Source organism: Hordeum vulgare, chromosome 6H (assembly GCF_904849725.1).
Source record: "Hordeum vulgare subsp. vulgare chromosome 6H, MorexV3_pseudomolecules_assembly, whole genome shotgun sequence".
NCBI classification, from domain to species: Eukaryota; Viridiplantae; Streptophyta; class Magnoliopsida; order Poales; family Poaceae; genus Hordeum; species Hordeum vulgare.
In genome coordinates, this window is record NC_058523.1 from 73,468,015 (window position 1) to 73,540,103 (window position 72,089).

The 72,089-nt window shown below is 43.9% G+C and overlaps 1 protein-coding gene and 2 long non-coding RNA genes across 3 annotated transcripts; 1 reads left to right on the plus strand and 2 right to left on the minus strand.

The window, feature by feature from the left end:
- The first annotated feature begins 35,278 nt into the window (after window positions 1–35,278).
- LOC123402775 lies at window positions 35,279–35,920 on the plus strand. Its single transcript, XR_006611347.1, has 3 exons — window positions 35,279–35,382; window positions 35,460–35,526; window positions 35,811–35,920. It is a non-coding gene; the product is annotated as an uncharacterized LOC123402775 (long non-coding RNA).
- An 11,219-nt stretch (window positions 35,921–47,139) lies between these two features.
- Window positions 47,140–55,776, minus strand: LOC123403674 (COP9 signalosome complex subunit 5-like). Its single transcript, XM_045097590.1, has 5 exons — window positions 55,384–55,776; window positions 54,295–54,576; window positions 54,071–54,218; window positions 53,880–53,963; window positions 47,140–47,195 (listed from the first exon to the last, which is right to left on the minus strand). Exons 1-5 carry the CDS (start codon window positions 55,774–55,776, stop codon window positions 47,140–47,142), a joined length of 963 nt encoding a protein of 320 aa, XP_044953525.1.
- Window positions 51,939–52,972, minus strand: LOC123403675. The gene is made up of 3 exons (XR_006611533.1): window positions 52,913–52,972; window positions 52,726–52,816; window positions 51,939–52,144 (listed from the first exon to the last, which is right to left on the minus strand). It is a non-coding gene; the product is annotated as an uncharacterized LOC123403675 (long non-coding RNA).
- Window positions 55,777–72,089: the final 16,313 nt, after the last annotated feature.

Sequence of the window (72,089 nt, forward strand, 5' to 3'; positions counted from 1 at the left end):
TCGTGACTTTTTTTAGTTTTTTTTAGTTTTTCTTGCTGCTCAAAACAAGTTAGACCCTATCTTTGTTTGTTTGGGAGAGAACACGCTCCACTCCACCCTAGAACACAACATAGGTTTTCATGCTTACCTTTTTGTGTGTTCTTTATCTTTTCATAGCCGCTGTCATGCTTAGCTCTTAGTTTTCATTCTTTATCTTTTTAAGAGCTTTTATTTAGGTTGCTCTTGGAACTCTCTTGAGTTATCATGCTTATCTTGTTTATAGAGTTGGCTTGTTGCACTCAGTTGTGTGTCTTGCATGAGTAGGTAATTTAGATTGCTATTTAAGTATACTCACTACTCGAATCAGAGAATTTGCCATCTGCTGCTTCTTTGCCATCTGTTGGCTGATGGCAAAGACCCTCTTTGCCATCAGCTACCAAAAACTAGACGACAAAGAGTAGACTGATGGCAAAGATAATGTTGCCATCCGTATGCTCTTTTTCGTCTGCCAGCTGACGGCAAAGAGCATTCAGGCAGACGACAAAGAGCATGGGGTGGCCCACCCTGCACCCCCTCTCTCCCCCTAACGGCCTCTCTTTGTCGTCTTCCTTGTACCTCGTTGTCGTCGGGAGGGAGACGACAAAGTGGATGGCGCCCTAATGGCCGTCGCCCCCACCCCCACACCCCTCTCTCAACTAACGGTCGTCGTCCCCACCCCCACCTCTCTCCCCTACCGGTTCTCTCTCTCTCACCCCCGAAACCCCCACCGTCGCCGGAGCTCGCCGCCCTCCCCTACTCCCCACGCACAAACCGTTGCCGGAGCTCGCCCCTTCTCCACCACGGCCCCCTCCTCCACCATCGCGCCCTCTTCCTCCCCGGGACCTCCTCGTCCACTACCGCCGTCGGAGCTCGCCCCTTCTCCACCACCTCCCCCTCCTCCACCACCACCCTCTCCTCCACCACCGCACCCTCCTCCTCCCCTCGACCCCCTCCTTCACCACCACGCCGCCCCTTCTCCACCACTACCCCTTCCTCACAGTGTACAGCCTCCTCTCGGCGCCCCATCATCCTTTACGACTGTCCTCCCTGCCCCATCCTCATCGCCCGGTCGCCGCCCCTCCGGTGAGTCCTTATTTTTTCCCTTTTTAATTTAATTTTTTAATTAGGTTAGTTAGATTTGTTGTCAATTACCTATTGTTAGTTAGGTTAGTTAGGTTAGTTGTTAGTGATTACCTACTGTTAATTAGGTTAGTTAGGTTAGTTGTTAGTTGTTAGTGGTAATTAGGTTAGTTGTTAGTGGTAATTACCTATTGTTAATTAGGTTAGTTAGTTTAGTTATTAGGTTAGTTGTGAATTACCTACTGTTAGTTACGTTAGTTTTTAGGTTAGTAGTTGCCCGTGTAGAGCCCTCCGGCCATCGCCTATGCCTGCACTAGCCACAATGTTAGGAAACGTCGGTGAGCTTTGTCACGCACCTGCCATGGCTACAACACCATCGAGCTCACGGGCTGCAACAACGATGCTACTGCAACCACCCCCACGAGGTCGGTGCAGAAACATTACTGCTGCGACCACCCCCTTGAGGCACCGGTGATATTCCACTACAGCATCGAGGATACTCCAACAGCACGGCGAGGCTCCACTTGAGGCACCGGTGGCACCGGTCGGGAAGAAGAATTGAGTGGATGGGCGTTGTTGCATGAGATGAGGCGAAGGAGGTTGAACAATTCCCACGCCGGCCACCATCGCATCTATACCCACAAGACCACCCATGGATCTCGAAGATTCAACGGTGGGTGGCCTGAAGTAGACCATGGTGCCGACGCCAAAACAGATCGCAATAGTAGTTGTCGTCACCACTAGAAACGTCATGAGTGGGGTGGTTTACATGAGCTCTTGCGCGTATGGTGAGCTGATCTGCATCTCTAGAGCATGGGCTAGATCAAGGCTATCTTTCTCGCACAAATGGTGTGACGAGCTTTGCTCTTTTATGGTGAGAAAGGAACGGAATAATGGGTGGATCATGGGGGAAGAATCAGAGAAGGATGAGCGGTTGGAGATAGAGGAATAGAGGATAATGGTTTGTTGAGGGATGAGCTATGTAGGATTAGGTACGAGCTGACCAGGACGTGAGACAAGGATGCGTGGCGTGCCAGCAACGCGGCTGATTTCTTCGAGTAATCAACGGACTGATTTTAAGAGTTTTCCTAGTAGATAAGGGAATAAGAATAAGAAGAAGAGGAGGAGGAGGAGGAGAAAAAGAAGAATAAGAAGAAAAATAGGAGAGATGAGAAGAATAAAGAAGAGGAAAAAGGAAAAGAAGGAAGAAGAAGAAGAACAAGAAGAAGAGGAAAAAGTAAAAGAAGGAAGAACAAGAAGAAGAAGAAGAAGAAGAAGAAGAAGAGAAGAAGAAGTAGAAGAAGAATAAAAGGAAGGAAAAAGAAGAAGAAGAAGAAAAGGAAGAATAGGAAACAAAGAAGATGAAGAAGAAGAAAACGAAACCCTCACACCACGACATCCGACACGATGCCACGAGACCCCGACACGACGCAACAACATGACATCTCGACGACGCCTCGACACAATTTTTTTTTATGGAACCCTAGATGACATCTATATAGGTCATATATTTGTGTTAGGTCATATATTTTTCGATTCTATTAATGAACACAAAATATTTGTGTTGATCGGGTGGATTTACATCTGACAGTTGTCTCGTCGCTGTGAGGATTTTCATGGTGAGTCTATACAACCAACCAGAGTTGAGGTGGTTCGTTGTCGCATCGATGAGCATGGTACAGGGATCGAAGACATGGTGCATGACTTTGATGATGCTCGGGATTCGGAAGATGAGATGGAGGAATCTGCAAAGGCCTTATATGAAATGTTGGAGTCTTCAAAATGTCCTACCCACGAGAACACTGAGCTTTGTCAGCTGGATGCCATTGCTTAGCTAATTTAGCTCCAAAAAGACATACTTAGCTAATTTAGCTCCAAGAAGAGGAGAAGAGGAGAAGAAATAGGAAAAATGAAAAGAAGGAAGAAGAAGGAGAAGGAGAAGGAGGAGAAAAAGGAGAACAAGAAGGAGAAGGAGGAGAAGAAGGAGAAGGAGTCCTACTTCTCCTCCTCCTCCTTCTTTTTCTCATTCTTCTTCTTCTCCTTCTTCTTCTTATCCTCCTCTTTCTTCTCCTCTTTCATATTCTCCTTACCTTATTTTCCCAACAATGAGATAATTAGCCCATTTAGCTTCAAAAAGACATACTTAGCTAATTTAGCTACAAGAAGAGGACAAGAGGAGAACAAAGAGGAAAAATGAAAAGAAGGAAGAAGAAGAAGAAGAGAAGAAGAAGGATAAGGAGGAGAAGAATGAGAAGGAGTCCTCCTTCTCCTTCTTCTTCTTCTTCTTCTTCTTCTCTCCTCCTTCTTCTCCTTCTTCTTCTCTTCTTCTTTCTTCTTCTTCTCCTCCTCCTCCTTCTCCTTCTCCTTCTCCTCATCCTCCTCCTCCTCCTTCTTCTTCTTTTTCTTCTCCTTCTTCTTCCTTCTTGCTTCTTCTCTTTCTTCTTCTACGTAGCTTATTTTCCCCAACAAGGACATACTTAGCCAAGTATCCTCCAAAATGACATAATTAGTTTAGTTAGGTAAAAACATCATAAGAACCTTGGTTAGCTAATAACTTAGCTAATTTAGCTCCAAAATAACATAATAAGCTCAAAATGGCATAAGAACCTTGGTTAGCTCATGAATACTATATACTTAGCTTGTTTAGCTCCAAAGTGACATAATTAGCCCATTTAGCTCCAAAAACACATACTTAGCTAATTTAGCTCCAAGAAGAGGCGAAGAGGAGAAGAAATAGGAAAAATGAAAAGAAGGAAGAAGAAGAAGAAGAGAAGAAGAAGAGAAAAAGAAGGGGAAGAAGAAGGAGAAGGGGGAGAAGAAGGAGAATGAGTCCTACTTCTCCTCCTTCTTCTCCTTCTTCTTCTCCTTCTTCATCTCATCCTCCTCTTTCTTCTCCTCTATCATATTCTCCTTACCATATTTTCCCCAACAATGACATAATTATCCCATTTAGCTCCAAAAAGACAAACTTAGCTAATTTAGCTACAAGAAAAGGACAAGAAGAGAAGAAAGAGGAAAAATGAAAGAAGGAACAACGAGAAGAAGAGTAGAAGAAGAGAAGAAGAAGGAGAAGGAGGACAAGAAGGAGAAGGACCCCTCCTTCTTCTTCTCTCCTCCTTCTTCTCCTTCTTCTTTTCCTTCTTCTTCTTTTCTTCTTTTTCTCCTCCTCCTCCTTCTCCTTCTCCTTCTCATCCTCCTCCTCCTTCTTCGTCTTCTTCTTTTTCTTATCCCTCTTCTTCTCTTCTTGCTTCTTCTCTTGTTGCTTCTTTCTTTCTTCTTCTACGTAGCTTATTTTCCCCAACAAAGACATATTAGCTAATTATCCTCCAAAATGACATAATTAGCGTAGTTACGTAAAAACATCATAAGAACCTTGGTTAGCTCATAACTTAGCTAATTTAGCTCCAAAATGACATAATAAGCTCAAATGGCATAAGAACCTTGGTTAGCTCACGAATATTATATACTTAGCTTATTTTCCTCTAAAATACCATAATTAGTCCATTGAGCTCCAAAAAGACATACTTCGCTAATTTAGCTCCCAGAATAGGAGAAGAGGAGAAGAAATAGGAAAAATGAAAAGAAGGAAGAAGAAGAAGAAGATAATAAGAAGGGCAAGAAGAAGGATAAGGAAGAGAAGAAGGAGGAGTCCTAATTCTTGTCCTTCTCCTTCTTCGTCTCCTTCTTCTTCTCCTCCTCTTTCTTCTCCTCTTTAATATTCTCCTTACCTTATTTTCCCCAACAATGACATAACTAGCCTATTTAGCTCCAAAAAGACATACTTAGCTAATTTAGCTCCAAGAAGAGGAAAAGAGGAGAAGAAAGAGGAAAAATGAAAAGAATGTTAGAAGAAGAAGAAGAGAAGAAGAACAGAAGAAGAAGAGAAGAAGAAGAGAAGAAGAAGGAGAAGGAGCCCTCCTTCTTCTCTCCTCCTTCTTCTCCTTCTTCTTCTCCTTCTTATTCTCTTCTTCTTTTCTTCTTCTTCTCCGCCTCCTTCTCCTTCTCCTTCTCCTCCTCCTCCTCCTCCGCCTCCTTCTTCTTCTTCTTTTTGTTATCCTTCTTCTTCTCTTCTTGCTTCTTCTCTTTCTTCTTCTACGTAGCTTATTTTCCCCCAACAAAGACATACTTACCTAATTATCCTCCAAAATAACATAATTAGCTTAGGTAAGTAAAAACATCATAAGAACCTAGGTTAGCTCATAACTTAGCTAATTTAGCTCCAAAATGACATAAAAAGCTCAAAATGGTATAAAAACCTTGGTTAGCTCATGAATATTATATACTTAGCTTGTTTTTATCTTAAATGACATAATTAGACCATTTAGCTCAAAAAGACATACTTAGCTAATTTAGCTCCTAGAAGAGGAGAAGATGAGAAGAAATAGGAAAACTGAAAAGAAGGAACAAGAAGAAGAGAAGAAGAAGAGAAAAGAAGGAGAAGAAGAAGGAGAAGGAGGAGCAGAAGAAGGAGAAGAAAGACTTCTTCTTCTCCTTCTTCTTATTCTCCTCCTCTTTCTTCTCCTCTTTCATATTCTCCTTACCTTATTTTCCCACACAATGACATAATTAGCCCATTTAGCTCCAAAAAACATACTTAGCTAATTTAGCTCCAAGAAGAGGACAAGAGAAGAAGAAAGAGGAAAAATAAAAAGAAGGAGGAAGAAGAAGAAGAAGAGAAGAAGAAGAGAAGAAGAAGGAGAAGGAGGATAAGAAGGAGAAGGAGCCCTACTTCTTCTCTTTCTTAGTCTCTCCTCCTTCTTCTCCTTATTCTTCTCCTTCTTCTCTTCTTCTTTTCTTCTTCTTCTCCTCCTCCTCCTTCTCCTTCTCCTTCTCCTCCTCCTCATCCTCATACTTAGCTAATTATCCTCTAAAATGACATAATTAGCTTAGTTAGGTAACAACATCATAAGAACCTTGGTTAGCTATTAACTTAGCACTACAAGAAATAATGTCAATTATGAATCCCTATATTGGTCGTTGATTTGTCATTGTTGTCGTTTGTTGACAATTTTTGACCAAATTTACAAGATCAACAGTTGGCCGTCAAGAATGAACAAACATGACCTTTGTAAAATTTTGGTCATAGGTCTCTATTGACCAAAATTTTGGTTTGGTCATTACCCATTTGTGTGAGCCACGTAGGATCTAACGTGGCCAAGCTGACGTGGCATTGCTAGTGACCAAACGGAATCATCATAAATTTCAGATCCTTGTCCACCAATCTAGCCTACATGGGCATGGCCCAATACCTATTTTACTATTGAAAATGTTTGTTTGGGTTGAAGAATTTTTTTTGCTTGAAGCACACACATCTGAGGATAGGCCCATTAAAAATAAGTACAGCAGAATAAAATATTGTAAATAAAATGTATATTTCATTTCAGTAGGATATCACATCAAATACAATACATCATCCACCGACTCCACGCATTAATATTCAACGCCTAACAAGGGCACATCAAAATAATTTAACATGCGCAAAACAGAATACTTATGCAAGTGCACAGAAAAAGGACAAACAACTACACAATCGCACATAAAGAGAGTTCCACAAAGATTGGATGAGAACCACAAGTTTCTTCTCATCCTCTTCCTCTACACAATGTGCTCTTTCCATTGCCGCCTGCAAGAAGAAAATGATGGTAAGGCTTTAAGAGCACGTAAATAGGGATTCAGGCTCGTTGTATCTTGCTGAAAAACTGAGATGCATGTGTACCATAAAAATATAACCTCTCGTAGTAGTGATATAATGATATTGTACTGTTAATTTGTACCGGTTACTGTTAATTATCTTGTTCTTCTAAAATGTCATGTTCTACCTTCTTCTGAAATACAAATGTTCTATATTTACTCTCTCATAAAAATTAACTATATGTCTCCTCACACGCATGATGTCGTATATTCTACCTAATTTCTTATATATTCTAGAAGTATCAACCTAATTTGTTATATATATATATTCTAGGAGTTTCAAAAAGAAACTCAGTATGTACTCTCTAAATACAAATTCAGTATCTACAAAGTCATGTTAGTATATACTCCTCACAAAAAAGTATATACTTCAAAAACAAATTCAATATGTACTCTCTCAATTCAAATTCAGTATATACAAAGTCATGTTAGTATATACCCCTCGAAAAATGTTAGGCGAATTTAATCATTGATTGATCTGCTTTCCATGTCATACAAAACAGTAAGCCTCTTTTCTTTATGATGTGATTTTAAAAATTGTTATAGCGTTGGTTTGAGGAACCCCTGGAATTCTTCATGGTCGATGGCCTGATGCTTATTTTTCCCTTTCTTGCCATCATGCCATGATTATTGGCCTCAATATGTTCAACTCGGTCTTCTGCCAGAATATGAGATCCGGTTGGATTTTTTGTTTTCCTGTGAAAGTACAGGTTATGTTAACATTCGAGAGGATTTGATGACTGTTCCTACATTTTGAACGCTAGTTCCCAGTATATTTCCTCTAGTTTTTATTCCCTTAGCTTCTCCCTTGAAATTCTTGATTCGTTTATACTATGCATGTCATCAACTCTTCGCATGTATCATCAGATTTATTTGGCAATTTTATTACATTCTTGATTCGTTTTTTCAGGATTAGAAGCTTCAATTCTAAATTTTGTAGTTAGAGTAGCTAGTTCCTTTGTGTCGGTGTATTTTAATATTTCATGAATTATTTTATTTTCTACTATGAGATTGATCTAGTAATGCAAATACCTAGAGAGGTGTGATGCTTGCAAAGTTACCAACTACTCTTTCTCTCAAGTTCTTTTGGTTCAGCATGCATACAAAGTTACCAACTACTCTTCCTTATTTATGGACTCTATGGTAATTTCTTTCAGCTATTTTTGTATTTGTTATACGCCCTTTTTAATCCGCATGCTTGATCAAACGCCGCTTATAAAAAGAAATGTAGGCAGACCCAATCATTTTGTAGACACACAGTAATCTGTAATTATGTGTGTACCTAGGTACTATCAATTGTCGGCGTTGTAGTTTCATAAATTGAACCGGAAAATACCTAGCAGTTTCGAGCAGGGATTGGATAGTACATGTATAATTTGCAAGTTTCCAAACATCTGCCATGAATGTGTAATAATCAAGAATGGGTAAACATTCAGTTCGTAGCACACATGTATCACAACCCAAATATACCAAAGAAAAGGGAATTTTGTTTCTTGTTCTGACATCATTGCATTTCAAGATCATCTGTATTTATTTGTGTGCTATTGCAGTCTAAAGGGCAGCTGGATTTGGATTTTTTGTGAGGCTTTGTTTTTGTGTCCTAAGGAGGATGAAGCTCGGTTGAGAGGAGCCTTGTAGTTTACAAATATTCGTGGAGCTCTCCGTATGTCAAGAGAGAGGACAACTCTTGCAATGCTAGCTTGACAGCAAGTGGCTAATGCCCTCATCTTACTTGTTGTGTAAAGTAACGCAACCGGCAACATCGTATTGTTAGAATAGTTTCTATGTTCGCTGTATGATCTGGTTAATTGACTGATCCTGATTTTTTTATAGAAAGGCAGCCCCTAGTTATTTGGTGGGCAGGTACAAGCAACTGATTTGCTAATCACGGGTTAACCAGCGCTATAAAGAGGTCCTGCGTGTTTCATCTGAGACTCCTAACTACAACAACCCACTAGTTTACAATTAAAGAGCAGTATCTTTCTATTCTACTCTACATACTTTTTGTATACTGCCGCTTTAGAAAATCAACTACGTATATACTACATACTCCCAACGAATATACTCCATAATATAGTAATAAGCATATTCGATACTCCCTTCTAAAAAAGCTACTCTATTTTACATGCTCCCCGTGTATTATATATGTTTTCTTTCGTACTGCTGCTTAAAAAAAATAACTACATATTGCTATATACCCCATACTGGTAATAAGCATATATACCCAGCATACATATATACTCCATACTCCCATCTAGAAAAGACTATTGTTCACTAACTCTGCACAATATAGGGATTAATCAAACAGAAATAGCAGAAAACAAAAATTTTGTTCTAAACTTATTTGATAACAAGTTAAGTTCGGATGTGAAATTTGAGACTACAATAGTATGAAAGATAACTCTGCAATGTCGAGGTTCATATCCTTTCAGAAATGTCATCAAATAAGAAAGCTAAAATGATCATCACAGATACCAATATATAAGTGTACGACACTTGGTCTCGCCTGCCTTAAGTCCTTATCTGTGGCTACAAAGAGATGACTGTAGGAGGGCACTTATACAAAAATAATGTCTTCTCCTCCAAGTGCACGATCCATTTTTACCTACATGTAGATCGAAGAAATAAGGAATTTTCTAAAGTTACAAAGGACTGAAAAATAAAGTGGGGCGAGAGCAATCATGGATCACCTCACCCAACAACAAGGTGAAAGCTGCAGCCCAAGAAAAGGTTGCCCTTCCCTCTCTCAACGACGAGTTAAAAGCTGCAAGCTCACCATGATTTGAGTTCCCTCTCTCAACCTACAAATTAAGAAAGAAGTCATTGTAAAAATCATAGGACATATCTAATAGAGCAATAGTACTATGAAGAGCTGCAAGCTCACCATGATTTGAGTTCCTTTAACCGCAACACAGGGCTTTGGGTCATTCTCCATTACTCCATCCCTATAAGAAACTCTGACAGGACAACATGATAATAATCATTAACAGACGACTCTAGAGTCTAGCAGAAATATTTGAAGTTGCTCATGGACTGACCTGTAGCCATGCAATTGGCCTTCTTTTATTGTTGTCACGATAACATGGCCAACATAAGTCATACTGGCCAAAGCCTCCCCTCTGAACGCGGTGGACTTTATTGTCTGTAGATCCTCATATGCAGACAGCGTGGAGGTAGTATGCCTCTCACACAATATTGACAGGTCCTCACACTATGAAAGGAAACCAAGTTAGCTGACAGAGTGGTGGTCGACAATGCTAGCGCAAATGCTTGACATATGAGATGCTTATAAGAAATTTCTGAACATGCCCAACTCTTCAAATACCGAACAATGAATACTGTAATCAAATACTAGTACCCTACAGGTGCCTGCCCACTTTATAGCACAAAACAAGCCCAGTTTGTAGTATCATAGACAACTAAATTGCAACCTAAAGGCAATTAGCTCCTATGCATTTTTTATACCTGAGTGAGTCGGAATAAACAAACATCAGATCCCCAATCATTCACCCACATGTTCCTGTACACAGCAAGGATTAAAAGGTCCCAATCAACAGAACTCACGATTAATAGCTCGCATCTGAAGGATTTTTGTAGTAGCAGGCGCCCGCGGCGGCACCAAGGGTTCAGGAGATGGGGAATTTGTTTGGAGGTTTAGGGTTTATTTTGGAAGTGAGCGTACCCGGATGCCATCGCTATCATCTGAGACCTGGATGAGCTTGACGCCGCCGTCCTTGACGGTGACGGAGATGGTGGAGGAGCCGGTGTCTATGCTGTTCTCGACGAGCTCCTTCACCGCCGACGGCGGTTGCTGGATCACCTTCCCCGCGGCGATGCGGTTCACCACCGACTCCTCCAGCCGCCTGATGCGGGGCGGCTCCCTGTCCCCGCCCCCGCCGCGCGGCGCCATGTCGTCGACCTCCATGCCCGCCGCGCCACGTCTGGGGACCGGGCGGAGGAGGTTGGGAATGGGGAGGTGGATACGGCTCGATTTTGGTATTCGGGCCAAGGGGAGGATCGGCCGCCATAGGTCGTGGGGGAGAGAGAGATGGGGATCGCCATGAGAGATGGGGTCGTGGGATTTCTGTCTTTCATTTTTTTTCTCGTTTTCTTTTTCACTTTGGGAAGCCAGCCTATCACATGCGAGGCCACGGATCCCATCCGAGAAACAGATCCTGGCCATCAACTCCTCCTACATCCAACGCTCCAAAACCCTTTCCGCATCCAACACACCTCTATCACTTTTTCTCTTCTTTTTTTCAATCGGTAGCACTTAATGACCAATTTGTGCAATAGTATCATGACCTAATGGACGCAAAAGGTCACAACATTATGGGCTTTCGACCCTCTTAGACTTGCCATGACTAATTTTGGAATTTTGGTCATGGATCAATGACCAATTAAACCACCATCATTTATTTTGGTCATAATTGAGCATTTTTCTTGTAGTGTAGCTAATTTAGCTCCAAAATGACATAATAAGCTCAAAATGGCATAAGAACCTTGGTTAGCTCATGAATATTATATACTTAGCTTGTTTTCCACTAAAATCACATAATGAGCCCATTTAGCTCCAAATATACATACTTAGCTAATTTATCTCCAAGAAGAGGAGAAGAGAAGAATTGAAAAGAAGGAAGAAGAAAAAGAAGAGAAGAAGAAAGGAAGAAGAAGAGAAGAACAAGGAGAAGGAGGAGAAGAAAGAGAAGGAGTCCAACTTCTTCTCCTCCTTCTCCTTCTCCTTCTTCTTATTTTCTTCTTCTTATTCTCCTCCTCTTTCTTCTCCTCTTTCATATTATCCTTTCCTTATTTTCCCCAACAATGACATAATTATCCCATTTAGCTACAGAAAGACATAATAAGCTCAAAATGGCATAAGAACCTTGGTTAGCTCATGAATATTATATACTTTGCTTGTTTTCCTCTAAAATGACATATTAGCTTAATTAGGTCAAAAATGGATAAGAACCTTTGTTACCTCATAAATGTCGGATAGTTAGCTTATTTCCATCCAAATTGACATAATTAGCTTAGTTAGGTCAAAAATGGCATAATAACCTTGGTTAGCTCAAAAAGGTCATATACTTAGCTTATTTTCCTCCACAATGACATAATAAGCTCAAAAACGTCATATGTTGTTGTTGTTGTTCTTCTGACTTTCTTATTCCCATTTTGTAGATTTGATGTACTACATGCATGGAAGTTGACATTAATGGAGTGCTTTAGTTCTAGTTTTCATTTGAGTTGATGAACAATGTGGAACTATATGTATATGTATATATGGATGAACAGTATATGTGGAACTATATGTATATGTATATATATGGATGAAACTTTGTATATGTTGGTTCTTCCGATATATGGGATGTACATTGATGAACAAATGGAATTGATGAACTTTATATGTATATCATATATGTGTTGTGACCTATATATCATATATGTGCTATGAATTATATATATATATGTTGTGAAATAACATAAAAATACAAAACTATGACAATATGGGCTCTTTGCCGTCTGCCAGTTGATAGCAAAGGCCTTTGCCATCAGGCAGGAGACGACAAAGGTGCCACGTGGCACCCAACTGTGCAACCTGGGGAAGCAGCAGCTGGCCCATATAGGCTCTTTGTCGTCCGCTACCCTGCGCTGGCAGACGGTACAGAGCTTGAGGGAGGCAGACAAGACATAATATGAGGGAGGCAGACGACAAAGAGTATGAGCAGCCGGCTCGGCCAACTGAGGGCTCGCCCATACAGGTAGACGGCAAAGCTAGCGGAGCGAGGAAGATGGCAAAGATGATGAGGGAGGCAGACGGCGAAACCTTCGTTATCCCTTAACAGAGGCGTTGCCTATCGGCTGCCGTCTAAAGATGTTTGCCATCTTGTTTGTACCAAAGGCTCACGGCAAAGGCCTTTTCCGTCTGCTTATGGCAGACAGACAGCAAAGAAGGTGTTATGCCGTCAAAAGTAGTCGTAGGAACTTTGCTGACAGGAGGCAGACGGCAAAGACCTTTGCCGTCTGTGGAACACCTCTTTGCCGTCTGTTATGGCAGACGGCAAATTGTGCGATTCCTGTAGTGAGTAGTAACTTGCAATAGTTTTGAGGTATTGATTTGAGTAATGTTTGGACTTTTGGTGTCAAGAGCTTGAGCCTATTAGTGATAGGTGTTGTATTTTGGGCAATCTGTGTGTATTTTCAAAAAAAAATAGTTGAGAACTCTAGGTACTAGATGGATCGCTAATCTCCGGAGGGTTGGAATATATAGAGTACCCTCACGTTATCATGGGTCGAGGATGCTCAAGTATAACCAAACCCCCAAACACTCCTCCTTGGGGTACTTGTATTTTTGTGAATCTCCTGACTAGATAGAGAGTTACCGATAATAAGTGCATGAGTTCTTTGGACTTATGCGAGTATTTGATTGTTGGCACTACCAACATCCATATTTTGTTAGCCTCTTCGGTACCATGCATTGCCCTTTCTAATCTTGAGAGTTGGTGCATACTTTGCCGGTGCATCCAAACCCTTGGCATGATACGCTCTGTCATCATAAACCTGTTGGGGAACGTAGCATAAATTCAAAAAAATTCCTATGCCATATTCAGATCTTCCTATGGAGAGACCAGCAACAAAAGAGGGGAGAGTGTGATGTCTACTATGCAACCTTCTCCTTGTTGCCGTTGTTGGGCCTCCAAATGCAGAGGTTTGTAGGACAGTAGCAATTTCCCCTCAAGTGGGTGACCTAAGGTTTATCAATCCGTTGGAGGCGTAGGATGAAGATGGTCTCTCTCAAGCAATCCAGCAACCAAATAACAAAGAGTCTCTTGTGTCCCCAACACACCCAATACAATGCTAAGTTGTATAGGTGCACTAGTTCGGCGAAGAGATGGTGATACAAGTGCAATATGGATGGTAGATATAGGTTTTTGTAATCGTAAATTACAAAAACAGCAAGGTAACTAGTAATAAAAGTGAGCACGAACGGTATTGCAATGCGTGGAAACAAGGCCTAGGGTTCATACTTTCACTAGTGAAGTTCTCTCAACAATGAGAACATAATTGGATCATATAACTAGCCATCAACATGCAACAAAGAGTCACTCCAAAGTCGCTAATAGCAGAGAACAAACGAAGAGATTACTGTCGGGTACGAAACCACCACAAAGTTATTCTATCTGATCGATCTATTCAAGAGTCCGTAGTAAAATAACACGAAGCTATTCTTTCCGTTCAATCTATCCTAGAGTTCGTACTAGAATAACACCTTAAAACACACATCAACCAAGACCCTAATGTCACCTAGATACTCCCTTGTCACCTCAAGTATCCTTGGGCATGATTATACGATATCACCACACAATTTTAGATTCATCTATTCAACCAACACATATAACTTCAAACAGTGCCCCAAAGTTTCTACCGGAGAGTCAAAACATGTGCCAATCCATATGCATAGGTTCCCAATGTCACGAAACCCGCAAGTTGATCACCAAAACATACATCAAGTACTCACATGAATATCCCATTGTCACCATAGATAGACACGTGCAAGACATACATCAAGTGTTCTTAAAGACTCAATCCGATAAGATAACTTCAAAGGGGAAACTCAATTCATTACAAGAAGGGAGAGGGGGAAGAACATCATAAGATCCAACTATAGTAGCAAAGCCCGTGTTACATCGAGATCAAGACATCTCAAGAACACGAGAGAGAGAGATCAAACACATAGCTACTGGTACATACCCTCAGCCCTGAGGGAGAACTACTCCCTCCTCGTCATGGAGATCTCCGGGATGATGAAGATGGCCACCGGAGATGGATTCTCCCTCCGGCAGGACACCAGAACAGTCCCCAGATGGGATCTTGTGGAGACAGAAGCTTGCGGCGGCGGAAAAGTATTTCCGTGGCTCTCTTCTTTGGTTTCGGGATTTTAGAGAATTTATAGGCGAAAGAGGTAGGGCAAAGGAGGTATGGGGGGCCCACAAGCCTGCCAAGCGCGGCCCCCCGAGGCCGTGACTAGGTGGCTTGCGACCTCCCCCGAGGTCTCCTGCCTTGGTTCTCAAGTCCCCTGCGTATATTTTGTTATGGAAAAATCATCCCGGAGGTTTTATTCCGTTTGGACTCCGTTTAATATTCTTTTCTGAAAAAGGTCAAAAACACGGAAAAAAAAGAAACTGGCACTTGGCACTGAGTTAATAGGTTAGTCCCTAAAAGATATAAAATAGCATATTCATGCATATAAAACATCCAAAGTTGACAAGATAATAGCATGGAACCATCAAAAATTATAGATACGTTGGAGACATATCAAGCATCCCCAATCTTAACTCCTGCTCTTGCTCGAGTAGGGAAGTGATAAAGACCGAATTTCTGATGTGGAATGCTACCTAACATATTTGTCCTTTGTAACTTCTTTCTTGTGGCATGAATGTTCAGATCCGTAAGATTCAAAACAATAGTTTACTATTGACATGAAAACAATAATACTTCAAGCATACTAGCAAAGTAATCATGAACTTTTGAAATAACAAGGCCGAAGAAAGTTATCCCTACAAAATCATATAGTCTGGCTATGCTCCATCATCCCTACACAACAAATTTAAATCATGCACAACCCCGGTATTGGCCAAGTAATTGTTGTTGCACTCTTACTTTCTCAAACTTTTTCAATTGTCACGCAATACATGAGCGTGAGCCATGGATATAGCACTATTGGTGGAATAGGATATAGCAAAAAGGAGGAGGTGGTCACATTGACTTGGCGTATCAATTGGCTATGGAGATGCCCATCAATAGATATCAATGTGAATGAGTAGGGATTGCCATGCAACAGATGCACTAGAGCTATATGTGTATGGCAGCTGAAAAAGAAAACTAGTGGGTGTGCACCCAACTTGCTTGCTCACGAAGACCTAGGGAAATTTTGAGGAAGCCCGTCATTGGAATATACAAGCCTAGATTTAAAATGAAAATTCCCACTAGTATATGGAAGTGACAAAACAAGAGACTCTCTATCATGAAGAACATGGTGCTATTTTGAAGCACAAGTGTGGAAAAAGATAGTAGCATTATCCCTTCTCTCTTTTTCTCTCATTTTCTTTTGTTTGGGCTCTTTGGCCTATTTTTTCCTTTTTTTTATTTCCTCACATGGGACAATGATCTAATAATGATGATCATCACACTTTTATTTACTTACAACTCAATACTTAGAACAATGATAACTCTATATGAAATGCCTCCGGCAGTGTACCGGGATGTGCAACGATCTAGCTTAGCGTATGACGTTGAAACATCTCGCTAGCTATCTTACGATCATGCAATGGCAATATGAAAGTGATGGCACATTCCATGAGACGGAACAGTGGGAGTTGCATGGCAATATATCTCGGAATGGCTATGAAAATGCCATAATAGGTAGGTATGGTGGCTGTTTTGAGGAAGGTATATGGTGGGTTTGTGCACCGGCGAAAGTTCCGCGGTACTAGAGAGGCTAGCAATGGTGGAAGGTAAAAGTGCACCTATACCATGGACTCACATTAGTCATGAAGAACTCATATACTTATTGCAAAAGTTTTTATTAGTAATGAAACAAAGTGCTAAACGCATACTCCTAGGGGAAGGGTTGGTAGGTGTTAACGATCGCGCGATCCCGACCGCCACACAAAGGATGACAATCAATAAATCAATTATGCTCCAACTTTCTAACATACCGGTTCACCATACGTGCATGCTACAGGAATAACTAACCTCAACACAAGTATTTCTAGATTCACAACACCCTACTAACATGACTCTAATATTACCATATCCATATCTCAAAACTAATTGTGAGGAATCAAACTTCTCTTACTTATCAATGCACTTGAATATGGAAGTTTTTATTATATCCTCTTTGGATGCCTATCATATTTAGGACTAATTTCATAGCACACGCCAATTACAAAGTTTCTTAGAGAGAGCACTATCAAAAAGATATAAGTGAAGATTGAGAGTTTTTATTTCCACAAAATATGAAACCGCCGTGCTCTAAAAGGATTTAAGTGAAGCAGTAGAGCAAATTATCTAGCTCAAAAGATATAATTGAAGCTCATTGAGTATTCTAGCAAATTCACGATGAGTGCATGTCCCTCTCAAAAAGGTGTGCAGCAAGGATGATTGTGCCAAAACAAAAAGCAAAAAATCCTATAATACACGACGCACCAAGCATAACACATATCATGTGGTGAATAAAAATATAGCTCCAAGTAACGTTACCGATGGATTGAAGACGAAATAGGGGATGCCTTCCCGGGGCATCCCCAATCTTAGGCTTTTTGGTGTACTTTAATTTGCCTTGGGATGACATGGGAATCCCCAAGCTTAAGCTCTTTTCCACTCTTTATTCCATTGTCCATGAGAACATCACCCAAAACGTGAAAACTTCACAACACAAACTTAAACAGAAACTCGTGATATCATTAGCACAAGAAAACAAACCACGAACTTTTTATGTACTATAGTAAACTTGATTTCCATTTAGATTGATGTTGTATTACTGTATTCTCACTTTTCCATGGCTAGTACCCCCCGATACTGAACATAGTTTCATCAAAATAAGCAATCAACACAACAAAAACAGAATCTGTCGAAAACAGAAGAGTCTATAGCAATCGGTATATTTCTTATACCTATGGTATCCCAAAAATTCTGAAAAATTATGAAAATTAGGGAAATTTGCATATCAATCAGCAGAAAAAGAATCAGCTCAATATCTCTATCTGGATAGGAATGAAAAATACTTCCGTGAGCGCAATGTTTCTGTCTTTTTAGCATGATCAAACAACTATCACCCAAACTAATCATAAAGGCTTTACTTGGCACTTTATTGAAACTAATGCAATAAAACATGATTAATACAGTAGATTAATCATGTGAACACACAAAAATAGTAAGGATACATATTGGGTTGTCTCCCAACAAGCACTTTTCTTTAATGCCTTTCAAGCTAGGCATGATGATTTCAATGATGTTCACATAAAAGATAAGGATTGAAACATAATGGAAGCATCATGGAGCATATGAATAGCACATTTAAGTCTAACCCACTTTCTATTCATAGGGATTTTGTGATCAAACAATTTATTGGGGCAAGAATCAACTAGCATAGGAAGGCAAAACAAGCATAGCTTCAAGATTTTTAACAGATAGAGAGGAAACTTGATATTATTGCAATATGTAGAAGAATATGGTCCTCTCTCATAATAATTTTCAGTAGCATCATAAATGAAGTCAACAATATGACCAGAACCTAAAGCATTCTTTTCATGATCTACAAGTATAGAAATTTTACTACTCTCCACATAAGGAAATTTATTCTCATCAATAGTAGTGGGAGTATCGTAAAAGACTTGAACACTACAAATTGTTTCCACATTAAAAGAGTAATGTTCAGTAAGAGGGTACTCATAATTGCGACAAGTTTTATTATCATTCTTCTTTATAGCATAAGTATCATCACAATAATCATCATAGATAGGGGGTATGCTTTCATCATAATAAATTTGATCATTCAAAGTGGGGGAACTAAAAAGATCATCTTCATCAAACATAGCATCCCCAAGCTTGTGGCTTTGCATATCATTAGCATCATGGATATTGAAAGTATTCATACTAACAACATTGCAACAATGCTCATCATTCAAATATTCTATGCCAAGCATTCTATGTAATTCTTCTTCTAGCACTTGAGCACAATTATCCTTCCCATCATTTTCACGAAAGACATTAAAAAGATGAAGCATATGAGGAAACCTTAATTCCATTTTTTTGTAGTTTTCTTTTATAGACTAAACTAGTGATAAAACAAGAAACTAAAAGATTTGATTGCAAAATATAAAGATATACCTTCAAGCGCTAACCTCCCCAGCAATGGCGCCAGAAAAGAGCTTGATGTCTACTACGCAACCTTTTCCTTGTAGACGTTGTTGGGCCTCCAAGTGCAGAGGTTTGTAGGACAGTAGCAATTTTCCCTCAAGTGAGTGACCTAAGGTTTATCAATTCGCAGGAGGCATAGGATGAATATGGTCTCTATCAAGGAACCCTGCAACCAAATAACAAAGAGTCTCTTGTGTCCCCAACACACCCAATACATTGGTAAGTTGTATAGGTGCACTAGTTCGGTGAAGAGATGGTGATACAAAAGCAATATGGATGGTAAATATAGGTTTTTGTAATCTGAAATTACAAAAACAGCAAGGTAACTAATAATAAAAGTGAGCACGAACGGTATTGCAATGCGTGGAAACAAGGCCTAGGGTTCATACTTTCACTAGTGAAGTTCTATCAACAATGATAACATAATTGGATCATATAACTAGCCCTCAACATGCAACAAAGAGTCCCTCCAAAGTCACTAGTAGCGGAGAACAAACGAAGATATCGTTGTCGGGTACGAAACCACCACAAAGTTATTCTTTGTGATCGATCTATTCAAGAGTCTGTAGTAAAATAACACGAAGCTATTCTTTCCGTTCAATCTATCCTAGACTTCGTACTAGAATAGCACCTTAAGACATACATCAAACAAGACCCTAATGTCACCTAGATACTCCATTGTCACCTCAAATATCTGTGGGCATGAATATACGATATGCATCACACAATCTCGGAATCATCTATTCAACCAACACATAGAACTTCAAAGAGTGCCCCAAAGTTTCTACCGGAGAGTCACGTGTGCCAACCAATATGCATAGGTTCCCGGTGTCATGAAACCCGCAAGTTGATCACCAAAAAATACATCAGGTACTCACATGAATATCCCATTGTCACCACAGATAGACACATGCAAGACATGCATCAAGTGTTCTTAAAGACTCAATCCGATAAGATAAATTCAAAGGGGAAAATCAAATCATTACAAGAAGGGAGTGGGGGAAGAACATCATAAGATCCAACTATAGTAGCAAAGCGCGTGGTACATCGAGATCAAGACATCTCAGGAACACGAGAGAGAGAGAGATCAAACACATAGCTACTGCTACATACCCTCAGCCCCGAGGGAGAACTACTCCCTCCTCGTCATGGAGATCGCTGGGATGATGTAGATGGCCACCAAAGATGGATTCCCCCTCCGGCAGGGCACCACAACGGTCCCCAGATGGGATCTTGCGGAGACAGAAGCCTGCGGCGCCGGAAAAGTATTTTCGTGGCTCTCTTCTTTGGTTTCGGAATTTTAGAGAATTTGTAGGCGAAAGTGGTAGGGCGAAGGAGGCATGTGGGGCCCAGAAGCCTGCCAGGCGCCCCCCCCCCCCGAGGTTGCAGCTAGGGGGCTTGTGATATCCCCCGAGGTCTCCTGCCTTGGGTCTCAAGTCCCGTGCATATCTTCTGTTATGGAAAAAATCATTCTGCAGGTTTTATTCTGTTTGGACTCCATTTAATATTCTTTTCTGAAAAACGTCAAAAACACGGAAAAAACAGAAACTGGCACTTGGCACTAAGTTAATAGGTCAGTCCCAAAAAAGATATAAAATAGCATATTCATGCATATAAAACATCCAAAGTTGACAATATAATAGCATGGAACCATAAAAAATTATAGATATGTTGGAGACGTATCAGAGTGTGATTCCAATCTATTGCAACAAAATTTATTGCTACAGTTATCTTTCGTTGCAATAAAATGTTATATTACCATAAAGTTTCAATTTGTGGTAATAGGATCTACATATTGCCACAGTTTTGTTTGGTCGCGCTAAATACTCATTTTGTTGTAATAGAAGCCATGTTTTGCCACAAGTTGCATCGGCGTTGTAATATGGTAGTGGTATTGCGACAGTTGTGTCCCGTTGCGTGAATTGGCCATTTTGTTGCAATAAAGACTAGGTATTACAACAAAGGAAATCTTTGTGGTAATATTTAGAAATATATTGCAACAATCCTCACATGTGGCCCTAGTCATAGATATTGTTGCAAAAACATGGCTTCGTATTGCAACAAAATATGCATTGGTTGTAATAGGGCAAAATTTTGCCTCACATTCGTTTTGTTGCAATAACTATTACATATTGCGACAAACTGTGCATCCATAGTAATACATACAACATATTGCAACAATCCTCTAGTGTTGCGAAAAAGGAGCAAGATACTACAAATGTATTTTTTGAAATGCTCCTAATTTTTTTCTTTATTTATTATACTATTTCTCATGATCTATACTACTATTAAACAAACAAAAGTAATTCTTTCTTAAAGCCACATGGTAGATGTACACATCTTGATTAATACCACTAGATTAGCCTCACTAATGGCTAAGACTAATTAAATTTTGTGTCAAATGTGCAATTAGCAATTTACCACGAGTGCCCGCACTCCTCCCGTAGAGAAATATTGTTGTTTGCGAATGCATACAACGATTCATCAATGCAAAAGTATCATACTAAACCACAGGGGAAAAGGGCTCTCTAACTCGCGACCCGCATCATCTCCCTGTTGGCCCGGGGGAGAACCCTAGTGGCCGTTCCTGATTTCCCCTCCTCCTCACGGACGGATTCCGGACCGGAGGAGGCGCGAGATCGACGGCGAACGCGAGATCTCCTCACTGGCGTCAGGGACCTTGTGAGGAGCCCCCCGATGTCGTGGCCTGCCTCTGCATCCCCGGATGGTTGCTTTCTGTGGAGATGCGCACCACCGTGCAGCACCGCGCTAAGCCGCCCCTATCAGCCGTACTGTTGGAGACACCCAGTCCGCTCGGGCGCTCCGATGTCGTGGCCTGCCTCTGCCCGCCTGGCCGACTACTGTCCACACATGCTGGCACCACTGGCCAGCAACGCACCGAGCCCCGTTGTTAACCGGACTACTAGAGCCACCCAATTTGCTCGGGTGCGCTATTGCCGAGCCCATTGCTTTCTTCATTTACCTCATACCTTAACACCCCCCCCCACACACAGTAACCCATGGTTGCTCGCTTCCTCTGAATCTCTGATTTAGATAAATTTACATCGAATTTCATAATGCAAGAATCCCATGTGTTGTGTTCTGTCATGGAATAGAAGTCATGTAACTATCTAAGAATTCAGTAGACATAACTTCACATCGTAGCCATGTAGGACTATATAATATCTATAGATCAGTTTGATACTCACATGGTACTTCTCTTGGGGGAAAAGAACAGTAATGTTTATGATGTTCATTGGAAAAAAATGCTCGTCCTTCCAAGACATACAAAATATACAATGCCACAACTCTATAAGTTTTTATAGTCTTTTTACTTACTAACATCATGTTCCGCATTGAGATTCAAAGAACCACGGATGTACTGTGTGAGACTATTATACCCAGAATTAGCCAAGAGGCGAAGACATACTCAATTTTTTTAGCAAAGATAGTTATGAGAAAAGAGACTCTGTTAACTGAAATGCATAACATTGATGCTAGAATCTATTTTTGGTTGTATATAATATGAACAACATGAATTTTCCACGTCATAAATTGCTTGAAAAAAATGCAACATCAATGCTAGAATATTATTTATCGTTGTATATAATATGAATGCATGATTTTTCCAGGTGATAAATTGCTTGGAAAAATGCAACATCGATGCTAGAATACCCACGAGACTATGCTGGTTATGGAGACTATTTTGTATGCTGACAGTGTCGTGGCCACTGCACGGAGGAGGGCTGCACGCTCGTCATTGACATCATCATCTTCAACAAGGAGAAGATCTCCCTTGCCATCCACGACGAGATCCGCACCTGCACTCCGGTTCCCATTCCTTTACCCTCTCCTGGAATTCGTTTCTGGTGTTTTTTGTTTTGTGTGTGCCTCTGCAGTATATGGCTTCAAGTGTCAAAGCCCTCCGTCATGATCAGATGGGGCTGCAAGGTTTAACACTGTTTCAAGCATTTAAAAAGTCAACTTGTTGTTCGGTTAACACTGAATTGTACAGATCACACTGTTTCAAGCATTCAACTGTTCAAGCATTCAACGTAGTATTTCAGATTAGACATTCACATTATTTCTAACAAGGATGGTTTAACAGCAGCTAGGTCACCACTATCTCTGAACTTTCGTCAAGCATGTGGTGTACAACGACGAACAATGGTGGAGCAAAGCGAGTTGTACCTATAAAGTGCCCGGCAGAAGCGATGCAATCTGACATCTCGTAGGAGGAAGATGTGGCTAGCACGAGAAGCATATGCCCGTGGTGGTTGAGCAGCCAGCACTGTACATGCAAATACAATCCATAAAATTATTGGAATTAGTAGCTGAATAGAAAATTTAATTAGAATTTCATGTTGAATATGAGATTAAGAAACTTTCTTTTTATCAGATCTAATGACCACAATGGCTAGAACAAAGAATAGTTGTAATAACTAAACAAATTCTACAGATGCACATGAACACAAACAGAGTCAAACAAAGGGTTCGATGGGGAATCTCGCCATCGGCCCTAATCGTTGCTATCCATCTGGAGGCAACTCCATCAGCGCTATGGAGTAGAGCTACAAAAAATACCAAGTCAGGCTCAGATCTCAGTTAGCACAGAATCCGTTCAGCGAGCGGGTGAGGTGGAGCAGGTCGGCAACGGCGGGAAGGAGCTCCACGTCACCGCCTACATGAGATGTGGTGCCTCCTCCGCATCTGGGAATGTTCCGCGCCGCCTCCTTGGATGGTGGAGCCACCTTGGAGTGAGGTATGCGTGACGGTGCATGAGTGAAGAGGAAGGGTAGTGCTCACCTAGGAGCCGAGGGAGGGAGGAGGGGGCGGCGGGACGCAGCGAGATCGGTGGGCGAGAGGGGCTGACGGGGTAAAGGTGATCGTGGGAGAGGAGCGGCGGTCGTGGGAGATGGTAGCGGAAGTTTTGGTGCCAAAAATTGACTATTTGTTATTAAGTTTGTTGGAATTAAATTTATAGAAAGTTGATTTTTTATTGACAAAACAGTAACTAGGGACTAGAGCGTAAGAGATGATTAGTGCTGGAAAAAGAAAAAAGGATCTCATACGTATACGGATCGTATACAAATCGATTGCTACACAACGAGATAAAATATAAGAAAAAAATGATGAAGAAAGAAGGAAAAAACAAATCTGGGAGCGAAACAAACTATAATCCTATTTTTCTTTATTTTTGACCAGTTATGACTCTAGGAGCGAAACAAAAGACTGCACTGTCCCTGGCCTTTAGATCAGTTTGTACTCGAGTGCAAGTTGGACTCTGAACGACTAGCGTCATACTGCCAAATACGAGTACTACTTACATGGATAGATTAGAAACAATGTCGACGACTTATGAGCGGCTAGTCAAACATTTGCCCAGCTGTAGATGCTCTGACTGGCTGGCTGACGGTGCACGGGTTGATGAGTTCGTGGCCTAGAGTTGAAGAGGCACTGCCTTATAAGTTGCGATGATTAGATTTGGATGGAGGGATGGAGCGATGCACGTAGTTATGACTATGAGACGATCACCAAGCACGTATTTGTATTCGTATACGACGTGTGTCAGCTCTTTTTTTTCTAGCACTAATCATCTCTCACAATCAAGTCCCTAGCTATGTTTTGTCAATAACAAATCAACTTTATAGTTATAATCAAATTCCAACGAACTTAATAATAAATAGTCAATTTTTCTGAGAAAAAGACGGCCGATCGGCCAGAGCGCTGGATCGGTCCAGCCTCAGTCCCTCAGGCCAACTCCAACGCACGACCCTCCCGTCCGGCCTAGTTCGTTTGGGGTTAAACCGATGAATAGAACCACCCAATGCGCGGCCCCTAACGGACAAATGTATGTTTTTTGTCCGTTTTTGATTCATTCCCGGCCCAAACACGCGTCGCGTTTTGGGTGAAACGGACAACATGCGGACGAGCGGAAAGCAAGCCCTTGTCCTCCCCGTGGCTCGCTTGTCGGGGACACTAGCGCTTCATTCACCTCCAACGCCTCCACCCGTCCTCCCCGCCCCACCCCGCTATCGGCGCCGTCACTATTTTTCCGGCCGCCTCCTCACTGCTCACCCAACGGTCATCCATACCAAACCACGTCTCGCTATGACCGCCACCACGCCCGCACTTTCGTAGGAGTTTTGGCCGTCGTTTGGAATCGACGTCGTATCCGGTGCCAGAGGGGATACGAACGCCGGCGACGTCTATCGACCACGACGGCTTCTGTCGGGTGCTCCAGAGCGACCTATAGCCGGACACCAAACGCCCCTGCCGCATCGAGGTTATCTTCGCGGTCTCTTTGCAACAATGCCCGCAAGGTGCTTGACACATCGCTCACAAAAGTTATGGACAATGGAGATGTACTTTTCTTCAACCACTTAATTTGTTCATCCGATGATTCGTCTTCAGATGACGAAGATCTTGTGGTGGCTTTCCTGGTCGTTCATGACCACATTGTGGTGGCTACAAATGGATCTCCATCCGAGTCCAGGTCGTCGGGTCTTCTTCGGATTGGATTATATTGGATCGACGTCGTCCTTGCACTAGAAGCCCCGGTGAGTTGGTAGTCCGGGAGCAGCGCCGGTTATGGTTAGCTATCTTGATCAGTTAGCCAGGGTATGCTAGTTGATATAGGAAAGAGATGATGATGAGATAGATGAGCTATGGATCTATTCCCCCCATATGTGTGGAAACCACAAGACCTCAGATGGAGATGATCTATATATATTCTTGGTTTAGGTATTTTCATGCGACGATCTACTATGCCCTCATAGCTACTCTTTCCCCTTGTGCTAGTATGCACAACACAAATCTTTCCCTTGCGACGTTCTACTTAGGCGTTGCCATCGGGTTTTCCTTTGATTGTATTAATTGAATCGGCGTCGTCCTCGCACTAGAAGCCCCGATGAGTTGGCATGCCGGAAGCATTAGTTAAGGTTAGCTAGCTAGATCGGTTGATTCGCTAGGGTTTGCTAGTCGCAAAATGTTGAACATATGTGATGGCATTGTGTATGATTAACATGATGATCCCCTAAATATATATGTATAAACTACTTGTTGATCTCGGACAGAGGTGATGATGAAATAGACGAACTATATGCTATTCCCCTATATGTGTGGAAATCACAAAACATTAGATGGAGATGATCTATTTATTTTCTTTGTGTAGGTATTTTCATGCGTGGTCGTGGGGTCTTCTTTGGATTCAGTTCTATTGGATTGGCCGAACAACTAATAAGAAGAAAACAGTTGAAAGAGGTATTCCACCGCGTCCTTCGTGTTCTTCGTCATCTCTCATCTTATCACCCCATCTCAAGATCGAACCGTGAGATTTGGACCGACATAGATCGACCGTATCTACTTATGTTTCAAGACAATAGTATAACCTAGTAGTTTTAAAGCGAGGGTGACATGATGTTTCTGTCAATGAGTGTAGCGCACACCACCTCCATGACCCTCGCCGACCCGGCTGATGTTCTTGTGTCCACTGTGTGCTCTCCTCGTCATTACAACTGCCATGTATGATTGACAACAACGCACACATCTATCTCGGACAGCCAACAAAAGAACCTTTTACAAACAAATTTTAGTAATATTATTTTCTGCAATAGATATATTCCACATTGATTCGATTTTTTTCAATTTATTTCATTATTCCAAACGTTCCTTAAAAAATACTCCCTCCATTCCTAAATATAAGTCTTTGTAGAGATTTTACTAATGGACTAGATACGAATGTATATAGAAATAATTTAGAGTGTACATTCAATCATTTTGCTTCGTATGTAGATACATAATTGAAATCGCTTAAAAGACTTATATTTAGGAACGGAGGGAGTACTTTCCAAACAAATAATTAACCGCGTGTTCTACTTTACGGAAGTAATTTTTAATTAACCTTCCCGCTAAAGACTTCAGTCTTTTTTTTAATTTCCCACCAAATAATTAGGTCGTGTCTGGCGCCACAAATTCTTAACCTCCCCGCTAAACACCCCTCAGAAATACTCCCGATTATTTCTCTTCACCAAATCGCGAGATTGGATCTGAGCTCTCTCGTTCTGGTTCCTCCATCCTCACGGTGTCATGACGGCGTCTCAGGTTATTCCGCCCCGCGTGCTCCTCGCCGCTCCGCCCCGCCCTGCGTGCTCCTCGCTGCTCCGCCCCGCCTCGCCCCGCGTGCTCCTCGCCGCTCCGCCCCGACCGGCTCCTTGTTGCTCCTCCATCTTCCCCTTTCTTCTATCTTTTCTTTCCTCCACACCCCGTTCCCCGCCCTGCTCGGCCGCTGTCGCCCGGCTACTCTCACTGCGGGTGCCACTCGATCCCCGTCGTGGGTACGCGGAAGCCGCAACCCCTGCTCACGTTCTCGCTTGCCGTCCTGGGACTGCGTGGAGCGGTGGAGGCCGCGCATCCTGACTGCATGCCTGCCTGCTGTCGCCGGAAACAAAAGCGCAGCGGCGCCACATCGACAAACATCTGGACCAACCATCCCGCTCTACGCTGCTGTGATTTTCCATCATAGCACATTGCTGGCTCTTCGGTTCTGTTGATCTAATCACGCTTTTTAGGTCTCCAAGAGGTACACACCATGCCTCCTGATTGTCACACTGAGTCAGTTAGTTCGTACTTTTATGAACTGTTGTTGTTGAATGTATGCACGAGACTGACTATGGATTGTAAATTTCTTTCATGATGCTTGTACTTCATGGACGCTCATGTCTTACTGATTGGAACTTTCTCTGTCTTTTATGTGTTGTAGGAAATACGATTCATCTCTGAACATTTTTTAGAAAGAAGTCCGAGGCCCCACGTTAAATTAATGACGCCATTCATCTCTGAACATATGAGCAATTTGTATTTCTTAGTGCTCACTTCAAACAATTACTCCTTGCAATTCAGATTAGACTTACAAGTCTGTGTGTACAGACATAATAAAAATAAGATGGGCAATTCAGATCAGACTTGAATACAAGAAATTATTTCACTTTGAAACTATATACACATGATTCAGTGCACACTTGAATATGGAAATTTCATTCACCTTGAGATGCTATTTATTCTAGGGTTTAGGGTATCCCTTTACCACCTTGATCGCTGAAAAAAACCGAACTTGTTGGAACAAATACTGATTTCGGAATTGTAGCATTAGTTTACTTGTATCCCTTTACCACCTTGATCAAGTTACATTGCAGAATCGAGCTTCGGCTGTTCTGACCTTATTGTACTCTCGTGTGATTTTTCTTGTATGTTCACTGCATTTTCCCCTTCCTCTCTCGCCTGCCATTTCTCTCCTTGATGTCCCAGTCTCTACCGCGTCATCCCTGCCGACGAGCTCGGCCTGTGAGACAGCAGCCCCCTGTCCGCCGGTTTGTGAAACGAGAATGCCAGTTGTTCTTCAACACTAACACAGGTCCCTTTTTTTGTTAGCTCGTCTAAGCCTGCCGCACCCGTCGCTAGTTCAGTTAAGTTCAGAATAAGCTAGGATAGTTTGTTTGCTTCCACCTTGTTTTCAGCTAGGTTAGTTTTGCTTTCGGTTGCAGCGCCAGGAGACGCGGGATGTGCGATCTCTGGCGGGTTTGTAGCGTCGACCGAGTGGGCTTGAGGACGTGGGATGGCACGACCTAGTAGCTGAGCATCACTCGCGGCATGATCGGATCTCACTGAATAAAAGAGAAAGAACAGAAAAGCTGCAGACAGTTCGCAGCGCAAAAACTCTCTCTCTCTCTCTCGCCAGTGTCTCGAGCTCCTCCTCTTTCAGATTTAGCAACAACAATTGGCATCAGAGCTAGTCAAGATCGATGGCTGGGGGACGAGGGAACCGGCAGGACACGACCGGCGGCGGTGGCGCCTCGCAAGGAGACGCCGGCAACGTTCATCAGGGTGCGGGCGGCGTCGATCAGCAGGGCAACGGCGAGGGGGGTGATCGCGTAGGACGACGCGACTCCAAGTCCCCCGCTCCCCGTCGCAGGGTGTCGCTAACGCCCCCGCCGCGCCGTGGACGCCACGGCGAACTGGTGGTGCGCGAGCGAGTGGTGAGGGAGTGCGGAGGCTCTGCCCAATATCCGACACTCATGCGCACTAACTACGTCGACTGGGCTATGATGATGAGGGTACAACTGCAGGCCCAACGTCTATGGGAAGCCGTGGAGTACGACGGCGGGGACCGCGATGATCGTGCTGCCCTAGCTGCGCTGCTCCGCGCCGTGCCCCCGGAGATGATCCGTGCTCTCGCCGGCAAGGACACCGCCAAGGAGGCGTGGGAGACGCTGAGGACGATGCGCATGGGGAGCGAGCGCGTTTGGGAGGCCAAGGCGCAGACACGTCGACGCGAGTTCGAAGAGATATGCTTCCGCGACGGTGAGTCCATTGAAGATTTCTCCCTCCGCCTGACAGCGATCGCGAATGAATTAGAATTGCTGAGCGATCCTGTGTCGGAGTACCGCGCTGTGCTGAAGTTCCTTCGAGCGGTGCCGCGGAAGTTCAGACAGATGGCTATGGCTATTGAATCCTTCGTCGACCTGCACACGCTGTCGATCGAGGAGTTGTGCGGCCGTCTGCAGTCAGTCAAAGAGGTTTACGCCCTTGACGACGTGGACCGCGGGGTGGGCGAGCTGCTCCTCACTGAGAGGGAGTGGAACGCGCGCCAGCACCACCAAGGCCAGGGGTCCTGCTCTGGCAACAAGGACGGCAAGGGGCACTCCGGCCCGCGACCGCAAGACAGGGAGCAGGGCGGCGGGCGCGGCGACGGTGGCAAGAAGGCCCCTGGCGTGAAACGAAAGGGCAAGTGCCGCTATTGCAACATTCCTGGCCACTGGGCCAGGGAGTGTCGCAAGGCGGAACGTGATCGCCAGAACCAGGGTGAGGCGGCGAACCTCGTCGAGACAGACGTGGAACCGCCAGCGCTCCTGCTGGCGACGATCGAAGAAAGCCAGTCGCCGGACCAGGAGACGTCGGCGACAGACAAGGCGCGCGAGGAACCAGCACGCGCCCAGGCCGTCTTTCTCAACGAGGAACGCGTCGTCCCGGTCACCACGGGAGCATACGGTTCCTGGTACCTGGACACCGGCGCCAGCAGCCACATGACAGGAGCGCGCGACGCTTTTGTCAACCTTGACGAAACCGTGCACGGCTCCATACGTTTTGGAGACGGGTCTCTCGTCACCATCTGCGGGAAGTGGTGCGTCATGTTTCGTTGCACCAACGGAAGCCAGCGCATGCTTGCCGACGTCTACTTCATCCCCAAGGTGCGAGCCAACATTATCTCCCTTGGTCAACTGGACGAGAACGGATGCAAGTCCGTGATTGAGGCCTGGCACCTCTGTGTGTTCGACCAACGGAGGGAGCTTCTCATCAAGGTCAGGCGGACAGCAAACCGCCTGTACATCCTGCAGTTGGAGCTTGCTGCACCAGCGTGTCTGCTGACAAAGATGGAAGAACCGGCGTGGCTGTGGCATGCTCGCCTCGGGCACCTTCACTTCCGCGCAATAAACACCATGTCCAGGAGGGGCATGGTTCGCGGGATGCCTCACGTGGATCACATCGACGAGATCTGTGATGGATGCACAATAGGGAAGCAACATCGCCTGGCGTTCCCGCGCGCGAGCCCACATCGCTCGGAACGCACCCTGGACCTCGTGCACACTGACCTCTGCGGCCCGATCAAGCCGGCGACGACGGGCGGGAACCAGTACTTCCTGCTGGTGGTAGACGATTGCAGCAGGTACATGTGGCTGGAGGTCCTCAAATCGAAAGACGAAGCGTTCGGGCGCTTCAAGAAGATTCAGGCCCAGGCCGAGGCGAAGCAGAACTGTCGGCTGGGGGCCTTCCGCTCTGACAGGGGTGGCGAGTTCAATTCAGGCGAGTTCAAGGCTCACTGCGATCAGAATGGCATCTCTCACCACACCACCGCGCCTTACTCGCCGCAGCAAAATGGGGTTGTGGAGCGCCGTAATCAGACGGTGGTCGGAATGGCCCGATGCATGCTCAAAAGCATGGGCATGCCGGCAAAATTCTGGGGGGAGGCTGTCAAGTGTGCAGTGTATGTGTTGAATCGAGCGCCCACTAGGAGTCTTGCTGGGGTAACACCCTACGAGGCTTGGAACGGGAGGAAGCCCACTGTCGAGCACCTGCGCACGTTCGGCTGCATTGCGCACATGAAGAAGACTGGCCCAGGGGTGACCAAGCTCTCTGACAGATCCACACTCACTGTGTTCGTCGGCTACGAGGAGGGCTCCAAAGCTTATTGGGTGTACGATCAGGTGGCGAACAAGGTGCACGTCACCCGTGACCTAGTCTTCAAGGAGCGCCGAGCGTGGCCCTGGATTGTCGACGGAACGACAGAGCAAGGAGGGACGCCCGAGGCGTCGACGTTCACGGTGACATACACCACCGAGACCGGAGAACGCATAGTCGACGGAGGAGGGGAGTCCTCAGTGGCGCTCCAACGGCGCATCCCCGAGCCTGCAACCCCTACTGACGCCGCGCCTGCCGAGGGCGCAAGGCTGTGCACACCTCCAACCCACGATAACACTTTGGATGCAACGGCGGACCTGGATGCACCACGCCGGTACAGGCGCATCGAGGATGTGTACGGCGCCACCAATGCTGTGCGCGCTCCGACGGAGATGACCGAACCTGAGTTTGAGGATGACGAGCTCGGGACGCTGTGTCTGGTCGCAGCTGACGAGCCGGTCAGCATCGACGAAGCACTCGCTTATCCGGAGTGGAGGAAGGCGATGGAGGAAGAGATGCAGGCCATTGCTGACAACAACACCTGGTTGACAGCAGCGGTGCCTCCAGAGTGCCGCGCGATCGGCCTGAGGTGGGTGTTTAAACTGAAGAAAGATGCAGATGGCAATGTGGTTAAACACAAGGCAAGGTTAGTGGTAAAAGGGTACGCCCAACGACAGGGGGTGGACTTCGACGAAGTATTCGCACCGGTGGCTCGGATGGAGACAGTCCGCGTGCTCATCGCACTAGCCGCGCACTCTGGATGGGAGGTTCACCATATGGATGTCAAGTCGGCCTTTCTGAACGGCGATTTGGCACAGGATGTCTACGTCCAGCAACCGGAAGGCTTCGTCAACCCAGATGACCCACGGGCTGCTCTGAAGCTCACCAAAGCCTTGTACGGGCTGCGTCAGGCGCCGCGAGCATGGTATGCCAAGCTGGATGCATCCCTACACGAACTGGGCTTTGCGCGCAGTCCTCTAGGGCACGCCGTATACAGGCGCGGCGAGGGAAGCTCACTCCTCCTAGTGGGAGTCTACCTTGATGATCTGGTCATCACGGGTGCAAACAGAGATGAAATCAAGGCGTTCAAGGCCGAGATGCAGCGACTGTTCAAGATGAGCGTCCTTGGGTTGCTGTCATACTATCTTGGAATAGAGGTGAAGCAAGAGCGCAGGAAGATCACTCTTTGCCAGAGAGGATACGCCGAGAAGGTGCTCGAGCGAGCTGGCATGAGCGGCTGCAACCCCTGCGGGACACCGATGGAGGTTCGCCTGAAGCTCAGCAAGGAGGACGGAGCACCACCGGCGGATGCCACCAAGTACCGCGGCGTCATCGGCAGCTTGCGCTATCTGGTCAACACGAGACCAGACATAGCGCTCGCCGTGGGCGTGACCAGTCGCTACATGGAGGCGCCGAGCACTCGACATTGGACGGCCGTGAAGCACATTCTCAGGTACTTACGCGGTACTTTGCATTATGGTTGCAGCTACAAGCGAGGATCGGGGGAACCCTCTCTGGTGGGATACAGCGACAGTGACCACGCCGGCGACGAAAATGATCGTAAGAGCACTTCCGGAGTGGTGTATTTCCTCGGCGGCAGCATTGTCACCTGGACCTCGCAGAAGCAGAAAGTGGTGGCGATTTCGTCGTGTGAAGCTGAGTACGTTGCCGCAGCGGCAGCGACATGCCAGGGGGTGTGGCTCAGCAGGCTCCTCGCTGACCTCACAGGCCGATCTGCGGTGAAATTCCAGCTACTAGTGGACAACAAGTCCGCGATCGCCCTGAGCAAGAACCCGGTTCACCATGACCGGAGCAAACATATCGACATCAAGCATCATTTCATCCGTCAGTGCATTGAGGAGAACAAAGTAGAGGTTGACCACATTGGCACTGACAACCAACTCGCCGACATCCTGACCAAAGCATTGGGAAGGACCAGGTTTGTGGAGATGAGGGAGAAGCTTGGAGTCGTCTCGGTGCAGCAAGCTTAAGGGGGTGAATTGTTAGCTCGTCTAAGCCTGCCGCACCTGTCGCTAGTTCAGTTAAGTTCGAATAAGCTAGGATAGTTTGTTTGCTTCCACCTTGTTTTCAGCTAGGTTAGTTTTGCTTTCTGTTGTAGCGCCAGGAGACGCGGGATGTGCGATCTCTGGCGGGTTTGTAGCGTCGACCGAGTGGGCTCGAGGACGTGGGATGGCACGACCTAGTAGCTGAGCATCACTCGCGGCATGATCGGATCTCACTGAATAAAAGAGAAAGAACAGAAAAGCTGCAGACAGTTCGCAGCGCAAAAACTCTCTCTCTCTCTCGCAAGTGTCTCGAGCTCCTCCTCTTTCAGATTTAGCAACAACATTTTTTTCCTAGAGATGAATGTTTCATTGAATGATAATTATAAATCTGTAATTTATTTGTTCTTTGGACTAATGCATTGCTAAAAAAGATAACAACTGAAACTAACCACCAATTTCTTCTATTCTTTTATTCATATATATTTATATGGAAGCACGTGTTGTTCCTGTCCCTAACCTGTTCAGGTCACAAATATTGATTTCAAATGTTCCCGCAAGGTACTTATTTATACATGATTGCCTCCTTCTGATATATATTTTTATTTAAATAATGTGTCACTCATTTTTACAATGACATATAGATTACATATGTACCAATGAAGATATATCTATTATTCAATACATCATGTCCGTACCTCCGAAAACCAAGCTTGTGGGCATTTTTGATGCTGTCTTATCAGTTGAGGATTTGGCAGGTCTTATAAATGGTGATGCATTTTTGGATGATAGTGTAAGCCCAACCGAGTCAATAAAGTTATTGTTTTAAATAAGAAATAAATGAATTTCAACTAACTGTTATTGGTGCTTCCACTTATAGGTCATAAATGCATACATCTATTGTATGTGTGCTCAAGAGCATCTTCGGCATAGAGCCAGAGGAAATGTACATCTAGAAACCACTTATGTATCTGCCATACTAAAGCGAGATGGAAACCTTGATATAGCCCCATCGAACATGGACACATCATACGACGGGTTCATAGTTATCTACAACATGACATGGTCAGGCTTTATCTTTGCATGAAATTTAATATATATTTTAACTGGATGCCTTCATATGGCTTACATAACAATGTTTGCTTCAGGTTTATATTCCAGTAAACATTAAGAACTGTCATTGGTATCTAGCGGTTGTCAACGCCAAAATATGTGAGATACAAGTACTTGATTCCTTTGGTCCTTATGTACTACACAGTGATGACCTCACTCTGATAGTAAGTATTTACCATTGATTTTTGTTAGGTTTTTATACTTTTTTTGTCTTCTGCTTCTTAATTTATATCTTATGAATAGTTGCAGGGACTCACAAAGCATCTTGATATTGCTTCAAAAAGCACAGATTTTATCATGGGCAACAAGTGGCACAACCTGGATGTTGCATCATGACCAATCAAAGAATATTCGTACGAGCGAGTGCAGGAAGATGGGTACACTTAACATTATGACTTATGATAATCCAATGACATTCCTTCATCCTCATACAATGATCTTAATATATTAAGTATGGATCGGATTATTTGGTTTAAGAAGGAAGAGAGGGCAGATCAAACTACAAATCTCTTTCTTTAAATTTATGTGACAATTTTATTCATGTTAATTTTAACATATATTTGTATATCAGTCGAGACGTGCATTTGCACGTGCATGCTTACTAGTTTATACAAGGTTATCTGACACTTTTAGGAACCGACTTATGCTGCAACACATGCAGCCAAACGCTGAACCTAGATTAGCCAACTTGAACAGGCACACCTATAGTCAAATTTGCAGCTAGTTGCAAGCCGACCTGCCCACAATTATACAAGTGCACTCACATTGCAGTAACAATTGTTTGTCTGTAATCAAGTTAAAGCTAGCATTGACTATTTATAATATTACCAAGTTAATACTAGAACCACTGTCCGGAGTTCTTAAAAGCGTATGTGCCTATATATACTGAAGCATACTACCACATTCAGCTTATTTACATTCAGGCTAGATTACTGCATGTGTCTGTATTGGGAGTAACCTTGTCAGGATGGGCTCTAATTGGTTTCATGTGTATGCTTCACAGCTTTAGTATATAGACTTGATTACAGATACCCTAGCTTTTAATTTCTAAATCAAAATTATAGACATATGGTATGCTCAATGAATTATGTTCTCCGTGCTATAGCACAATTTGATTTCATTTAATCTTTTAAGCATAGCTTCTTTTTGCTTACAACAGCTTCAATATAGACTTGACTAGATATTTTTCCGGTCATTTTTTTATGCCTGCTTTAAGTATTGTGTTTCCTTTAAAATTGGCTCAAATTATGATATTACCTACAGAAGGGCACAATGATGAATTCAACGCAAGATCCTGCTGGTAGGAGACTACAACGACAACTTGGTAATAATATTTCTGTTCATTTTGATTTATGCCATAACAACAAAGGTAATTAACATTTGTGATTAACATGGAGTTAGGGATGCGTCAGGTGATGTGCACATGCTTCAAAGGAAAGAGATGATGCACATTACTCCTTTCTGCAAGGTACACAACATCCTTAACTATTAATCACTTATCTGAATGGTGCCCATTGATAATGCTAAGTCCCTTAATTGTTTTTGTGTTCAGTAAAGAAGGATTTGTTCTCGTAGCAAGGATTTTTTTACTATTTGTGTCCCTGTTTCTCAATTTACAATGTAATACCGATTACTGCAATAATTCTTGAGCCAATAGATGAAAACCCAACAGGTGATTACACTCATATGCTTGTGACCTTGTAAGATTTATGTTGCTTACTTTCATTGCTAAAACTGCACTTCTATTTATAGGTGCCTATGAAGAGGATTGGCAAATAAAATAGTAATCCAAACTTGCAAAATACTCTTTTACAAAGATCTAGTCTTAATAAGACTCTAGGTGCAAGACCATTTGCTATTTATTCAAATGCTCTTATATAAGCTGCAACAAGGAATTCTAGAATGTTTAAAGCAATGGTAAGTCACTACCTTGCTTTCTCTTCATGTTCACCTGCATTTTGTACGTCATTGGTCTTCATAATTAGCTAGTTGTTTCTTCTGTTTGACCACGTGTTGTTGATGCATCGAGTCACAACTAAAAATAAATATGAATATGTGCTAGCTAAGGACATGAACTTAACTGAAACTATACATCGACTCAGAACTTAAGTCAATAGAGGAAGAGTTTAATACATGTACTTGTGCTTATGCTATGGACATTTACACTTGTAAAATTGTTCTGACCCCTCAGTTACATGCTTGCTAACACGGTATTACTCCAGTTAGCTTGGCGACAATTCTTTTTAACAATGGGTCTGGGATAATGGTATGGTGTATGTTATGTTGGACTCACTAACTAGAACTAATTTTTTTGATTTCTTGATTGCAGGATCCAAAGAACTAGTTGGACTGGAATCTATATCATGGACATTTTAGTCTTCGCACTTAATAGGATGACTAAATTACATTTGAGTTTATTTGAAAGATATTTGCTATGATAATTATGAATTTTATGAATCTACATATTATACATATGGTTTTGAATATTGTAATTGAATGCGTGTATTTTTTTTATGGATGCAATAGGCTATTACCACAACCCAGTTTTGGTTGCCACATATTAGCATATTTTGTTGCACTAGGATGTTGCAACGGAGCACTTTATATTGTCGCAATAGCTTAGCACCACAATTTTATTCATGATGCGATAACTATTTGGCCCCACGAAAGTAAGTTTTGCTGACATAGAGTATTGCCACAAAAAGTTTACATTGTCGCAGTACCTTTTGGCTACAAACATTTTCCTCCTTGTGATATGGCACCACCAAACTATGTTTTGTTGAAATAGAGTATCGCCAGGAAAGTTTAAATTGTCGCAATAGATTCTCACTACAAAAATTTTACCCGTTGTGATACCTATTTATCACCACCAAAACAAGTATGTTGCAATTTCCTGTTACGACGACTGGAATATTTGTTGCCATAACTTAATGCCACAAGTGTAGCGGTCCGTGGCAACATGTCTAATGCCACGCAAACAAGGATTGTTGCCATAGTTTATTGTCACAATTGATTATTGCCATGGAAGAGTAATGCGCCACGAAACAAGCGTTGTTGGCATAGGTTCTTGACACAAATGCCTATCGCCACGAGCTATCAATTACCACGATTCGTTACGTGTGGCATTAAAGTTATCTCCACAAATCAAATTGTGGCATCAGGTGAGTGTTGCCATGATAAAACATGTGGTAACTTCCCACATGGATGTTGCAATAACACACTTTATTGCCACGATTGCTTTTTCGTGGCAATAACCTATTACCATGCGTCCAGTTGCAACGGCTGCCAACGAATGTTGTTTTGTGGCAATAGGTACTTATCACCACAAATCGGCCTGTATTGCAACAAACATTTTTGTTGCAATAGACCCGAATCATTGTAGTGCCCTTGGCATGATACGCTCTGTCATCAGAAACCTATTGGGAAATGTAGCATAAATTCAAAAAAATTCTTACGCCATATTCAGATCTTCCTATGGAGAGACCAGCAACAAAAGAGGGGAGAGTGTGATGTCTACTACACAACCTTCTCCTTGTAGCCGTTGTTGGGCCTCCAAGTGCAGAGGTTTGTAGGACAGTAGCAATTTTCCCTCAAGTGGGTGACCTAAGGTTTATCAATCCGTGGGCGGCGTAGGATGAAGATGGTCTCTCTCAAGCAATCCAGCAACCAAATAACAAAGAGTCTCTTGTGTCCCCAACACACCCAATACAATGCTAAGTTGTATAGGTGCACTAGTTCGGCGAAGAGATGGTGATACAAGTGCAATATGGATGGTAGATATAGGTTTTTGTAATCGGAAATTACAAAAACAGCAAGGTAACTAGTAATAAAAGTGAGCACGAACGGTATTGCAATGCGTGGAAACAAGGCCTAGGGTTCATACTTTCACTAGTGAAGTTCTCTCAACAATGATAACATAATTGGATCATATAACTAGCCATCAACATGCAACAAAGAGTCACTCCAAAGTCACTAATAGCAGAGAACAAACGAAGAGATTACTGTCGGGTACGAAACCACCACAAAGTTATTCTTTCTGATCGATCTATTCAAGGGTCCGTAGTAAAATAACACGAAGCTATTCTTTCCGTTCAATCTATCCTACAGTTCGTACTAGAATAACACCTTAAAACACACATCAACCAAGACCCTAATGTCACCTAGATACTCCCTTGTCACCTCAAGTATCCTTGGGCATGATTATACGATATCACCACACAATTTCAGAATCATCTATTCAACCAACACATAGAACTTCAAAGAGTGCCCCAAAGTTTCTACCGGAGAGTCAAAACATGTGCCAACCCATATGCATAGGTTCCCGATGTCACGAAACCCGCAAGTTGATCACCAAAACATACATCAAGTACTCACATGAATATCCCATTGTCACCATAGATAGACACGTGCAAGACATACATCAAGTGTTCTTAAAGACTCAATCCGATAAGATAACTTCAAAGGGGAAGCTCAATTCATTACAAGAAGGGAGAGGGGGAAGAACATCATAAGATCCAACTATAGTAGCAAAGCCCGTGGTACATCGAGATCAAGACATCTCAAGAACACGAGAGAGAGAGAGATCAAACACATAGCAACTGGTACATACCCTCAGCCCTGAGGGAGAACTACTCCCTCCTCGTCATGGAGATCGCCGGGATGATGAAGATGGCCACCGGAGATGGATTCCCCCTCCAGCAGGACACCAGAACAGTCCCCAGATGGGTTCTTGTGGAGACAGAAGCTTTCGGTGGCGGAAAAGTATTTCCGTGGCTCTCTTCTTTGGTTTCGGGATTTTACAGAATTTATAGGCGAAAGAGGTAGGGCAAAGGAGGTACGGGGGGCCCACAAGCCTGCCAAGCGCGGCCCCCGAGGCCGCGACTAGGGGGCTTGCGACCTCCCCCCGAGGTCTCTTGCCTTGGTTCTCAAGTCCCGTGCGTATCTTTTGTTATGGAAAAATCATCCCGGAGGTTTTATTCCGTTTGGACTCCGTTTAATATTCTTTTCTGAAAAAGGTCAAAAACACGGAAAAAACAGAAACTGGCACTTGGCACTGAGTTAATATGTTAGTCCCTAAAAGATATAAAATAGCATATTCATGCATATAAAACATCGAAAGTTGAAAAGATAATAGCATGGAACCATCAAAAATTATAGATACGTTGGAGACGTATCAAGCATCCCCAAGCTTAACTCCTGCTCTTGCTCGAGTAGGGAAGTGATAAAGACCGAATTTCTGATGTGGAATGCTACCTAACATATTTATCCTTTGTAACTTATTTCTTGTGGCATGAATGTTCAGATCCGTAAGATTCAAAACAATAGTTTACTATTGACATGAAAACAATAATACTTCAAGCATACTAGCAAAGTAATCATGAACTTTTGAAATAACAAGGCCGAAGAAAGTTATCCCTACAAAATCATATAGTCTGGCTATGCTCCATCATCCCTACACAACGAATTTAAATCATGCACAACCCCGGTATTGGCCAAGTAATTGTTGTTGCACTCTTACTTTCTCAAACTTTTTCAACTGTCACGCAATACATGAGCGTGAGCCATGGATATAGCACTATTGGTGGAATAGGATATAGCAAAAAGGAGGAGGTGGTCACATTGACTTGGCGTATCAATGGGCTATGGAGATGCCCATCAATAGATATCAATGTGAATGAGTAGGGATTGCCATGCAACAGATGCACTAGAGCTATATGTGTATGGCAGCTGAAAAAGAAAACTAGTGGGTGTGAACCCAACTTGCTTGCTCACGAAGACCTAGGGAAATTTTGAGGAAGCCCGTCATTGGAATATACAAGCCTAGATTTAAAATGAAAATTCCCACTAGTATATGGAAGTGAAAAAACAAGAGACTCTCTATCATGAAGAACATGGTGCTATTTTGAAGCACAAGTGTGGAAAAAGATAGTAGCATTGTCCCTTCTCTCTTTTTCTCTCATTTTCCTTCGTTTGGGCTCTTTGGCCTATTTTTTCCTTTTTTTTATTTCCTCACATGGGACAATGCTCTAATAATGATGATCATCACACTTTTATTTACTTACAACTCAATACTTAGAACAATGATGACTCTATATGAAATGCCTCTGGCAGTGTACCGGGATGTGCAACGATCTAGCTTAGCGTATGACGTTGAAACATCTCGCTAGCTATCTTACGATCATGCAATGGCAATATGAAAGTGATGGCACATTCCATGAGACGGAACGGTGGGAGTTGCATGGCAATATATCTCGGAATGGCTATGAAAATGCCATAATAGGTAGGTATGGTGGCTGTTTTGAGGAAGGTATATGGTGGGTTTGTGCACCGGCGAAAGTTCCGCGGTACTAGAGAGGCTAGCAATGGTGGAAGGTAAAAGTGCGCCTATACCATGGACTCACATTAGTCATGAAGAACTCATATACTTATTGGAAATTTATTATTAGTAATCGAAACAAAGTGCTAAACGCATACTCCTAGGGGAAGGGTTGGTAGGTGTTAACGATCGCGCGATCCCGACCGCCACACAAAGGATGACAATCAATAAATCAATTATGCTCCAACTTTCTAACATACCGGTTCACCATACGTGCATGCTACAGGAATAACTAACCTCAACACAAGTATTTCTAGATTCACAACACCCTACTAACATGAATCTAATATTACCATATCCATATCTCAAACTAATTGTGAGGAATCAAACTTCTCTTACTTATCAATGCACTTGAATATCAAAGTTTTTATTATATCCTCTTTGGATGCCTATCATATTTAGGACTAATTTCATAGCACACGCCAATTACAAAGTTTCTTAGAGAGAGCACTATCAAAAAGATATAAGTGAAGATTGAGAGTTTTTATTTCCACAAAATATGAAACCGCCGTGCTCTAAAAGGATTTAAGTGAAGCAGTAGAGCAAATTATCTAGCTCAAAAGATATAAGTGAAGCTCATTGAGTATTCTAGCAAATTCACGATGAGTGCATGTCCCTCTCAAAAAGGTGTGCAGCAAGGATGATTGTGACAAAACAAAAAGCAAAAACTCCTATAATACACGACGCTCCAAGCAAAACACATATCATGTGGTGAATAAAAATATAGCTCCAAGTAACGTTACCGATGGATTGAAGACGAAATAGGGGATGCCTTCCCGGGGCATCCCCAAGCTTAGGCTTTTTGGTGTACTTTAATTTGCCTTGGGATGACATGGGAATCCCCAAGCTTAAGCTCTTTTCCACTCTTTATTCCATTGTCCATGAGAACATCACCCAAAACTTGAAAACTTCACAACACAAAACTTAAACAGAAACTCGTGATATCATTAGCACAAGAAAACAAACCACGAACTTTTTATGTACTGTAGTAAACTTGATTTCCATTTAGATTGATGTTGTATTACTGTATTCTCACTTTTCCATGGCTAGTACCCCCCGATACTGACCATAGTTTCATCAAAATAAGCAATCAACACAACAAAAATAGAATCTGTCAAAAACAGAACAGTCTATAGCAATCGGTATATTTCTTATACCTCTGGTATCCCAAAAATTCTGAAAAATTATGAAAATTAGGGAAATTTGCATATCAATCATCAGAAAAAGAATCAGCTCAATATCTCTATCTGGATAGGAATGAAAAATACTTTCGTGAGCGCAATGTTTCTGTCTTTTTAGCATGATCAAACAACTATCACCCAAACTAATCATAAAGGCTTTACTTGGCATTTTATTGAAACTAAGGAAATAAAACATTATTAATACAGTAGATTAATCATGTGAACACACAAAAATAGTAAGGATACATATTGGGTTGTCTCCCAACAAGCACTTTTCTTTAATGCCTTTCAAGCTAGGCATGATGATTTCAATGATGTTCACATAAAAGATAAGGATTGAAACATAATGGAAGCATCATGGAGCATATGAATAGCACATTTAAGTCTAACCCACTTTCTATTCATAGGGATTTTGTGATCAAACAATTTATTGGGGCAAGAATCAACTAGCATAGGAAGGCAAAACAAGCATAGCTTCAAGATTTTTAACAGATAGAGAGGAAACTTGATATTATTGCAATATGTAGAAGCATATGGTCCTCTCTCATAATAATTTTCAGTAGCATCATAAATGAAGTCAACAATATAACCAGCACCTAAAGCATTCTTTTCATGATCTACAAGTATAGAAATTTTACTACTCTCCACATAAGGAAATTTATTCTCATCAATAGTAGTGGGAGTATCGTAAAAGACTTGAACGCTACAAATTGTTTCCACATGAAAAGAGTAATGTTCAGTAAGAGGGTACTCATAATTGTGACAAGTTTTATTATCATTCTTGTTTATAGCATAAGTATCATCACAATAATCATCATAGATATGGGGCATGCTTTCATCATAATAAATTTGACCATTCAAAGTGGGGGAACTAAAAAGATCATCTTCATCAAACATAGCATCCCCAAGCTTGTGGCTTTGCATATCATTAGCATCATGGATATTCAAAGTATTCATACTAACAACATTGCAACAATGCTCATCATTCAAATATTTTATGCCAAGCATTCTATGTAATTCTTCTTCTAGCACTTGAGCACAATTATCCTTCCCATCATTTTCACGGAAGACATTAAAAAGATGAAGCATATGAGGCAACCTTAATTCCCTTTTTTGTAGTTTTCTTTTATAGACTAAACTAGTGATAAAACAAGAAACTAAAAGATTTGACTGCAAGATATAAAGATATACCTTCAAGCGCTAACCTCCCCAGCAATGGCGCCAGAAAAGAGCTTGATGTCTACTACGCAACCTTTTCCTTGTAGACGTTGTTGGGCCTCCAAGTCCAGAGGTTTGTAGGACAGTAGCAATTTTCCCTCAAGTGAGTGACCTAAGGTTTATCAATTCGCAGGAGGCATAGGATGAATATGGTCTCTATCAAGGAACCCTGCAACCAAATAACAAAGAGTCTCTTGTGTCCCCAACACACCCAATACATTGGTAAGTTGTATAGGTGCACTAGTTCGGTGAAGAGATGGTGATAAAAAATCAATATGGATGGTAAATATAGGTTTTTGTAATCTGAAATTACGAAAACAGCAAGGTAACTAATAATAAAAGTGAGCACGAACGGTATTGCAATGCGTGGAAACAAGGCCTAGGGTTCATACTTTCACTAGTGAGGTTCTCTCAACAATGATAACATAATTGGATCATATAACTAGCCCTCAACATGCAACAAAGAGTCCCTCCAAAGTCACTAATAGCGGAGAACAAATGAAGATATTATTGTCGGGTACGAAACCACCACAAAGTTATTCTTTGTGATCGATCTATTCAAGAGTCTGTAGTAAAATAACACGAAGCTATTCTTTCCGTTCAATCTATCCTAGACTTCATACTAGAATAGCACCTTAAGACATACATCAAACAAGACCCTAATGTCACCTAGATACTCCATTGTCACCTCAAGTATCCGTGGGCATGATTATACGATATGCATGACAGAATCTCAGAATCATCAATTCAACCAACACATAGAACTTCAAAGAGTGCCCCAAAGTTTCTACCGGAGAGTCACGTGTGCCAACCAATATGCATAGGTTCCCGATGTCACGAAACCCGCAAGTTGATCACCAAAAAATACATCAAGTACTCACATGAATATCCCATTGTCACCACAGATAGACACATGCAAGACATACATCAAGTGTTCTTAAAGACTCAATCCGATAAGATAAATTCAAAGGGGAAAATCAATTCATTACAAGAAGGGAGTGGGGGAAGAACATCATAAGATCCAACTATAGTAGCAAAGCGCGTGGTACATCAAGATCAAGACATCTCAGGAACACAAGAGAGAGAGATCAAACACATAGCTACTGCTACATACCCTCAGCCCCGAGGGAGAACTACTCCCTCCTCGTCATGGAGATCGCTGGGATAATGTAGATGGCCACCAAAGATGGATTCCCCCTCCGGGAGGGCACCAGAACGGTCCGCAGATGGGATCTTGTGGAGACACAAGCCTGCGGCTGCGGAAAAGTATTTTCGTGGCTCTGTTCTTTGGTTTCGGAATTTTAGAGAATTTGTAGGCGAAAGAGGTAGGGCGAAGGAGGCACGTGGGGCCCAGAAGCCTGCCAGCCCCCCCTGAGGTCGCGGCTAGGGGGCTTGTGACCTCCCCCGAGGTCTCCTGCCTTGGTTCTGAAGTCCCCTGCATATCTTCAGTTATGGAAAAAATCATTCTGCAGGTTTTATTCTGTTTGGACTCCATTTAATATTCTTTTCTGAAAAACGTCAAAAACACGGAAAAAACAGAAACTGGCACTTGGCACTAAGTTAATAGGTCAGTCCCAAAAAAGATATAAAATAGCATATTCATGCATATAAAACATCCAAAGTTGACAAGATAATAGAATGGAACCATAAAAAATTATAGATATGTTGGAGACGTATCAGAGGGTGATACGTCTCCGTCGTATCTACTTTTTCGAACTCTTTTGCCCTTGTTTTGGACTCTAATTTGCATGATTTGAATGGAACTAACCCGGACTGACGCTGTTTTCAGCAGAATTGCCATGGTGTTGTTTTTGTGCAGAAATAAAAGTCCTCGGAATGTCCTGAAAATTTACGGAGATTTTTTCTGGAACAAAAGAAAAATACCTGCGCAAAGATCCACCGGAGGGGGCATGCGAGTGGGCCACAAACCCACAGGACGAGGCCACCCGCTATGGTTGCGCCATGCAGGCTTGTGGGGCCCACGTGGCAGCACCGCCCCCAATCTCAGCTCTATATCTTCCGTTTCGCCTGGAAAAAAAATCAGAGAGAAGGTTTCATCGCATTTTGCTATACAGAGGTGCCCCCACATCCTGTTCTTCATCTAGAGGGCAGATCTGGAGTCCGTTTCGGGCTCCAGAGAGGGGAAATCATCGCCATCGTCATCATCAACCTTTCTCCATCGACAATTCCATGATGCTCTTCATCGTTCGCGAGTAATCTCATCGTAGGTTTGCTGGACAGTGATGAGTTGGATGAGATCTATCATGTAATCGAGTTAGTTCTTGACGAGGATTGATCCGTAGTATCCACTATGTTCTAGATTGATGTTGCTACTACTTGGCTATGCTTAATGCTTGTCACTAGGGCCCGAGTGCCATGATTTCAGATCTGAACCTATTATGTTGTCGCCAATATATGTGTGTTTTAGATCCTATCTTGCAAGTTGTAGTCACCTACTATGTGTTATGACCCTGCAACCCCAGAGTGACAATAGCCGGAACCACTCCCGGAGATGACCATAGTATGAGGAGTTTAGTTATTCACCGTGTGTTAATTCGTTGGTCCGGTTCTTTATTAAAAGGAGAACCTTAATATCCCGTAGTTTCCATTAGGACCCCGCTGCCACGGGAGGGATGGACAATAGATGTCATGCAAGTTATTTTCCCAAAGCACGTATGACTACATACGAAATACACACGTACATTAGATTGACGAACGGGAGCTACTTACATATCCCTCCGTATTATAGCTGTTACATGATGAATCACATCCGTCACACTCATCCATCACCGATCCACTGCCTATGAGTCTTTTACTACTGGTCCTCGCTATGTTACTTTGCCTAGGCTCGTCCCTTGCTACAAGAGGGATTGGGCCACTTTGCTGCTGGCACTACTGCTGTTACTTTGCTACTGCTGCTGCTACTACTACTGTTCCTTAATACCCCACTGTGACTTGTTGCAAGACTTTGTTGGCGCCGTTGCTGAGGCTAGGTAAGCGGTACTAACATCCCGTCAACCAAGGTTTTTTCTGGCACCGTTGCTATCATACTACCTTGCTACTGATACTTTGCTTACAGACACTAATCTTTCAGGTGTGGTTGAATTAACAACTCAACTTCTAATACTTGAGAATATTCTTTCGCTTCCCCTTGAGTCGAATCAATAAATTTGGGTTGAATACTCTACCCTTGAAAACTGTTGCGAGCCCATACGCTTGTGGGACATCAAAGATTTTTCTGGCGCCGTTGCTGGGGAAGCACAACTATATTCTCCGAGTCACTTGGGATTGACGTCTGCTGGTCACTATGTGGAATCCGAAAGATCGAAGAACTAAAATCCTACCTTCCACTAAGAGGAGAGGTAAGGAACTGCCATCTAGCTCTGCACTTGATTCACCTTCAGTTTTGAGTAAGTTTGCGACTTCGCCTCCTGCTAGAAATCTTGATATATCGCCTGTGCTTGATGATGCTACTTCTGCTGCCCATGATGCTTATGATGCTATGCTTGATACTATGCCTGATGATGATATCCTTGATACTATGCCTCCTATGCCTGATACTGCTTTGCCACTAGGTGCATTCCTTGATGCACAACTTGCTAGAGTTGCTGCTAGACGTGATGATACTTCTGAAACTGCTGATACTATTGAAGTAGAACCTGCTACTATGCCTGAATTGCCTGATACGTGCTATGTTATGGAGGGAGAGATAGTTGAGGACTTTCTTGCACGTAAGGATAGCTATGATGTTTAGAAACTTCTGCGCAAGTGGAAAGAAAAATCTCTGAACGCTAGGATGAAATACGACCCGAAGTTTGCCACTTCGCCTATCTTTGTGACCGATAAGGATTATGAACTCTCTGTCGACCGTGAGTTTTTCACTCTTGTCGAATCTGATTCCTTTCACGGTTACGAGTCTGAAACAGTTTTAGCCCATCTTACTAAACTGCACGATATAGCCACCCTATTCACTAGTGAAGAAAAGATCCGCCACTACTATATGATCAAGTTGTATCCTTTCTCGCTAAAGGATGATGCTAAGACCTGGTTCACTTCTCTTGCTACTGGTTGTATGTGCAGCCCCTAGGATATGGTCTACTACTTCTCTAAAAAATATTTCCCTGCCCATAAGAAGCAAGCTGCCTTGCGGGAAATATACAACTTTGCTCAAGCTGAAGAAGAGAGTCTCCCACAAGCTTGGGGGAGGCTTATCCAGCTACTGAGTGCTTTGCCTAATCACCCTCTTGAGAAGAATGTAATCCTTGATATCTTCTATAATGGACTTACTGATGCTTCCAAAGACCACTTAGATAGTTAAGCCGGTAGTGTTTCTGGGAATGAACCGTAGAACAAGCTGAGATTCTACTGAATAACATCTTGTGCAATGAGAATGCTTGGACTATTCTCGAACCACCTCCTAAGCCAACTCCAAAGAAGATATGCAAGAAGCCAAGAAAGCTATGCGAGAGAAAGGCATTAAATCTGAAGATGTCCAAAATCTACCACCTATCGAAGAGATCCATGCTCTCGTTACCCCGATACAGGTAGTAGAAGTAAACACTTTGCGTAGGTTTGATGAGAGTGCTATTCCTTTTGATAAACCTGCTAGCTTATGCCTAGATGAATTTGATAACTTTGTTGCCAAACAACATAATTTCAATGATTATGTTAGCAGACAATTGGAAAAGAATGCTCGTATGCTTAATCATTTAAGTGCTTGTGTGGACAGAAATGTGAATGATCTTAATCTTCTGATTAAACATGCCTCTATGGTTACTACTCAAGTAGAACAAGTACTTAAAGATCAAAATGACTTGCTCAATGAGTTGAATGACAATTCTATCAGAGTCATCACTAGAGGAGGTAGAATGACCCAGGAACCTTTGTATCCTGAGGGTCATCCGAAGAGAATTGAACAAGATTCTCAAGGAGTTAGCACTGATGCACCTAGTCATGCTAGAAAGAAGAAGAAAGATGATAGGAACCTGCACGCTAGCAACCCTGTTGCTGCTACCCCTGGGAGTCAAAACGATGCCTCTATCTCTGATGCTGAAACACAATCTGGTGATGAACATGAGCCTAATAACAATATCAACAGTGATGTTCATGAAGATGCTCAGCCTAGCAACGATAAGGATGTGGAGATTGAACCAAGTGTTGATCTTGATAACCCACAGCCTAAGAATAAGAGATACGTTAAGAATGAATTCGCAGCTAGGAAGCACGGTAAAGAAAGGGAGCCATGGGTTCAGAAACCTATGCCCTTTCCTCCCAAACCATCCAAGAAAAAGGATGATGAGGATTTTGAGCGCTTTGTTGAAATGATCAGACCTGTCTTTTTGCAGATGCATTTGACAGATATGCTCAAAATGTCTCTGTATGCTAAGTACATGAAAGATATTGTGACTAATAAGAGGAGGATACCTGATCATGAGATCTCCGCCATGCTTGCTAATTACACTTTCAAGGGTGGAACTCCTAAGAAACTAGGTGATCCCGGTGTGCCCACTATAGCTTGCTCCATTAAAGGCCAGTACATTAGAACTGCGTTATGCGACCTTGGAGCCAGAGTTAGTGTTATGCCTCTCTCTCTCTTTATCAAAGACTTGAGCTGGATAAGTTGACACCCACTGAAATCTCTCTGCAAATGGCCGACAAATCAACTGCTTTCCCTATCGGCATTTGCGAGGATGTGCCTGTTGTGGTTGCTAACACCACTATCTTAACAGACTTTGTTATCTTGGATATTCCCGAGGACGATACCATGGCTGTCATCCTCGGAAGACCCTTTTTATACACTGTAGGGGCTGTTATAGATTGCAACAAAGGCAATGTCACTTTCCATGTCAACGGTAATGAGCATACGGTGCACTTTCCGTAGAAACAATATCGAGTACATTGCATCAATGCTATCGAAAAAACTTCATCGATTCTTATTGGGAGCTTTGAATGCCCTATTCCTCGCGTCAAGATGAAGTATGATTTTCTTGTTGGGGAGATACACATCCCCATTGAGGTGACCTAGTGACTATTCGAAAATTCTCCGTCTTCGTTTGCGATTCGAGAAAGTTTTGTTGAGGGGATTCGATCAACCCCATTGACGGATTTCTTTCGATGACTGTGAGATGGATGAATCAAGGAGTCACAAACCTCTGCTCGAAGCTTTCACTTTAGGTTGCTTAGAAGAAAAATGATAGCTTTAGTTTAGTTTTCTCTATTTTCTGTTTTAGCGTCCCGTAGAAAAATACCCCGAAAATAAAAGTTCTCCGAACGGTGTGAAAATCTAGTATTATTTTTTCTGGATTTTTTGAAAAATACTGGGACAATGAGTTTGTTTGGGGGGCCACACGAGTGGGCCACAAACCCTAGGGGCGCGGGCACCGACCCTGGCCGCGCCACCCACGCTTGTGGGGCCCACAGGCACCCCCTCCACTACTTCTTGCTCTTATCTTCTTCTCCTACCTCCAGAAAAAATCGTTTCGCAGCTCAAACCCGTGTTCTTGCTCCTCTTGCTGGGATTTTCGATCTCTTTGCTCAAATCACCGTTCTTCGAACTATTTTGGGGAAATTACTCCTTGGTAAGTGACTCCTCCATTGGTCCAATTAGTTTTTTCTCTAGTGCCTTATACTCCGCGTATTTTTGCTGCCTTGGTGACCATGTTCTTGAGCTTTGCATGCTGATTTTAGCTAGTCCCAAGTAGTTTTGATGCGTAATATGGTCTCTAGGCACTTGTGGGAGTAGTTGCTACAAGTTTAGTTGAACCTTGTTCACCTTTCCTTTGGGTCACTGAAAATTCCAGAAAAGGAAGATGTTCAGGAGAAACTTTCATGGTGGTTCCTCAAGCAAGAGAGGTCCCCGCCTTGCGATTCGGGAGCCTGATCCTTACCAACCTAGGGACGTGCAGGTACAACCATGTGAATGGCCTTCTGATGAATTTATGATTGAGGCAGGTTTCAAAGATGAGTTTGATGCATTTGTTCGCAACGTCGGACTCGAAGAATTCATCTCCGATAAAGGTGAACAGTATGTTGCTCTCACTGCCTCTTTTGTTCGTAGATTCAAATTTTCAGCTGGCCGTGAGCCATCGGTATTGTTTGCTCTCTATGATAAATCTTATACCATGGATTTAGAGGATTTCAATATAATTTTCAAAATACCTACTTGGGGTAGTCTCAGTGATCCTCCTAATCTTTGGTTAGAGATTTTTGCGCTCGTATTACGGTTGGAGAAACTAGCGACATTACGCAATCTACCATGGGGAGTATTCATTTTCCTGCCTTGCATTACTTTTCCCTCTTCATAGGAAGATGCATTAATGGCAAGATTGAGCATTGTCACCTCTGCGCACCCGACCTTAGTATCCTTAAGAGCGCAGTGATGGGTGAAAAAAAGCTTCAACATGGGAGCTATTATAGCAAGGAGGCGGAATAAGAATGCTATTGATGGGGATTTCTTTGGTGGGATCTATGCCACTCGCATAGCAAATTTCCTTGGAGTACCCATCCGCGAAGGAGATCCCCCGCTCCATACAGCTTTCCTTGACTGTGTCGCTATGACACGCTACCAGTTCCTTGAGAGGGATGATGAATCCCACCTATACCGATTGATATTTAACTGGCAGCGTGTTTTCCATATTACCCTTCCTGCTCCTTCCTTCTTTGACTTTCTGGTAAAACAGAGATATTACATAACCAGAGGAGAGGCAGAGGAGTATGCGAGGGAGGCAAAGGCTGCTCGTCTCCGTGAGGCAGCTATTCAGGCAGTGGCTGCAGCGCTCCCGTATAACCCTGATTATGATTTTCGGTTTCTCCAGGACCATCCTTGGGAATAGACCAAGTTAGGCCAAAAGCCTAAGCTTGGGGGAGTACGTGTTCTCACCGACTTTACATTCTTGCTTATGCCTTCACTTTATTAGCCGGTGTTCACACTTTGCCACTGTATCATCCATGCTAGTTTTATTTTCTTTTTCTCATTTCCTTTTCGTGTGTCTGTCTAGTTTGAGAAAACCCAAAAAGATTTTATTTTTCTTCTTTCTGCTTGTTGTGAGTTTTCCCGTGTAGATAGTTTTCTTTTTTCTTTGGGTCAAGGTAGAAGATATTGGTTACAATGTTTAGTGGCTCTTGCATGCATACCTGTTTAGCTTTCAAAGAGCCATATTACTTTGTCTTCTCCTTTGTGTTTGCCTGCAGATTCCAGCGTAGTCCAATGCACGAGCACGCTTATTATTGTTCACATCGTTCGGTCGTGCAAGTGAAAGGCAATAATGATGATATATGATGAAGTGACTGGGCCTGGAAAAGCTCGTATGAACTCGGTCTATTTTGTTTTTCTAAATATGACTAGCTCACTGTGCCTGATTCAGCTTTGTTGTTAGAGAAACATGTTTGGAATGACAACTTAGAGATCATAGTTGCTTATGCCATGCTTACTTAGCTAGGAGCTTATAATTGTTTGTATTGCACTACTAGGAAAAGGCCTGCTAGTGGTGCACCTGTTTTGGCTACTAATGGCGCACTACAGGTGCGCCACTAGCATCACGCCATTAGAAGTTTTTACTAATGGCGCACCAGTGGTGCGCCATTAGTATCTGGTATACTAATGGCACACCAGGCAGTGCGCCATTAGTAAAGCTCATGGTGCGCCATTAGTATCTGGTATACTAATGGCGCACCAGGCAGTGCGCCATTAGTATAGTTCATGGTGCGCCATTAGTATCTGGTATACTAATGGCGCACCCGGCAGTGCGCTATTAGTATAGCTCATGGTGCGCCATTAGTATGCCTCCCAGGGGCCATATTTACCCATGTGCTCTAGCTTACTAATTGCGCACTAGTTGACGATGCGCCACTAGTGTGCTTTTGTAGTGCGCCACTAAAGTGCTGAGTGGTGCGCCACTAGTATGAATATTAGGTATTATTTTTTCTTTTTTAATAATATTTGCACAAATTACAAAACATATAACTACACAGAATATAGAGAGCACAACATATAAACAACAGATTTATTGAATACAATAGAAGATTAGTCTCCGAATACAATTCATCATATTAGTCTCCGAATTTGAAATACCGAACAAAGTTAGAACATTACAAGTCTCTAGACCGCGAGTAGCGAGTTTGTCTTCACATTACAAGTCGATATCGAACATCTAAACTACCATCACATAGAAGAGAGTTGCGGTCATCACGAGAAAGACAGGCAAAATTATCTAAATTACAACATCATCGACACCAAGCATGTTACTGAAGCCGTGCATGGAGAATCACATTCGCGTCCTTTGCCTGCTACCCCTGTCCTCGTCTTCTTCCACCTGTTGCGGATAGGTGAGGAACAAATTATGCTCCAGCAGGAATTTGTGCTAGTTCAAATTAGCGTACGGCACGATGAAATCACTTTGAAAGAAAAACTAACATTGTGAAACAAATGCATATTTTGGGAGAACCTCTACGATAAAGAAATCATCCAAAGAGCTTTCATAAAGAGAAAAGCATAATTACTGATCCCCCAGGCCACTACTACTTTATGTGTTGGACATCAAATCGTACGTGACAACTGACAAGACAGTAAGGTGTGTTCGATTTTATCAATGTTTATAGGCGACATGGTGTATGATCCCCCCTAGGCCACTACTGCAATCATTTTGTATTTTGTATGGAGGTCAGATTTGTAGTTGGCACTACTATGCCAAATAACCATTTTGTCCAAATAAAAATTTCTACACCACATACTTAATTAAACAAGTCAGAATGGAATTTCAAGGCCCATAATTCAGAAAATGTAAAGTTTCTTTACATTCTCTAGTGAAAACGGAAAAATGAGAAGTATCTTCGCAAATCAGAGCACTCTATAACATGCAAAATTTAAATCAGTAGAAACAAAGGAAATGTTTACCATCTTCATCACCAAAACCTTCAAAATCTTCCATATCATCCATGTCACTCATCTCGATATCATCACCTTCAACACACTCTATCTCGCCTTCCTGTATTGGCAAGTGAATCCACAATATATGGGAAAGATTGTGAGAAGTGAGAACATAACAAAATTAGCTTGATTCTCAGAGTCGGTACTGTCTTACTTCTTCCTCTTCTATCTCAGGAGCCAACTCATCTTTTTCCATGTCAAGGATAGTATCAAGCTGATCCACGTCCGAAAGCACAAGATGGGTAGGAACTGAGAGTACTTGAGAAATAAAGAACCATTTTTGTATGTAAGTGTAAATATACATGGTGTAGGAGGAACATATTACAAAACTGCAATAACAAAGCAAACTAGATCTATATAGGTCTGGTACAATCCCTCGTTTCATGCACTCAAGCTCAATGAAGTAATTGACATAAAACATTTCATAACTACATAGGACAGCATAGCATCGAAGTATCAAACAACACCATGAGCCTCTCCTAGGGGCTAAACCATTTTCACAATCTTCGCACTACTAATATTTTTTATACATCACCATAAAATTAGCATCATATCTACTATACTTTCTTCGTTTAATAAACAAATAGCAGATATTTGTAACATATCCATATGAAGATAACATGGCAATGTGACAGGCATAAGGTCAGTTACTCCCTCCGTTCACTATTACAAGATGTTCCAACTTTTTTCTAAAATAAATGTATGTAGACACGTTTAAGTGTGTTTGTTCACTCATTTCCGCCCGTATGTAGCCCATATTGAAATATGCAAAACATCATATAATAGGGAGTGATAATTGACCTAATGGAACTCATCATTATATCAATAGTTTGACAATCAGACATACAGGACCATCCATTTACTATGGGAAGTGACAAAAAATTAACAAAACAAACAACATGATAATACATCTGTTCCTAAATGAAAGACGTTTTAGCAGTTTTAGGAACAGAGGGTGTACTAAACAGACAAGCAGATATTGATATGGCACATGAAAGATAAAGAAACTGAAACGATTATGCAGCCCCCAAAGATATTGATATGGCACATGAAAGATAAAGCAAAGAGGACAGTGGTGTACACTGAGGATAACCAAGTTTAAAGGGCATGAACACATGAACTGACCTCTTTCTTTCGCTGTGATGGCATAAGCATGCCAAATTGACTGCGTGCCAGTTGCCCTTCAGCTTGCTTTAGTTTATCAGCTGTGTAGCACAAAAGTAGTTATCACTCTCTCTATTTATTGCAAGGCCAAACTAGACATAACCAGAAAACAAGTTCCCAGAAATATTTCTACAAGAGGAATGCTTACCAAAATCAAAGATTTGTCCAACAACATAATCCGTGTTACCAAGAAGTGGCGACGAAGACAATTTGTTGACCCAGTAGTTGTTCCAGAGTAGATCAAGGAGGTGAGAGTCCAGGGATGACTTGAAATAGGTTATATCCAAAGAATAGTACTGCATGAAAATAGAGTTAGTACAGAACTAAAACACAAGCTTGCAAAAATATAAATTAAAGAATTGATCGCATTACCTTTTTGCAGTGAACACCAAAATCTTCTATCTTGTTGAGTGGTATGGTCTGATACTCAGACACAGGCTCATCCGGTGGCTTGTAATCTTTTGGATATGTCCTAAAAGCTCCAATGTCCACTTTACCAGCAAAAACAGTCCTTGTAGGGTCTATCGCAACAGCCAATAATGGTTCTTGAAACTGCTTATTAAGCATATGAGTTGAAACATCAATGCCTGACAGCCAGCTTCCATAAACAAGATGTGAGTGGTACCAGCCAACCACATTTTCCAACCTTCCAGCCTATCCATATGGAGAACATATGCAAGTTAGTTTGGTAAGTAATTAACAGTAAACACCTAACACAAACCTGCCCGTGCACATTACTTCCCAAGTTCACATATCTTAGTTGCAATAGACTCTAAATTATTCTTTGCCAAAACAGATTAAACAAGCACAAATAGACAATCAAGGATATGTACTATATCTAAGATATCAAAAACAGGGGGCGAAATCTTCTATATTGTTGAATAAAATAGGTGGTACAGAACAATTCTATACATCACATTCAATGGTGAAAGAAAATATGTAAGCATTGGGCCCTGTTAAATCCCACACTAAATACTACTGTATGACACAACTACTAATTAAGCATGATAACTACCAGATAAATTGATACAGCTGCATTAGATTACCCAGTACGTCAGCAAGCTAAGTCAAGTAATCCATATCTACAACAGATGAGCAAACTTACACAAAGGCAGACAAGTTCATAACTAAAACACAGAGCTATTAAGATCATATAAGCAAGAAGGAATTGTCCACATTTAACTGCACAAGTTGATGCACCTAACCGCAAGACGCATATATACACCAAATTAGTAGCATTGCCAGGTAATCCACCCACCCAAAACTTTTCATACAGGCTACATGTGACAAGGTAACACCCTAACAGTAGCAATTACTGGTGGTAACTATTAGCAATTTTGATGCGCGAAAAAGGAAATACACAATCTATTCAGAGCAGCATTGCAACATCTGGTCAGATCGGGAGCTCCAAAAATAATCAGGGACGGTGGTGGCAGAAGGATTTGGGGGCGGGCACTGTACCTGCTTGTTGATGGTGGAGTACTCGACCATGTACTCGTAGGCGTCGGCCTGGGGGTTGACCCTGGTCTCCGTGCCCTCGACGGGGAGCGCGAAGGCGTCCATGACGATGATGGAGTCGCCCTGGAACTTGCCCTCCATGAGGCCCATCATCTCGATGGTGCCGCCAGCGCGGGCATGGACGACCATCTTGAGGAGCGTGAGGGCGGAGATCCTGGCGCGGCGGAAGTGGTGCGGGTCGGTGGCCCAGGGCTTCTCCTGGTGGGCCCGCGCGTTGGCCGCCTCGTCGTAGCGGTAGATCGCATCCATGGCGTCCGGGTCGAAGGCGGCCGCTAGGATGTTGTTCTCCAGCTCCCACGTCTGCCGCTCCATCGCCGACGACGAGGTGGGCTCCATCGCACTATCTACGCCGGGCGGGCGGGCGGGCGGCAGGCAAAACCCTAGCTGGGAGCGGAAGGGGAGGATGAAGAAGGGGAAGATGGTGATGCGGGTGGGGAGGCAGGGCGCTGCTGAGATCTGGGGAGGCTGCGTGAGGGAGAGGGCAGGGGATAGCGCGCGGTCGATTTGGAGAAAAGATCATTGGCGCACGGTCGATTTGGGGAAAGCCTGCCTGATATTTCGGCTATGTCCTGCGTTTTTTTTTCGAAACTACTAATGGCGCACCATCAGCTGGTGCGCCATTAGTAACCCTGGTTACTAATGGTGCACCAGCTGGTCGTGCGCCATTAGTAGTTTTGCAAAAAATAATAATATAGTAGTGGCGCACTGGGTTCCCCGCCGCGCCCTCCGGGATGGTGGCCCCGGGGGGCAGCATCTGCCGCAGCATCTCCTCCCAGGTCGCCGTCCCCGCCTTGCTGGCCAGCTACCGCCGGGCAAGGGCGTAATCCAGCAAGACTCGGAAAAGCTCTAACCTTTGGTGGAGAATTCCTCGGCTATGTAGTCGTGGTTGCCGCCGCCGCCTATTCGTCCTGGCTTGCACGGACGATGGTCAAGGCCCTACGCTCCCCGCCCCGCCAACCACCACCACACATCGCCAAGTGGGACCCTCGCCGGTCAACCGGAGACGCGGGGGAGGGAGGGGAGGAAAGAACTAGAGAAATTCGGGGCGTGGACGAGCGGGATCTCTCCGGGGCGTGGACGAGCGAGGTGGGATGTCGGTTGGATTTGCGAGAGGAGAGGCAAGGGCAGAGGCAGAGAGCAGTGCGAGTTAGCAATGGCGCACCCCCGAGCGGTGCACCATTAGATTATTTTGATAGCATTGGCGCATCCCCATGCAGTGTGCCATTAGTAATGTTTTTTATATAGCAATGGCGCATCCCAGAGAGGTACGCCATTAGTAATCTTTTTTGGATAGCAATGGCGCACCCCAGAGAGGTGCGCCATTAGTAATATATATTTTTGGATAGCAATGGCGCTCGGGGGGAGGGAGGGGGTGGGTGGTCCGCTCGACCGATTACTAGGCATCTACACATTTAGATAATAGTTTAGCATTGCACATCCTACTAGAATGAAAATATCACCTGCTTTGTGTTCCACGTGAAAAGTGATTCCAAATTTGCAGATAGACTGAAGTTCAAGGTCACCTGTCACATTTGTTTTCAGAAATTTGTCATTGGTGCTACAATAGAAGTACTCCCTCCGTTCGTTTTGAAACAGGGCGGCGTAAAAGCACAAACCTTGTCGTTCCCGTTGATCTGTTTGTGGAATCGATTTATCTTCGTTACCTACGGGAGCACAAGAGAATCAATAATCAGGCTTTACTACATGTATAAAACAGGAACAAGCAGGGGGGTTGAAGGCATGCGTTCCACAACAACGAGAAAATCATGTCTGATAAAGCAACAGACATTCCGGTGGCCGCAAGGAACAAGCCATGAAATCTGAACCCAACTTTCGTACAACTCGTAAGAGCCGAAACACTTGTACTCGTATAGAATACTAGGTAAACTTATATCCTGGTACAATGAACCTGTCCTACAAAGATGCATCCGGGCAGATCGGTGAATTCACGGACAGAGAACCGGCCAGATCCCCAAAAGCTCACCCCCACCAGCAACGTCGAGCCCCGAACCCTACTATAGGGCTCCTCACAGGATCGTGAAATTCCGGAGTTACTACTGGCGACACCACCTCCGCGAATCACGTGGCAGATTCAGGCGAGCGCTCGCGGTTCAGAGGGCTCAACTACAGAAGACCGCTCTAGAGAGAGGCCAGGAGAGGGGAGGGGCGGAGGGCATACATACGTGGGCTTGGGCCTTGACGGAGGGGACGTGGAAGGCATCAAGCGCGGAGGCGGTGGCGCAGGCGGCGACGAGGAGGAGCGGCGTCTCCATGGACGAGGGCGAGGGCAGAGGATAGGCGAGGGTGGGGGAGCGGGTGGGTGACGTCTCCGTGGACGAGGGTGGGGGAGGGGGAGGGCAGCGGCGGCGTCTCCATGGACGAGGGTGGTGGAGGGGGTGGGCGGCGTCTCCGTGGACGAGGGTGAGGGCACATGAGAGGCGAGGGCATAGGGGTTAGGCATGGCGCACCCCGAGCGGTGCTCCATTAGAATGTTTTTTTATAGAAGTGGCGCATCCTCATGGAGTGCGTCATTAGTAAAAAAATTATATAGCAATGGCGCATCCCAGAGATGTGCGCCATTAGTAATCTTTTTTTTGGATAGCAATGGCGCACCCTAGAGAGGTGCACCATTAGTAAAAAAATTGGATAGCAATGGCGCTCGGGTGGGAGGGAGGGGTGGGTGGTGCGCTCGGCCGATTCCGTTCGGGGGAACCGAGCGAGGAGACACGGGAGGGTGCGGGGGGTCGGCGGCGGCGGTGGAGCGGGGGAGGGTGCGGGGGGTCGTCGGCGGCGGTGGAGCGGGGGAGGGTGCGGGGGGTCGGTGGCGGCGGTGGAGCGGGGGAGGGTGCAGGGGGTCGTCGGTGGCGGTGGAGAGGGGGAGGGTGCGGGGGGTCATCGGTGGCGGTGGAGCGGGGGACGGTGCGGGGGGTCGTCGGTGGCGGTGGAGCTGGCTGGGGCGGGTGCGGGGGGTCGTCGGCGGTGGTGGAGCGGGGGAGGGTGCGGGGGGTCGGCGGCGGCGGTGGAGCAGGGGAGGGTGCGGGGGGTCGTCGGCGGCGGTGGAGTGGGCCAGGGAGGGTGCGGGGGGGGGAGCTTCGGCGGTGGTGGAGCGGGGGAGGTTGCGGTGGGACACTATTGGGACATTATAATGCAAATGAGGTGAGGAGGAGGAGGCACCCGAGACAAGCTTGGAGGAGGAGGTGGAGAGAATGAAAGTGGGGAAAGTGAGTGTGGTAGGTGGCTGTCCAAAATATCAAGTTGGTCCAGGTTACTAATGGCGCACCACCTACATATGCGCCATTAGTAACCCTTACTAATGGCGCACCAGCTCGTGGTGCGCCATTAGTAGTTTTGCAAAAAATATATAGTAGTGGCGCACCACCTACAGATGCGCCATTAGTAACCCTGGTTACTAATGGCGCACCAGCTTGTGATGCGCCATTAGTAGTTTTGCAAAAAAAAATAGTAGTGGCACACCGAGTGTGTGGTGCGCCATTAGTGTCCATCACACTAATGGCACAGCTGCACATGGTGCGCCACTACTATATAGTAGTGGCGCACTACTTGTCTGGTGCGCCATTAGTGTCTATATCATCTATAGCCCTTTTCCTAGTAGTGTTGGATGCCAACTTGAATGTTGAGATTACTATGATGTAGTATGATAGGATGGTATTCTCCTTTGAATGTTTCAAGTGGCTTGACTTGGCGCATGTTCACGCATGTAGTTGAGACAAAATCAACATAGCCTCTATGATGTTCATGTTCCGGGTGATTTATGTCCTACTCATGGTTGCACTCAATGTTAGTTAATCTCAATGCATTTTGACGACTATTGTTGCTCTCTAGTTGGTCGCTTCCCAGTCTTTTGCTAGCCTTCAGTTGTACTAAGAGGGAATACTGCTTGTGCATCCACCTCCATAAACCCAAAGTTGTGCCATATGAGTCCACCATACCTACCTATGTGCGGTACCTACCTGCCGTTCCAAGTAAATTTGCATGTGCCACTCTCTAAATCTTCAAGAAATAATCTGTTTTGCATGCTCGAACCGCTCATGTGGTGACAGAGGGCTATTAGTATCTTCCATGCTAGGCGTGTTATCCTCGATATGTGTTTATTCACTATCATTCACGAGAAAGGGGCCGGTAGTTGGAATTCCCAGTTCCATACTCAAATCGAAAAGATCATTGCAAACAAAACTCCCCCGGGATTGATGTTAGTTTGGACGGTACCCGAGGATCCGGCTATCCGTGGAATGTGTGATTGATTGGTGGTGGGGGAGTCAAAACTTTACTTTTCTGTTTGGGAACCGCCTATAGCATGTGTAGCGTGGAAGATGTTGAGAACTCCTAGTCATTGCGTTGACAATGAAAGCATGCCACCCAAAATTATTATATCTGTTTTAAAAGCTTGAGCTCTGGCACCTCGGCAAATCAATGCTTCCCTTTGTGAAGGGCCTGTCTATTTATGTTCTTGTTGAGTCATCCTCCTATTACAAAAGCACCAATTAGAGAGCACCTCTGTCATTTTTGTGTTTTGTTTTAACTGTGTTTAGTATGACTATGACTGGATCTTCATTGCCTTGAATTACAATGTTTAGTCAGCCCTTGGTCTTTTAAGGTGCTCTACATTTATGTTTTACGGTCTCAGAAAGAGCTAGCGAGATACCATCTATTCGTACTGCTTCATGTTGTTTTGATTGAAGTGTTGACATTTGAGGCTTACTATTATTTGCTCGCTAGTTGATTATGCCATTGATATGAGTTTAACGTGAGACCTAGATGTCATTTGCTTATGTGGTTTGATTGTGATCTTGCTGAAATTTTGGTTGTGAGTTAGACATAGTTGCAACAAAAAGATCAAACAGAGTTCGTCAAAGTTTTTCTTTTGTCTCTCTCTGTTTGTCAACTGAGTTTCTTGAGGACAAGCAAGGCTTTAAGCTTGGGGGAGTTGATACGTCTCCGTCGTATCTCCTTTTCCGAACTCTTTTGCCCTTGTTTTGGACTCGAATTTGCATGATTTGAATGGAACTAACCCGGACTAACGCTGTTTTGAGCAGATTTGCCATGGTGTTGTTTTTGTGCATAAATAAGAGTTCTCGGAATGTCCTGAAAATTAAGGGAGATTTTTCTAGAATAAAAGAAAAATACCTGTGCAAAGATCCACCGGAGGGGGCGTGCCAGTGGGCCACAAGCCCATAGGCCGCGGCCACCCCCTATGGCTGCGCCATGCAGGCTTGTGGGGCCCACGTGGCACCACCGCCCCCTATCTCAGCTCTATATCGTCTGTTTCGCCTGGAAAAAATTAGAGAGAAGGTTTCATCGCGTTTTGCGATACGGAGGCGCCGCCACATCTTGTTCTTCATCTCGAGGGCAGATCTGGAGTACGTTTCGGGCTCCGCAGAGGGGAAATCGACGCCATCATCATCATCAACCTTTGTCCATCGACAATTCCATGATGCTCTTCATCGTTCGTGAGTAATCTCATCGTAGGATTGTTGGACGGTGCTGAGTTGGATGAGATCTATCATGTAATCGAGTTTGTTCTTGATGGGGATTGATCCCTAGTATCCACTGTGTTCTAGATTGATGTTGCTACTACTTGGCTATGCTTAATGGTTGTCACTAGGGCCCGAGTGCCATGATTTCAGATCTGAACCTATTATGTTGTCGCCAATATATGTGTGTTTTAGATCCTATCTTGCAAGTTTTAGTCACCTACTATGTGTTATGACCCGGCAACCCCAGAGTGACAATAGGTGGAACCACTCCCGGAGTTGACCATAGTATGAGGAGTTCATGTATTCACCGCGTGTTAATCCGTTGGTCCGGTTCTTTATTAAAAGGTGAACCTTAATATCCCATAGTTTCCATTAGGACCCCGCTGCCACGGGAGGGATGCACAATAGATGTCATGCAAGTTCTTTTCCCTAAGCACGATTGACGAACGGGGGAGATTGTTCTGCTACCTCAAAAATATCCCCGGCACCGGCGCCACAAATACTTCTGCTACCTCAAAAAGAGCCCCGGCAACGGTGCCAGGAAGTAGTTGTGTCGACGGCACCAGGAATCCTTCAGCTACGGCTACGCCTTAAGGGACTTCCTAGGGAAGTATGCAAAGGATTTCCCATGTGGCCTTGGAGCCTTGCATTGGTGTTCCCTCGAAGCGGAAAGGGTGATGTAGCACAACAACGGTAAGTATTTCCCTCAGGTTGAGAACCAAGGTATCAATCCAGCGGAAGAGTATCTCAAGATCCTGCACAAACAAAAAAGCTTGCACCCAACGCTATGAAGGGGTTGTAAATCCCTTATAGATTGTTTGCCAAGCGAGAACTGAAAGCAACAAAGTAACAAAGCGAAGTAAAAGCGGAGTTGTAAACGATGGATGTGGATAGACCCGGGGGCCGTAGTGTTTACTAGTGGCTTCTCTCAGGAAAGCAAGTAGACGGTGGGTGAACAAATTACTATCAAGCAATTGATAGAACTGTGCAGAGTCGTGACAATATCTATGCAATGATTATTTCTATACGCATCACGTCCGAAACAATTAGACCGATACTTTCTGCATCTACTACTATTACTCCACACGTCGACCGATATCCAGCATGCATCTAGTGTATTAAGTCCATAAGAACAGAGTAATGCCTTAAGAAAGATTACATGATGTAGAGGGATAATCTCAAACAAATGATAAAAAACCCCATCTTTTTACCCTTGATGGCAACTGCTTGATGTGTTCCTTGCTGCCCCTACTGTCACTGGGAAAGGTCACCACATGGAAGAACCCAAAACCAAGCACTTCTCCCATTGCAAGAATCATAGATCTAGTTGGCCAAACAAAACCCAAGACTCGGAGAGACTTACAAGGATATCAAGTCATGCATATAAGAAATCAGCAAAGACTCAAATATATATCATAGATAATCTGATCACAAGTCCACAATTCATCGGATGTCGACAAAAACACCGCCAAAGAAGATTACATCAGATAGATCTCCATGAAGATCATGGAGAACTTTGTATTGAAGATCCAAGAGAGAGAAGAAGCCATCTAGCTACTAACTACGGATCCGTAGGTCTGAAGTGAACTACTCACGAGTCATTGGAGGGGCGATGATGATGATGATGAAGCCCTCCACCTCCAAAGTCCCCTCCGGCAGGGTGCCGGGAAGGGTCTCCAGATGAGATCTCGCGGAAACGGAAGCTTGTGGTGGCGGAAAAGTATTTTTGAGGCTCCCATGATTTTTTGCGGAATATTTGGTAATATATAGGCGCAAGACCTTGGTCAGGGGGCGGCCAGGGAAGCCACAAGCTTGCCCACCGCCGCCTCCCCCCTGGAGGCGTGGTGGGAGCTTGTGGGCTCCCTGGGGCCCACCTGGCTTCGCCCAAAAGGCTCCCTGGTCTTCTTTCGTTCGGAAAAAAAAATCATTTCGGGGTTTTTATTCCGTTTGGACTCCGTTCCAAAATCAGATCTGAAAAAAGTCAAAAACACGGAAAAATCAGGAACTGGCACTTTGCACTGAGTCAATAAGTTAGTCCCAAAAAGATATAAAAAGGTACATAAAACATACAAAGAGGACAAGATAACAGCGTGAAACCATCAAAAATTATAGATACGTTTGAGACGTATCAGGGAGCTAGTTACATATCTCTCCGTGTTATAGCTGTTACATGATGAATCACATCCGTCACACTCATCCATCACTGATCCACTGCCTACGAGTCTTTTACTACTGGTCCTCGCTGCGTTACTTTGCCTAGGCTTGTCCCTTGCTACAAGAGGGATTGCGCCACTTTGTTGCTGTTACTACTGCTGTTCCTTTGCTGGTACTGCTACTACTCTTCCTTACTACTCCGCTGTTACTTGTTGCAAGACTTTGTTGGCGCCGTTGCCGAGGCTAGGTAAGCAGTACTAACATCCCATCAACCAAGGTTTTTTCTGGAACCATTGCTATCATACTACCTTGCTACTGATACTTTGCTTGCAGACACTAATCTCTCAGGTGTGGTTGAATTGAGAACTCAACTGCTAATACTTGAGAATATTCTTTCGCTTCCCCTTGAGTCGAATCAATAAATTTGGGTTGAATACTCAACCCTCGAAAATTGCTGCGATCCCATACTCTTGTGGGAGATCAGAGTGCATCTTCATGCCTTTGAAGATCGTTAAGCGGAAGTGTTGCTAGAACACAGTTAATGGAGTCGTACTCGTGGCGATTCAGATCGCGGTGTGATTCTGATCTAGTGCCGAACCACTACACCTCCGTGTTCAACACACGTGCAGCCCGACGACATCTCCTGCATCTTGAACTAGCAAGGAGGAGGCAGAGGTAGGGGAAGATCTCCGGCAGCACGACGATGTCGAGTCGATGGAGAGACGAGGTCTCCCGGCACGGTTTCGCCAAGCACCGTGGGAGAGCAGGAAGAAGAAGAGCAGGGCTGCACCGAGAGAGAGATGGAAAACCGTATCTCCAATGGCCACCCCCACTATATATATGGGGAAGGTAGGGTGGCGCCCCCTTTAGGTTTCCCCCTTGAGGGGGGCGTCAGCCCTAGATGGGGGAGGGGTGGCGGCCAGGAGGAGAGGAGGGGGTGGCGCACCCCTGGTGGGCCTTAGGACCACCTGCGCTAGGGTTCCCCCTTCCCCGCTCTTCGGCGCCATGAGCTGGGTGTGGGGGGCGCACCTACCCACCCAGGGCTGGTTCCTCTCACACGTGGCCAATGGAGCCTTCTGGGGCTTGTGGCCTCTCCTGGTGGGCCTCCGGAACCCTTCCGGTGGTCCCGATACTTTGTCGTTGGTGCCCGAAACATTTCCGGCGTCCAAACTCATCCAACCTATATATCAATATTTACCAGAGGATCATTCCGGAGCTCCTCGTGACATCCTGGATCTCATCCTTGACTCCGAAAAACCTTCGGTAACCTCGTATAACAATTCCCTATAACCCTAGCGTCATCGAACCTTAAGTGTATAGACCCTACGGATCCGGGAGGCATGCATACATGAGCGAGACATCTCCCCGGCCAATAACCATCAACGGGGTTTGGATATCCATGGTGGCTCCCACATGTTCCACGATGATCTCATCATATGAACCACGATGTCAAAGATTCAATCAATCACGTATACAATTCCCTTTGTTTGTTGGTATAGAACTTGCTCGAGATTCAATCGTCGGTATACCTTATACCTTGTTCAATCTCGCTACTGGTAATTCTGTTTACTCGTTCCGTCACACATCATCCCGTGACTAACTAATTTGTCACACTCAGCTCATTATGATGATGATCTACCGAGTGGGCCCAGAGTTACCTCTCCGTCACACAGAGTGACAAATCCCGATCTCGATTCGTACCAACCCAACAGACACTTTTGGAGGTACTCGTAGTGCACCTTTATAATCACCGAGGTACGTTGTGACGTTTGATACACCCAAAGCACTCCTACGGTATCCGAGAGTTGCACAATTTCACGGTCGAAAGAAAAGATACATGACATTAGAAAAACTTTAGCGTACGAATAACACGATCTATTGCTATGCTTAGGATTGGGTCTTGTCCATCACATCATTCTCCCAATGATGTGATGTCATTATCAATGACATCTAATGTCCATGATCAGGAAACAATGATCATCTATTGATCAACGATCTAGCCAACTGGAGGCTTGCTAGGGACACATTCTGATCTATTTGTTCACACATGTATTACCGTTTCCTGTTAATACAATTATAGCATGAACAAAAGATGATTACCATGAACAAGGAAATATGATAATAACTATTTTATTATTGCCTCTAGGGCATATTTCCCACAGTCTCCCACTAGCACTAGAGTCAATAATCTAGTTACATTGTGATGTATCGAACACCCATAGCATTGTGGTGTTGATCATGTTTTGCTCGAGGAAGAGGTTTAGTCAACGGGTCTGCAATATTCAGATCCGTGTGCACTTTACAAATATCTATTACTCCTCTCTAGACCTGGTCCTGGATGGAGTTGTAGCAGCGTTGGATGTGGTTGGTCTTCCGGTGAAATCTGGGCTCCTTGGCTATGGCAATGGCTCCAGTGTTATCACAGAAGAGTGTCATCGGACTCGACGCGCTTGGAACCACTCCAAGGTCGGTGATGAGCTCCTTCATCCAAATCCCTTCATGAGCCGCTTCTGAAGCAGCTATGTACTCCGATTCACATGTAGATGCAGCCATGATGTCTTGCTTGTTGCTGCACCAGCTCACTGCCCCACCATTCAAAACATACACGTATCCGGTCTATGACTTAGAGTCATCCGGATCTGTGTCGAAGCTAGCATCAGCGTAACCCTTTACGACGAGCTCTTCGTCACCTCCATAAACGAGAAACATCTCCTTAGTCCTTTTCAGGTACTTAAGGATATTCTTGACCGTTGTCCAGTGTTCCATACCGGGATCACTTTGGTACCTCCCTGCCAAACTTATGGCAAGGTTTATATCAGGTCTGGTACACAGCACGACATACATTAGAGAGCCTACGGCCGAAGCGTAGGGGGCAGTACTCATCTTCTCTCTATCTGCTACCGTGGTCGGTGACTGAGTCTTACTCAACCTCATACCTTACAAAACTGGCAAGAACCCCTTGTTTGAGTTTTCCATATTGAACTTCTTCAATATCTTGTCAAGGTATGCACTTTGTGAAAGACCTATGAGGCGTCTCGATCTATCTCTATAGATCTTGATGCCTAATATGTATGCAGCTTCTCCAAGGTTCTTCATTGAAAAACTCTTGTTCAAGTAGGACTTTATGCTCTCCAATAACTCTATATTATTCCCCATCAATAATATGTCATCCACATATAGTATGAGGAACGCTACAGAGCTCCCACTCACTTTCTTGTAAAGACAGGCTTCTCCATAAACCTGTATGAACCCAAACGCTTTAATCGCCTCATTAAAGCGAATGTTCCAACTCCGAGATGCTTGCACCAGCCCATAGATGGAGCGCTGGAGCTTGCATACCTTGTTAGCACTCTTAGGATCGACAAAACCTTCTGGATGCATCATATACAACTCTTCCTTAAGATAGCCGTTAAGGAATGATATTTTGACGTCCATTTCCCAAATTTCATAATCATGAAAAGCGACAATTGCTAACTTGATTCAGACTGACTTCATCTTTGCTATGGGAGAGAATGTCTCATCGTAGTCAACTCCTTGAATTTGTCGAAAACCATTTGCGACAAGTCGAGCTTTGTGAACGGTCACATTACCGTTTGTGTAAGTCTTCTTCTTGAAGATCCATTTATTTTCTATGGCTCTCCGATCATTGGGAAATTCCTCCAAAGCCCATACTTTGTTGTCATACATGGATCCTATCTCGGATTTCATGGCCTCAAGCCATTTGTTGGAATCCGGGCCCGCCATTGCTTCTTCATAGTTCGAAGGTTCACCGTTGTCTAACAACATGATTTCCATCACAGGGTTGCCGTACCACTCTGGTGTGGATCGTACCCTTGTGGACCTTCGTGGTTCAGTAGCAACTTGATTCGAAGCATCATGAGCATCATCATTAACTTCCTCTCTAGTTGGCATAGGCGCCACAGGAACAATTTCCCGCGCTGTGCTACTGTCCGGTTCGAGAGGGGGTGTAATTACCTCATCAAGTTCTACTTTCCTCCCACTTACTTCTTTCGAGAGAAACTCTTTCTCTAGAAAGGATCCGTTCTTGGCAACAAAGCTTTTACCTTTGGATCTAAGATAGAAGGTATACCCAATAGTTTACTTAGGGTATCCTATGAATATGCATTTCTCCGCTTTGGGTTCAAGATTTTCTGGTTGAAGTTTCTTCACTTAAGCATCGCGGCCACAAAATTTTTGAAACGACAACTTAGGTTTCTTGCCATACCATAGTTCATACGGTGTCGTCTCAACGGATTTAGACGGTGCCCTACTTAAAGTGAATGCTGCAATTTCCAATGTATATCCCCAAACTGATAGCGGTAAGTCGGTAAGAGACATCATAGATCGTACCATATCCAATACAGTGCGATTACGACGTTCATACACTCTGTTACGTTGCGGTGTGCTAGGCGGCATCAATTGTGAAACAATTCCACACTTCCTTAGGTGTGTGCCAAACTCGTGACTCAAATATTCTCCTCCACCATCAGATCGTAGACACTTTATTTTTCTGTCACGTTGATTCTCAACCTCACTCTGAAATTCCTTGAACTTTTCAAACGTCTCAGATTAGTGCTTCATCAAGTAGATATACCCATACCTACTGAAATCATCCGTGAGAGTGACAACATAATGATAGCCACCACAAGCTTCAACTTTCATTGGACCACACACATCAGTATGTATTATTTCCAATAAGTCGGTTTGTCTCTCCATTATTCCTGAGAATGGAGTCTAAGTCATCTTACCAATGAGGCACGGTTTGCATGTGTCAAATGTTTCAAAGTCAAGAGACTCTAATAGTCCATTAGTATGGAGCTTCTTCATGCGCTTAACACTGATATGACCAAGGCGGCAGTGCCACAAGTATGTGGGACTATCATTATCAACTTTACATCTTCTGGTACTCACACTATGAATATGTGTAACATCACGATCGAAATTCATCAAGAATAAACCATTCACCAGCGGAGCATGTCCATAAAACATATTACTCATATAAATAGAACAACCATTATTCTCTGACTTAAATGAGTAGTTGTCTCGCATTAAGCAAGACCCTGATACAATATTCATACTCAAAGTTGGTATTAAATAATAATTATTAAGGTTTAAAACTAATCTCGATGGTAGATGTAGAGGCAGCGTGCCGACGGCGATCACATCGACCTAGGAGCCATTCCCGACGCGAATCGTGACCTCGTCCTTGGCCAGTCTCCGCTTATTCCGCAGTTCCTGCTTTGAGTTACAACACTGGTATCAAATACCCAGGAGCTACTACGAGCGCTGGTAAGGTACACATCAATAACATGTATATCATATATACCTTTAATGTTGCCGGCCTTCTTGTCCGCTAAGTACTTGGGGCACTTCCGCTTCTAGTGACCTTTTCCCTTGCAGTAAAAGCACTCATTCTCAGGCTTGGGTCCATTCTTTTTCTTCTTCCCAGTATCTGGCTTACCGGGCGCGGCAACAACATTGCCGTCTTTCTTGAAGTTCTTCTTACCCTTGCCCTTCTTGAAACTGGTGGTCTTGATGACCATCAACACTTGATGCTCTTTCTTGATTTCTACTTCTGCAGATTTCGGCATTGAGTACAACTCGGGAATGGTCTTCTCCATCCCTTGCATGTTGTAGTTCAGCACAAAACCCTTGTAGGTTGGTGGGAGAGACTAGAGGATTCTGTCAATTACATCGTCATCCGGAAGTTCGACTCCAAGCGAAGTCTGACGACCGTGTAACCCAGACATTCTGAGTATATGCTCACTAACAGAACTGTTCTCCTGCATCTTACATCTAAAGAACTTGTTGGAGACTACATATCTCTTGACATAGGCATGAGTTTGAAAAACTAGTTTCAGCTCCTCGAACATCTCATATGCAACGTGTTGCTCAAAACGCTTTTGTAGCCCCGTTTCCAAACTGTATAACATACCACACCTAACCAGAGAGTAGTCATCACTCTACGTGTGCCAGACGTTCTGAATGTCCTGGGCTGCTGCGGGAGCAGGAGGGTTACCTAGCGACGCTTTAAGGGCATAAGCCTTCTTGGCTTCTTCGAGGATGAGCTTCAAGTTGCGGACCCAGTCCACATAGTTGCTACCATCATCTTTCAGCTTGTTTTTTCTCTAGGAACGCGTTGAAATTGAGGTTGACAACTGCGTTGGCCATTGGATCTACAATATTTGTAAAGACAACTTTTAGACTAAGTTCATCACAATTAAGTTCATTTAATAAAATTAATTATAAACTCCCACTGAAATCGACATCCCTCTAGTCATCTAAGTGATACATGATCCATGTCGACTAACCCGTGTCCGATCATCACGTGAGACAGACTAGTCGTCATGGTGAGCAACTTCATGCTGATCGTATTCAACCATACGCCTCATGTTCGACCTTTCGGTCTCTTGTATTCGAGGTCATCTGTACATGCTAAGCTCGTCGAGTCAACCTAAGTGTCTCACGTGTGTATATCTGGCTTACACCCGTTGTATGCGAACGCTAGAATCTATCACACCCGATCATCACGTCGTGCTTCGAGACAACGATCCTTTGCAACGGTGCACACTTAGGGGAATACATTCTCGAAATTTATGAGGGATCATCTTATTATGCTACCGTCGTTCTAAGCAATAAGATGAAAAACATGATAAACATCACATGCAATCATATAGTGACATGATATGGCCATTATTATCTTTGCTCTTTGGATCTCCATCTTCGGGCATCGCATGATCATCATTGTCACAAGCGTGACACCATGATCTCCATCGTCCTGTCTCCATGAAGTCGTCACGCCAACTACTACTACTACTACTATAGCTAACCGTTAGCAATGAAGTAAAAGTAGTAAACACATGGCGTTGCATCTCATACAATAAATTAAGACAACTCCTATGGCTCCTGCCGGTTGTCATACTCAACGACATGCAAGTCGTGAATCCTATCACAATAACTTGATCATCTCATACATCACACATGTAACATCACAACTTTGGCCATATCACATCACATGTCAAACCCTGCAAAAACAAGTTAGACGTGCTCTAATTGTTGTTGCAAGTTTTATGTTGCTGATTTGGGTTTCCAGCAAGAACACCATCTTACCTACATGACAGCCACAACGATGATATGCCAAAGCTATTTACCCTTCATAAGGACACTTTTCATCAAATCCAATCCGACTAGAGTGGGAGAGACAGACACCCGCTAGCCACCTTTATGCATGATGTGCATGTCGGCCGGTGGAACCTGTCTCACGTAAGCGTACGTGTAAGGTCGGTCCGGGCCACTTCATCCCACAATACTGTCGGAAAATAATAAGACAAGTAGCGGCAAGCAATTGACAAATCAACGCCCACAATCTTTTGTGTTCTACTCGTGCATAGAATCTACGCATAGAAAACCTGGCTCGGATGCCACTGTTGGGGAACGTAGCATAAATTCAAAAAGATTCCTACACCATATTCAGATCTTCCTATGGAGAGACCAGCAACGAGAGAGGGGAGAGTGTATCTTCATACCTTCGAAGAACGCTAAGCGGAAGCGTTGCTAGAACGCGGTTGATGGAGTCGTACTCGCGGTGATTCAGATTGCGGTGTGATTCCGATCTAGTGCCGAACCACGGCACCTCCGCGTTCAACACACGTGTAGCCCGGCGAGGTCTCCCGCACCTTGATCTAACAAGGAGGAGGGAGAGGTTGGGAAAGATCTTCGGCAGCATGATAGCGTGGTGCCGATGGAGAGACGAGGTCTCCCGGCAAGGCTTCGCCAAGCAGTGTGGGAGAGGAGGAAGAAGAAGAGTAGGGTTGCGCCGAGAGAGCGATGTAAAACCATATATCTAATGGCAAACCCCCTCTATATATAGGGGGAAGGGAGGGTGGCGCCCCCTTTAGTGTTTCCCCCTTGAGGGGGGGGGCAGCCCTAGATGGGGGAGGGGTGGCGGCCACGAGGAGAGGAGGGGGTGACACACCCCCTGGTGGGCCTTAGGCCCACCTGCACTAGGGTTCCCCCCAGTCACTCTCTTAGGTGCCATAGGCTGGGTGTGGGGGGCGCATCAGCCCACCGAGGGGCTGGTTCCATCTCACACTTGGCCCATGTAGCCTTCTGGGGCTTGTGGCCTCTCCCGGTGGGCACTTTGCCGATGGTGCCCGAAACATTTCCGGCGTCCAAACCCATCCAACCTATATATCAATCTTTACCTCCGGACCATTCCGGAGCTCCTCTTGACATCCGGGATCTCATCTGGGACTCTGAAAAACCTTCAGTAACCTCGTATAACAGTTCTCTATAACCCTAGTGTCTTGGAACCTTAACTGTGTAGACCCTACGGGTTCGGGAGGCATGCAGACATGACCGAGACATCTCTCCGGCCAATAACCATCAAGGGGGTCTGGATACCCATGGTGGCTCCCACATGTTCCACGATGATCTCATTGGATGAACCACGATGTCAAGGATTCAATCAATCCCGTATACAATTCCCTTTGTTTGTCGGTATAGAACTTGCCCGAGATTAGATCGTCAGTATAACTTATACCTTGTTCAATCTCGTTACTCGTAAGTCTGTTTACTCGTTCCGTAGCACATCATCCCATGACTAACTCCTTAGTCACTGAGCTCATTATGATGATGTTCTACTGAGTGGGGCCCAGAGATACCTCTCTGTCACACGGAGTAACAAATCCCGATCTCGATTCGTACCAACCCAACAGACACTTTCGGAGGTACCCGTACTGCACCTTTATAATCATCCAGTTTCGTTGTGACGTTTGATACACCCAAAGCACTCCTACGGTATCTGGGAGTTGCACAATCTCACGGTCGAAGGAAAAGATACTTGGCATTAGAAAAGCTTTAGCATACGAACAACACGATATATTGCTATGCTTAGGATTGGGTCTTGTCCATCACATCATTCTCCCAATGATGTGATCCCGTTATCAATGACATCTAATGTCCCTGATTAGGAAACCATGATCATCTATTGATCAATGA

Bases quoted from the DNA above. Each gene is read 5' to 3' on its own strand.
- LOC123403674 (XM_045097590.1), bottom strand. From the start codon at position 55,776: ATGGAGCCCACCTCGTCGTCGGCGATGGAGCGGCAGACGTGGGAGCTG. The intron at 54,219-54,294 runs GTAATGCGATCA...ATTTTCATGCAG, and splicing joins TTGGTGTTCACTGCAAAAAG to TACTATTCTTTGGATATAAC. The intron at 53,964-54,070 runs GTAAGCATTCCT...TGTGCTACACAG, and splicing joins TGGACAAATCTTTGATTTTG to CTGATAAACTAAAGCAAGCT.